The 72,089-nt window shown below is 36.5% G+C and overlaps 1 protein-coding gene across 1 annotated transcript; it reads right to left on the bottom strand.

The window, feature by feature from the left end:
• Positions 1-16,088: 16,088 nt before the first annotated feature.
• On the bottom strand, positions 16,089-68,179 carry IFIH1 (interferon induced with helicase C domain 1). Its single transcript, XM_017890969.1, has 16 exons — positions 67,359-68,179; positions 60,490-60,658; positions 56,334-56,480; positions 43,180-43,284; positions 37,781-38,001; positions 31,451-31,661; positions 30,401-30,618; positions 29,078-29,194; positions 27,300-27,423; positions 26,486-26,764; positions 25,745-26,004; positions 22,812-22,961; positions 21,250-21,411; positions 17,095-17,285; positions 16,487-16,577; positions 16,089-16,387 (listed from the first exon to the last, which is right to left on the bottom strand). Exons 1-16 carry the CDS (start codon positions 67,809-67,811, stop codon positions 16,274-16,276), a joined length of 3,012 nt encoding a protein of 1,003 aa, XP_017746458.1. The 5' UTR covers positions 67,812-68,179; the 3' UTR covers positions 16,089-16,273.
• Positions 68,180-72,089: the final 3,910 nt, after the last annotated feature.

Here is a 72,089-nt window from a genome sequence, read left to right as displayed (position 1 = left end):
ACCTGTGAAGACAAGAATAAGAATTGGAGGCACACATAACAGTCCCTGCCATGTTATCACTAAATGGTATTGAAAGCACATTGTAGGAAGGGAAATACATTCATAGAAATATAGAAGCCACATGATTTTTAAATGTAATTTCAGAACTTCAAAAATAAGTCTACAAACTCATGTGATGGATATTAGGTCTATTCCTAACTAGTCTCATACTATAGATGAAATTTGTGCTTGGCGTCTTTTTCCCTTTTTAGGAACATTTGCTCCACAGTGCAGTAAAAAAAAAATAAAATAAAAATGTGTAAAGGACCAAAGCAGGCAGTTCATGCAGGCAAATCCACATATTCACAAAAGTTGAAAATATAAAATTAAAAATGTTAAATGTTTCAAAATAGGATCATTTTAATTTGGATTATCAGAGATTAAAAAGACTAGAGAACCCTACTGGTAGCAAGGCTGTAGAGAAGCTGGCACTTTCATACTCAGATGGTGGTAGAAGAAGGACTGAAAACTTTCTGGAGGGAAATTTAGGAGTAAATGTCAAAATTACACGTATTTTTTGGTATAGCAAACCTAACTCTAGGAATGTGCTTTAAGGTTAACATGGATAAGTGTACAAAGATGCAAAGTCAAGAATATTTTTTGAAACTTCATTTACAATATCCAGAAATTAAAACTATTTAAGAATTCATCCAGACAAAATTAGACATATAAATTATGTAACACATAAAAATGAAGGATATAGGTCTAAATTGGTTGGCATGGAAAATGTCTAAAATCTGTTGCTTAGTATATATAATATGACTTTATTTTTGTGGAGGGGAAGAAGGAAATGTTTATGTAGCTGTGTACATGGTGGAAACTCTGGAAATATATGTCTCAGAGCCATGAGTACCAAGGTGGGGCTTGGTGTCACGGTGTGTCCTGGAAGCAGATAAGAAAAGCGGTGCAATGCCTACAGTATATTTATAAATAGTAGTAAATATCACTCAAAGTTGGTCTTCTGTTTATTATCACTATGTCCAGAAATTCTAAACTACTTTCAAGATAGAACACTTTTTCCTGCTGAAGCAGATGACTCTGCTCCTACCATACCCCTTCCTTGGTGTGCTATTCCGTCAGAGGTCAAAAATATGGTATCCCAGTGAGAAAATAAAATTAGGTGAGAGGGCGAGCTGATCAAGAAAGTTATAGAACATATTTCTTTGTGTAATTAAAAAATACCAGGTCAAGTTTAGGACCTTCCAGTCCTTGCCTGGTCTGCCATGTGGACTTCCTGGACTCCCTGTCCTCCAGTTTGGCCGCTGGCCCATCAGAGGGAGCCTGGGGTCCACTCTCCGCGAACCTGCTGGCCATGCCACAAATGCAGCCTTTTTCTTTCATAAGCTTGAATGATTTTTTTAAAAGTCTTATTCCCATGGCAAGTTTGAATTTTAAAAGAGAATCACTAAAAATGCCGTGCTTTAATCTAAAGTAATGAATATCTTAACGATGGTGAATTCAGGCAGCATGGCTGGCTGATGGGAAAGTTATGTAACTATTTCAGGAAGTAGATTCTAAGGCAGTAAAGAGTCTGGGAAAGGAGGAGACAGAAATTTGTGTAGCACATCTTACATCATATCATCATATCATACAGTTACCATGAGTAAGGCCAGGCCTCAGGTTTTCCAGATATAAATGAGATACTATCATAAAAAAATTAACTGGCCCTGACTCAAGGTCTGTGTAGTTTTAAGCCCATACATACATAATGTTTCTTACGTGTCTGGTAGAAGGCCCTGGGAAAGAAAAAGAGAATGATAGGAACATAAGATTTACAGATGAAAAAATAATAAAGACATTACCAAAATGGGCTAAGTCCTTGCTCGAATGTTACCTTCTAAATTAGGCCCAATTCCCCATTTAAAATCAGCTCCCCTTAGCTTCCCATTTTTCTGATCTTACTTTTCCCCCCCATAGATCTTACCACCATCCAACATCTTATAACATTTATTATTTTTATTGCTTATTGCCTCTTTTCCCTGCATGGAGCTCCATGAGGGCAAGTACTTTTGTTTGTTTTGCTCATATATCCCAAGAGTTGAGGAACAATGGTTGGCATAAAATAAGTATTTAATCAGTATTGTTGCCTGAATGAATGAATGAATGAATGTAGGACAGAGAGGATACGGAGCTGTCCTGCGGCCCTCTGTGGCCCAAGCTAGACGACACCAAGAAGGAGCACTGCCAGGTGTGACCAGGAAAGGGTCAAGCTCCTTTTTTTAATTAAACGATTAGATGTTAACCATTATTATCTAAAAATGGTCATTTAATCCTTGTGCTACTGCTTCAAGGGTGCCTTTCAAGATAAATTGCAGGTTTTAAAAAAATTGTAATGTGGAGAACTAGTAATAGGAGAGTTTACTGCAGCTATTCAGTTATTTTTCCTGAGAACTGAGGAAAGATTACCAGCTATTTATGAGAAGTATCTGTTTCATGGATTAGTAAAGTGAGAATTAGTTGAACTCCATGTCTACTTCCTTTTGACGTTTTAATTAGTGAAATTTGAATGAATGTATAATCTAATAATACTGTGATCCAATGTGATTCTTTTCAGCAATTTGTAGTTTATATAAAAATATACGGTAGTACTAGAATACTACAATTAATTATAAGAACAATCATTTGATTAAATTCTGGAAATGCTAGAAATCTCAAAAAATCCTTGTCAGGTTCATGTGCCAAAACTGTGGAACTCTTTTTTTAACAAGTGATTTACCATGCTTTTGGGGGATGACTTGGTATAACATCAATTTTAGTGGCAATGCTAAGCTGATGCAGACAAGGAGTTGTCTGGGGGCCTCTGAGCTCTGCAAAGCCTATGGGGCCATCTGGACCATCAGGCTGCTGAGGGATTGAGCTTTCCCTCCAATTGGCACAAACTCTGATGCAGCAAGTTCTCCCTTTCATGCTGCCTCCTCCTCCAGACTCATCCTCTGGAAGAAAGCGTCACAGGGGAGGGAGTTGTGAAGAAGGATGGAGGAAGCAGTAGGCAGGAGAAAGGAAAGCCGGGGAAGGTGGACTCTCTGGAACTGCACAATCTGTTCAGGCATTAATTTACTGTCCTATTATGTGACTGCCACTACCATGGGCAGGACTTTGTGTAGCAGACAAGCCCAAGTTTTAAGACAAAGAGGATGTGATCTCCCCACACCCCATCTTTTAAAGTGTTAAAAGACTACCAGACGGGACTAGACTACCAGTCTACGGCAGTGAAGAGAGTGTTTTAGGAAAGCAGGGACCCACAGACACCAGCATGGGGTTATAAATATAAAGGCTAGAAGGGTGGAATTTCCCTGAGGAAGAAGAAAGAAAATGAAGGCAATAATTGCATTAAAAGATGAAGCTACTAATGTCAATGGCAGAACTGCTCTGCATCTCTACCCATGCAGATCAGCCCTGGAGAGTCAGGAAAAGTAAAGACAAGACAGTATTCTTGTGGTGTCAATACGTGTATGGGTTACCATATTGTGCCATTGATATCTTTTTCATTTGGGGATATATTTCTCATGCTTTGACCCAATGCTGTTGCTGAACCTCAGTTTTGACCATGCCCTTTACTCAGTTGTCACTTTGATCTTTGGGAAAAATATAGGACAAGAAAGGCAATGGGAGTGAACAGACATGAAGAGCCAGAGGGTCAGAGTATGTCCTAGCCTTGCTCGCATGTGGGGAAGTATAAGACACAAAAATGAATCAGAGCCTTGTTCTGCTTTTCCTCCCCTACCTCAAACACTGCTAATGATCTTGCCTTGGTAAAAAAGAGACTACTTTATATTCTCTTTTAAACTGAGTTTCCTGGAAACAGATTTTGAGATGAAGAGATGCAAACAGAGTCAGTTTATTTTTTTGGAAGGAGTAAGGGGGAGTTGCTCTTACAAGAGACACCTGTAGGAAAGTGAAGGAAACAGGATGGGGCAGAGTGAAATGCTGAACTGCAGTACAGTGGCAAAGGAGGCCTCTGTCAACCCTTCAGAGACTTCAGGATTTGGACTGTTCCTTCAGAGTTGTCTCAAGTGGAGTAAATGAAACAGACTCATGCCCCTCATCAGTCATTATTTGGCTTCAGGCTACCCTCCAGAGGGCATAGCCTGAGGGGAAGTAGTTCCCCACAGCCTAGGACAATATCCATCAAGAGAGGCAGCTGTGAACTGTCAGCAGCCATATTCATAGCCCCAGGAAGGTGAGTACCTTAACCCTGAAGAGGGAATCTTCACAAAAAATCTGTCTTAGTCCATTCCTCTGCTATAACAAAATACCTGAGACCTGGTGATTTATAAACAATAGCAATTTATTTCTCACAGTTTCAAAGGATGCAAAGCCCAAGATTAAAGCATTGGCATTTGGGTGTCTGGTGAGGGCCTTCTTGCTGTGTCTTCATATGACAAAGAGTGGAAGGGCAAAAGAAGCCTAATAGCTCACTCCCGTAAGCCTTTTTATAAGGGTATTAATTCCACTCATAAGGACAGAGCCCTCATAGTCTGATCACCTCCTACACACCCTTCTTAATACTATCACCTTGGGTCTTAGGTTCCAACATGTAAATCTTTAGGGGACACACACTTTCAAACCATAGCAGGACCACAGTGTCCATTATGTAGTCTTACAATTAATTGTTTTATGATATAAAGATGGGCGCAACCAGAAAGAGAAGACTTCAAGGAGTTAAGAGAAAAATAAGGGACTTTAAAGCCAGGTAATAACCCTCAAGAAGAAAACTGGGACTTCATATTTAAACAAACTGTGTCTATGTCTTTCTTAAAAAAATGAAATATCTAGAACTGCACTATCTGGTACAGTAGCCACTAGCCACATGTATCTATTGAGCACTTGAAATGTGGCATATCCAAATTGAGATGTGCTGTAAGTGTAAAATAGCACATCACAATAATTTTTAAAGACTTAGTAAGAAAAAAAAGTGAACTATCTTATTAATAATTTTTATATTGGTAGCATGTCTATAATATTTTGACTATATTGAATTAAATGACCTATTAAATTTAATTTTACCTACTTCTTGTGACTTTTTAAAATGTAGCTATTAAAAATTTTAAATTAGTTATGTGTATCCCACCATAGTTTTATTGGACAGAGCTTGTCCAGGATAATCTTAAAGTCTGATAAAGTTGTTATCTCAGGCCACAGACTACAGCAGAGTAGAAATGGAAAAAGCAACATAATGGACATTCTTGTTACGCAACATTCTCAGTAACACATTTCCCTGGCCTTTCTAAGTTGGTAACCTTTTGGGCTCCTCATTTGGCTATTGAGAGGCTGTATTAGCTCAAGCTGCCATGCAAAATGCCAAAGACTGGGTGGCCTGAACAACAGAAATTAATTTTCTCCTCACAGTTCTGGAGGCTCTAAGTCTGAGATCAGGGTGTCAGCATGGTCAGGTTCTGGTGAGGGCACTCTTCCTGGCCTGCAGATAGCCACCTTCCTACTATATAATCACAAGATAGAAGGATGGGGGAGCAGGAGGAGCTCTCTGGTTTCTTCTTTTGCAAGGGCACTAATCCCATCATAAGGGCCACACCTCATTACCTCATCTAAACCTAATTAACTCTCAAAGGACCCATCTCCAAATACCATCACAGTGGGAGTTAAGACTTCAGTATATGAATTTGGAGTTCATAAAAAAAATTCAGTTCAAAACAGAGACCAAGATAGCACCTAGGTCATGCCACTAGTTTGCCCTCATTGATAGAGCGGCAGTGAACATAGTAAGTACTCAAGACTCATTATGTCACTCTTCTAGGGAACCAGAATCTCTGGGAAGTAAAAAGGTTTGCTCTATTCCTATTCAAAAGAGATTCTGACTTGCTTTAAACATTTTCCTCAGGACAAGAGAATTATATCTGCCATGGCTCAGTGTGGATAGACTATGAAACAGCTGGAGCCCAGTGAGCAAGTTTTTGGGTACAATAAAATAGTTATTCCATATGCCAGGAATATGACTACATTTGGCACTAGTTGATGACCAAGCAGAACTATGAGTCATATTTAGGGCAAAAATAAGGTGATGCAAATAAATTACTTGCATTTGTTTCTATCACCAACTGTGCTATACTTTCATATTTATTTTATTTATTGCCATCAATGTCATGCTAGCCTCCTTTCCCCAGCTCGTGATTTTATTTGAACGTCATCCAGAACCACTCATTCCTCCCATTCCCTCTCCCACTGCCAATGACCAAATCCAGATTTTTGTTAACCTCGGCTAGAATGACTGCAACCAGCTTTTTCCTTGATCCTTTTCCTTCCACTTTTTTTCTTCAATCTTTGATTTAGCCTGTTAACTCCTTGTAGGTCATCTTTTCTAAAACATGCCATTTTCCTGCTCAAGAATAACTTCATATTGGTTACCAATCAAACCCAGATACAGGATAACATTCTAGTACACAAGCAAAATGTGTTAGGCTTTCTTCTTCTTTCTTGCTCTTTATCTCTTTTTGGAAAACACTTCTTACTCCTTTCCTATCTTTAAATTATATTAAATATGGATCTAACACCTCATCATTTGAATTATTTACTTATTCTAATTCAGAATCTTTTCCAAAATAATCTAGAACTTCTCTTGATTGATCCCTGACTTTTATAAACTATACAGTGCCTATAATTTGTATACCATGTTGTTGTTGTATGCCTATATTTTTTCTAATAATTTTATACCTATAATCATTGGACTCTCAACCAATTTGTTAACTCTCCCAGGTCAGAGATTATATTTTATATCTCAAATCAGAAAATAAAATTAATATTTGTTGAATGCCTCCTCTGTGCCAGTAACTGTAACATGTTCAATATTTGTTATTCAGAATTCTCTGAGTCCACTTTTTTGTGTGTGTACATGCTCTCCCTTCATCATTTCCACATTGCCCTGCCAGATAGCCCTGACTACCTAGGCCAAATAACACCAACCCAAGTAAGTAGCAAGTTAACTAGTGTTTTAGGACAATGATGCTGGAATTTCCACTAGTTATTTCTTCTACTTGGGTTCCAGACTCCTGCCTGTTCCAAGGACTTTGTCTTTCTTCAACATTTTCTTGCTTCCTTTCTATCTCCTTCTAAATGATCCTGTTTTGTGCAAAACAGGTAAGCTATTTCTTTGATTCATTCACAGCAGAGTCACAACAAGGTCTCATCTTAAAAAATAAATTCTCCTGTTAGGGGGTTTCTAAAGCAAAGACAGTTTCTCTTTCTGTCTCTCTCTTTCTCTCCCTAAAACAAAGGCAGTTTAGTTTTTTGCAAGCTATAATTTTTTTAATTTACTATGCAAACATTTTCTCATTTAATCCTCCCAACAATCCATTTCACAGCAGCTAGTGATACACATTTAATGCTTACTATGCACCAGGCACTATTCTAAGTGCATTATTCATATTATTTCATTTAACCTGCACTATAAACACAAGACACAGGTATTGTTATTATTCACGTTTTACAGGCTTGGAGTGAAGATAAGCACTTTGTCTAAGAGTAAGCGAAAGAGCTGGAATAAAAACCTAGGCAGTCTGATTCCAGAGCCCAAACCCTCGATGTTGCTGTCCCGGCCCACAGAGAAGGAAGCAGACATAAGAGATTAAGTGATCTTCTGTGGTCACTCAGATGGTGACTAATGTTACTGAAGTCCTTGCTCTGTCTGCCAGGGTCTCATGTTCCATTCTTTGCTTTGTTAGGGAAAGCATTATTGTCCTTCCCTTGTCGCCCTCACTTGGCTTCCCCAACAGGTACTTAATGTAACTTAATTGTGTATATTAAATTCACAGAGATCTGAAGGGGAGGTCAGTACTTTTATAAGACTTACCCTCAATTTCTCCTTTTGTTTGATTTCCTCATATCCTATCTATCAACAAATTTGCCACCACTATGCCTCTTTTCTAGTCCATTCCATCACGATCACCCTATTCCACACAATAGACTTGCCTAGTACCATCTAACTGCTCTCTCGGCTTCTATTTTGTTCCTTTCAACCAATTTGTCAGAGTAGCTGGAGTGCATATCAGTTCTTGTCACTCTCTGGATGAAAATCTCCACTGGCTTCTGATTATCCTCAGACTGAAATCCAGCTCTAGACAGTGGCCAACGGGGCCCTGTGTGAGCTGGCTCTGCCCTTTTTTCCAACCTCATTTTAGGTCATTCTCGTTACTCATCACTCTTCAACCACCCTGGCCTTTTTGCAGTTCCTTGAACATTCCAGGTTTTCTTCACGTGGGACTCAGCCTATGCAGTTGTTTTTGTCTGGGAAGCCTCTTCCCTCCACTCTTTAAGGTGGTCCTTTTCTTGTTTTCCTCTTCTTGTTTTCCAAGTCACCCTCTAAAATGTCACCTCCATTCCGGGTCCTCCCTTAACCTTTATATTCGTTACATGCCATCTCTGTTTCTTATGTAATAGATGGATAAATAAATGGTGAGTAGATCCACTGGAGAATGGGTATATAAAACAGATGATATTGAACAGATAAATAAGTACAATGACTACTAGATCCATTGGAGACATAAAGCAAAAGTACATACAATGACTAGAAAACAAGTTTAAGGTAATATGTAAAAAATATTTGTCAGTGTGTACAGATTAAAAGCATGATGTGTGAGGGAAGCTAAAATAAAAGAGAGAAGATTAACATGGGGCTTACTCAGAGATGATTTATTGGAGGTTGGGAGACTTTGTTGTGAAATACTGCATGGTTTTGGACTGGAGGAAATTTTTATGCTAGAGGGAAACTATAAGAAACCTAACTTGATAGGATCAGAGAGGTTATGCTGGAAGGTAATAATAATAACAATGTGGGGTCAATTTTTGATGGACACAGAAAGTGACATGTTCATATAGCAATTGTAAATTTATGTTAGTAATTGATTATTATTATTTTTTTTTTTTTTGACGGAGTCTCTCCCTGTCACCAGGTTGGAGTGCAGTGGCACGATCTCAGCTCACTGCAACCTTCATCTCCCAGGTTCAAGTGATTCTCCTGCCTCAGCTTCCCGAGTAGCTGGGACTACAGGTATGCACCACCATGCCCAGCTAATTTTGTGTTTTAGTAGAGACGGGGGTTTCACCATGTTGGCCAGGATGGTCTCAGTCTCTTGACCTCGTGATCTGCCTGCCTCAGCCTCCCAAAATGCTGGGATTACAGGCGTGAGCCACCACGTCCGGCCTAGTGATTGATTTTTTTTAAAGTGTGGTAGAAATTTCACAGTCTAATACTGTCATTGTTGCTCAAAAGATTTTTGAATATTTCCTATGAAATGGCCCAGAGAGTATGATACGCATTTTTTTCTTCAATTTTTTTCTCATTTATTTCCTCTAGCAAATTTCTGCTCTTTTGCATTAATGTCATTTTTGAAAACAGACAAAAGTTATGTAGAGCCAAACCCAGTGAATGAAATGGTGATATGCTATTACTAATATCTAGGGTCAAATGTAATACCTCACTCTAATTATATTAATATCTTTATCTATATCTAGCTAGTTTTCCATCTATCTACCTTTGTATCTAGCTATCTATTCAATATGTTAATCTATTTAATATGTCAATAGTATGCTCAGAAGGGTTTACAACTGAAGACATTCCAAGACTTAGTGAGGAAGTTCAGCATAACTGGAATTTGAATATACTTTCCAAGAGGGAAAAAATTTCATTTACAAATATGGGTTCTGGTGCTTTCTTAAAAAATAAAAATTTAAAAAAAACTTTTCTGCTTTTTTTAAGCTCCATTTTTTACTTAGCTCATAAGATTCTAAACACTTGTATTGCATGCAAATAGGCAGATTTTATAAAAAGAAAAGTGTCATTTTAAAGAATTGGCTACTTTGGTCAAGTCAGAGCTCCCTAAGGGATTTCTGTCCTCAAAGTCACAATACAGTGATTCTTCACAAAAGGCGCAATGCTTGCTTTGGGATTCTAAAGGGAACATTAATATGTCTCGTAAAAATAAGGAATCCTTAAATGAATAATTTGTGTACAACACTATAGATAGTGCCTAGCACATATGGTATATTTAGTAAAAATTGGTTCCTTTTCCACTAATCATGGTTTGAGAATTCAATATCTTCTATAGTTTTATTTTACCTTTATCAGTGGTAACCTGCATGTTTTGAACAGGAGCAGGTACAGAAGTTCGGTAACAGGGGGCCAGGGGAGGCAGAGTGTCCAGATAAGTGGCTAATACATACTGGGCTTAATACCTAGGTGATGGGTTGATAGGTGCAGCAGACCACCATGGCACACGTTTACCTGTGTAACAAACCTGCACATCCCGCACATGTATCCTCGAACTTAAAAAAAAAATTAAATACAATTTTTTAAAAAACAAGAAGTTCAGTAATATTGTCTTTTATAGAAGATAGAAATTTTTGTTTCCGTTACTAGTATTGCAAAAGGGGTGTTTGGATTGAGAAAATTAAACTATCTTGTTATAAAATCCATTCTGTGATGTTTCTAAATTATTTGGTTAGAGAATTGGTCAGATGTGCTTGAGTCATTTCCTGTGTGAAATTGAATGCTCATACATAAGAGCAATTGGCTCTTTGGAAATTATAACTTCTTATGAAGTAATTCTCATATTTCGTTAGTTATGATTGAATCAGTCTGAGTCCAGTCTGAAGGGAGAAACCACATAGTAATAGGAACAGATAAAGTTTGATATAAATAATTATGAACTATATCAGTATTGACGTAACAGAGGATTACCTAATAAGAAGTAAAAATAATTATAAAGGACATAGAAATAGCAGATGTATGAAGCAGCCACCACCGTTAGACCTGAGCGAGAGCATGCAAGGCTGAGATCAAGGCGTTACTGGAGAAGGCAGTTATGGGTGTGGGTCACTGAATGGTGGAGAAGTTGCTGTGGTGCCAATGGAACTTGCTGGAAATATTTCCCCTAGGGTGCTAGGGAAAGTTGTTCATAAGAGGTGTCACTTGAGGCACTCAACACAAAACTGCCCGAGGAGGTGCCAGCAGAGTTGCTGGCCACTGAACACTGCTGGCTGCAGTGCACTGTAAGACCTTGTTGCTGGAGAAAGCCACATAGACTACAGGAACTGGATGCTAGAGAAGCCACCCACACTGCAGGAGCTGGCTAAGCAAGCACACAAGAAGCAGGAAGCAAAACCCAACCCTTTTTTCCTGCAATGTCTCTCCAGTCCCTCCCACTTGCAAAGCCTAATATCTTGCCAGGAGGCAAAGAAAAAATATTTAAAGGGCCCAGATGCATTTTCAGAGACCTGACAAAAAAGTTGAATTTGGAGATAAAAGTCAACAAATTGATAACTGGCACTGTTGTTTTCTGATATTGTAGGGACTAAAAATATTAATATGAATATTCACAGAAATTCCCCTCCCCATTCCCATTTCTAAGATATGAAAACCATTTGTGGTTCAGGCATCTATCAAGTCTGGGATACTGAACAGAGTGAGGCAAAGAAATAAACATAGTAAAACCATATTGATTTACACTATGAAGGAAGCAATCAGGGAGATCTTGGGAGAAAGGGCCAGGGAGATAAAGAGCTACACATGATGATTTTAGGAACATAATTTTAAGGAGAAGTACACTAAGAAGTAGTGTTCATGCTATACTAAATGGTTCTTTGGGAAATACAGAGTTAAAATAATTTTTTAAAATATTGTATAATATATAACTTTTCTTTGGAACTTTTTCATTTGCATGTCAGGAATAAACCTTTAAGTTGGTTTTATATTAATTTAGACACTGTTGTTGAGTTTCTTCTAAATACAACTCCATGCTGAGAGAAACCACAAAGAGGCCCAGCTTCAACTGGGTTACACTGATCACAACATTTTAAAGCATTGCAGATCTACTTGAAGGTGAGATTGGAAAGTGCTGAGCCCTATTTATTAATTCATAACTTTTAAATCCAAGTTAAAGCTCAGATGGTAGATGAGGCTATGGGAAGAAGACTATTTTTGGAAAGTAACACTTATGTGTATATATTGATGGTATGTATCTTTTTGTTATGTCCATAGAAGATCTGGACATTAAATTGTCCCCCAGCTACACTGAATAGCATATTCATAGCAACGATGTTTCATTACAGATACTACTTACCTTTTTGGGATGAGTCTTTTGAGCTAACCATTGATGAAAGGGAGAGGGCTCCAATCTTGTTTATATCCTACTTAAATGTTAAACATAGATCTAAAATTCACTATTAGTATGCTATACCGTTACCTATCCACACAGTAGACTTGCCTAGTGTCATCTAACTGCTCTTTTTGCTTCTATTTTGTACTACTGCAACTTGTGTAGACTGTTTTTGAGGTGTCAACAAATATCAGGTTTTTTCATCTATGTTTTTCATAGTAGTAGCTGAGGCTACTACAATTGCTGGTATTCTTCGGACAACTCCTGCTCCTATATTCTATACATTAATTCCTATGAGGTGACAACAACTAAACATGCTCCATGAAATATCCAAATTTTCATTAGAGTCCCTCAAGGTTGATATTATTATAGTTCCCTATGGTCTCAGAGAGATTAAGTGGCTTGCCCAAGTCACAAAGCCAGTGAGGATCCAAACCCAAGTTTGTCTCACTCTGTGCTGTCCCTATAAAAAGGCTGTCCCTATAAAATATATAAAATCATCTATCTAGTAAGACTAAGGAGAAATGCACAAACTGAAGAATGCAGAAGAAGTTTCAAATAAACTTCATAAGTCTTAGAAGGAAAAAACTAATTTTCTTATTTCTTTATTGTTATGACTCACATAATTGTTAGCCAGATTTGGGGAGTGAGCGTTTTATCACGCTCAGGAGGAGGGAGAGATACCTTCCATACATTTCTCTCCATTCCAGTTTAGAAAATGTGAACGGGCTAGATTCTGGGAAGTGACATTTGGGTTTTGTGTTTGAAGACCACAAAGGGTATCTGCTGAAGAGTTGGCAAAGAACAACTTCTAACCATGTGCAGAGGCACTCATTTGAGAAAGGATAAGGGAGACCAGAAAAGACTATAGCAAGAGCATTTGGTAGAATGTATCAATAATATCCAATAAGCAATTTATTTTGGAGTTGGACAATGCTAATATTTTATCACTCTCTATTATTCTTCCCCATTGGCACATATGTGTGTTTGAGTCTCTTAAATCTTAAAAGCAACAATGATAAGAGAAACTCCAACCCTCTTTGGCTTTATGGTCAACTGAATTGAAAACACCAGAATTCTTTTCTCTAAGGCATAACACTCTGCTGTAGGGACTATTAGACTGCAGAGAGGAATCTATAGCATTATGCACTTTCACAATTACTTGTGACATGCACTAATTAATCATCCTTTGGAAAATCGTATCTTATTTACGTTTGTGTTGCCATAATCAATGCCTTACATTCAAGATATTTACAAAAACTCTAAGTTGCTGTATTTTAATTTCATGTGGTCTGAAATGATATCAAACTTTTAGGATTATGCTTTATATTTCTTATCAACCAGGTCTGTCAATAATCTGTTGGTTTGAAAATACTTGTTCTATAATTTCCTGGCACTTGGCGGCCTTTCGAAACTGCCCTAAGACACGGGACTCCAGACAGGGTACCTGTTCTGTGAGATCTTTACGATGCCTTTTAACATACATGAGCTACATTTCAATATGTATTGTACTGGGCAGGTATTTAGCCACAGTTGATATTACTACAAGTAATATCAAGGTCTTAATGAATGGACAAGGTATTAAACTGAAAGCAGGAAGTGAGCCGGAAGCATGGAACTATGAGGATGCTATAGTTGTAAGGGTCCTTTGATATTATCTAATCCAATCTCTCATTTTCCGAGGGGGAGAACACTGCGAACTAAGGTTGTTCAAAGTTACCCACTGGTTGAAGGTCTTTTTTTTTTTTTTTTTTTGTGAGGCAGAGTCTCCCTCTTTCGCCCAGGCTGGAGTGCGGTGGCACGATCTTGGCTCACCACCATCTCCGCCTCCTAGGTTCAAGCAATTCTCCTGCCTCAGCCTCCTGATTAGCTGGGTTTACAGGTGCCTGCTACCACTAATTTTTGTATTTTAGTAGAGATGGCTTTTCACCATGTTGGCCAGCTGATGTTGAACTCCCGACCTCAAGTGATCCATTGTCTCGGCCTCCCCAAGTATTGGGATTTTAGGCATGAGCCACTGGACCTGGCCGAAGGTCTTATGGAGACTAAAACTCAGGCATTTTCACAGGCTGATGTCTAACATATTCTGTAAGTGACCCTAAAATATCACGAGTATTGAACTGTTCAGTGACAATCAGCTGAAATGCTACAATAATCATCGGTATTTTTTGAATGAAACATATGCACCATAGTTCAAGTTTTCAGGTACCATCACATATTAAATTTCACACTATTTGAAACATGTATTTTAAAACTTTAAAGTAGAAATAACACTTTTTTAATTGAAAAAAGTTACTGAAAAACATAGATGAAAAAACCTGATATTTGTTGACACCTCAAAAACAGTCTACATATGTTACAGTAGTACATTTAGCTATTTTATGCATTTGGTTTCTTGCATAGTTTCCAAAACATTCTAGAAGACAGCAATACTTTAAATGGAGTCAGCTGGAGTTTTAAAAAGTATTTTAAGAAAACTATCAATTATGTGTGTCTTCTTTTGTCCTCCTGTATACCCAAGAGATCTCATTGGTTAATATTGATCTCTGCTTAGGCATTATCAAGGAAAGATTCAAAACTACTGTAATATCAACTCAATTAATCCATCAAAGCTTCAGAGGAATGTTCTTTTCACACCCTCCAACATTTTGTTTCTCCTTAGTCACAGGAGGTAACTGTTCCCTTGGAGCAAGCCATCTGTGAGACTTGTTAAGTTTTGGTTAAAATGGTCAATTGTGGCTTCTGTCTGAATCATGCAGCTCTTCCTTGTCAAAAGAGGCTGCTTTTCTACTGGGAGAATTGTCCGCAGTGTTCTGGGAGGGGCAGAGGCAGACATTTTTCTCTTTACTCTCTAATAACACTCAGCATCTGCTCCCTGCTAACTCCAGTGTGAATCCTAGAGTGGGAGGTGAATGGCTGTCCAGGGACACGAGTAATCTTGTTGGCATTAATGGTCAGCCTGGATTTAGCCACTACTCTGTCGTTAGGTAGTTCTGCAGCATAGTGCTATGTTCGTGGAAGGGAAGGTCTAGGAAGGAAGCCTTAAGCTACTTGATGCTGCTGCTTAACCGGTCTTTGGTGGTATTTCATAGTTTTTAAAGTGCTTTCCTATGATATCATTTAGTTGCAAAGACTGGGCAAGTGATGTAGGAGGCAAAGCTCTAAGATGGTCCCCACAATTCCCACCGGCTGGGATGATTCCCTGAATAATCCCCTTGCAGTGAGTGTGAGCAGAACCTACAGATATGATGAGACAGTCACTTCAATGTTTACAGTTAACCTATCTAAGGTTCCATCTGAGCAGACTTGAAAGAGAGATTCTTCTTCTGACCCTGAAAAAGCAAATATCTGTGCTGGGAAAGAGCCTTGAGCATGCTGTGTGGTAGGGGCATTGCTGGAGCTGAGAGCGATCCCCAATGGACAGACAGCAAAACAGCCATCCTAGTCAGACAGCTGCAAGGAAACAAACTGCCAAAACTCTGAATGAACTTGGAAGTGGATTCTTTCCCCAGTGCCTCCAGATGAGAACACAGTCTGGCTGACACCTCAATTTCAATTTTGTGAGACCCTGAGCAAAGAACCCTGCCCTTCTGACCAACAAGATATCTGTTATAATTAATGAGTGTTGTTTTAAGCCACTACATTTGTGGCAACCGGTTACAACACAATACAAAATTAATAAAAAGCAAAACCAGGGAATGTTATGACCATTTCATCGATAAGGAGACTGGTTCCAAAAGATGAACTGATTTTCCTAATTGTATTCTGAAAATTAGTGACAGACCTGAGACTGATACCTTGAATTCTCATTTGTACTTCAGCATTCTTTCCACAGGACTGTAATACTCTACACTAATGAGAATTATTGGTAGATTTTCCTTACCCCTGCCCACCAACAAGATGGATAATGCATAATATATTGTGTTCTTAAAAAGAGTTCAATGCAGAGTAAAACAATCATTTTATTGATTCTTATGTCAGTTCTGTAGCATAATGAATACATTAATCATAATCATATTAAATGTTTAACTGATAGTATTTTAAAAGAATCTTGAGTCACGTGTTAATCCTCATCACTAAATAAACAGCATTCCGAATAGTCAAGATTGGGAAATGTGATAGGTAATTCAACCCACTTTTGTATTGTTTCTTTGTTGAATTATTTTGAAAACTACTACAAAATTCCTTATTTTGAGACAAGGCAAATCTAAGCCTTTGTGCACCATCATTGTTCCCCAAGCCTGGAAAACAAAAGAGAGAGCAAGAGGAAAATTAAATGCACATGCAATTAAACATTTCTTTTGGCTAAAGTAAAATCAGGCCCACAGCAATTTACTCACCTGGCCACATTTGCAGATGATTTCACCATTTGTTTGATAGTCTGCACACTTCTTTTGCAGGGCTTTGTTTTCTCTTACAATGTAAAGTTCCCTATAAGTATCAAAGGGAAAGAATCAGCACAGAGAACTGACAGAATACCAACGTGTAGTTCATGGATTTTTGGACCTGGAGCTCAACCACATGCCTGTAGTATTCTACATGGCATTCCTTCCTTCCCTCCTGCTTGCCAGGCTTATTATGGCAACTGAGGCAATGCTTCTCTTCTACACATACCTCTCAACCGGCATGTTGCCTTTTGTCACTTCTTTCAAGTCTGTTGGTTATATTAACTTGAGTTTAGTTGTTCAAAAATTTGAGAACAAATGATGAGCATACAAAAATACATGCCTTGGATCAAAATGGCTTTGGTTCTTACACTTCTCTTTTCCTGCACCAGTGCAGTTTATTTAAAACATAGACATTTAAAATAGGAATATAATTGAGAGGCTAAAGGAGAGGAAGTTGTAAAATAAATGAATCTCATTTGCACTATTTTGAAAGAACATTTACAATGCAACCTGCTTCACCCCTTGTGGAAAAATTTAAAGATGGGTCTTTCTGGACTCACTTGAATTCTGGGGTCATATTGACATGATGCATTTTCTCAATTACATGGATATCTTCCCCAGAACAGGCTAGCACACTGCAGTTTTTGCAAAGGAAAGTTATTAGTGATGGGTTATTCTTGTAATGCTTGGCAATACTTCTCTTGGTTTTCATTTTCTTTTCCATTATACTTTGCATCTGTAATTCCAAAATCTGGACAGAGAAAGGAATAGTTAGTGGTTTCAGGTTTGTTTTCTTTTCTCAGTTTCATAGAAGTAAGTCTCCTGAAATTTGGAGGTCTTAGTTGTGAAAATATACAGTTAGCTCATGGTCTAGGAAATAAAAATAATGAGGTAATAACCCTCCCCCCAAAGAACTTGGTATATAATCATCTCCTGTAACCATGAAAATATGCAATCTTTAGGTGTTCAAAAAGTAGCCCATTCCATTTCAGAAAAGTTATATTGTGAGAAAGTCCTTAGCAATATTCAACAAAAATTCTCTGTCTAGCCTACCCATTTGTTTTATTTATTTATTTATTTATTTATTTATTTATTTATTTAGATGGAGCCTTGCTCTGCTGCCCAGGCTGGAGTGTGGTGGTACTATCTCGGGTCACTGCAACCTCCATCTCCTGGGTTCAAGCGATTCTTCTGCCTTAGCCTCCCGAGTAGCTTGGATTCCAGGCACCTGCCACCATGCTCAGCTAATTTTTGTATTTTTAGTAGAGATGGAGTTTTGCCATGTTGCCCAGGCTGGTCTCAAACTCTTGATCTCAGTGATCCACCTGCCTCAGCCTCCCAAAGTGCTGGGATTACAGGCGTGAGCCACTGTGCCGGCCTATCCATTTCCTTTAATTCTGCTCCATAAAATAGGTCTAAACTTCCTCCCACATGGAATCTCTTTACTAAACACTGTTATTACATTACCAACGTCTTCTCTAATCTATGCTAAGCACCTAAATTCCTTTAATCTTTTTTTATGCTTTATAATTTTCAGACCCTTCACCATCTTAATCAGTCTACTGTTTACACAGTTGTGGCAGAAACTGCTAGTTTTGCCCTCAGTGTCCATTTTCCCTAACAGAGTCATAATTTTATTCTGGGTGGAAATATGCTAGCTAAATGACTACATTTCCAAACCAGCAGTCAATGACATGTAAAAAGCTGTTGAGTGGAATTTTCAGAAAATCTTCTCAAAAAGTAGATAGCTGGCATGTGTACCTTTCGCTCTTTCCATTTTCTTCTTACTTCCTGCCTAGAATGAGGATGTGGCAGCTGAAATTTTAAAAGCCATCTTCGACCATGAGAATGAAAGCCCAATGCTATAATGGCATAAAAGAGAGAGAAAAGGCCTGGATTCCTCATAACATCATGGAGCCAATACTGCCTAGATTCCTTATGTGAGAGAATATGCCCATAAACATCTTTATTCTAGGCTCTGTGACTAGCAGCAGCACTTATTTTATAACAGAAATAATCTAGTTTATGTAACATATGAAAGTTGACATAGGGACTGACCAGTGTTTATACCAACACAACTTCATGGTAGAAAAATCTGGTTCTTGAATAATTTATCTCCAAACTGACCTCTCATAGATGAAATATTTATATTAAATTATGGAGGAAGTAATTGTTTTCTTTAAGACCGAGGGGAAATTTTCAGTAGAAGTAAGTCATCAGTGCAGATGAACAAAGTCCATCTCTTTGGCTCCTAACTCTACATTTTAGATCTCCCTTCAAGGCAGCCACATATAGCATAGAAAAGAGAATAAAACCTTGCAAGCAAGCTTGGAGGCTATATAATAGGTTAATCAGACAAGTACCAAGATGAATTTCCTATGTAAATTATAGCAAAATACATTGAAATATTTTTCCCTAAAAGTTAAAATAGGTTACTTTTATAAGACATTTACAGTTCAGTGAGCTGATAAGGTAATTATAGGATCACATACATGTGGGAATTAAGAAATGTGTATGAATGAGTCAGAAAAAAAATAAAGCCAAGGTAAGTGTATGGATTTGTAAACACGACATCAGAAGCTAAAAGACTAACTCTAAAATAGCAAAGGAATTTGAAGTAACTAGAGGGGCAAACAAACAAACAAACAAAAGAACCCATAATAAATATACAAGAGGCACAGCTACAATCAGCCTAAGTCCAAATAGAGTGTAATAATGTAGCAAAAGTTGAATCAATGCTAGAGAAAAACATTTATGATGATCAACTTGCTCCTAGAAGTCTGATTTAATCTTAAGAAGCTCTGTTATGTATAAACTGTGTTTATAACATGGAAAAAAGATTTCATCTTATCTGTCAATTCTCATTATTCATTAGTGGTTGCCTGAAGATTGTGTTGAGAAGGATGCTCAAAGTAGAAGAAAGTAAACATCTTCCCAGTAGCAATGTTTTCTACAGGCTTTGAACAGGTTACTAGTGGCGTGTACCCCTCCTTCCCCATTGCCACTCCTACTTTCAGTTCATCTACCCAAAGTCGTTTTAGGAGGGCAGGTTTCTTGGCCAAAGGAGACCTAAAAATATAGTCCATTCTGGGGCCTCCAAAGGGACAGTGCCTTATTCTAAAGAATGTCTGGAAGAGTTTGACCCTTAAACTCCAGAGATTGTCCTAGTGTTGACCTCCAAAAAACTACTCTTAAAACATCAGTCTTTGTAAACATCTACTTGATTAATTCTCTTAGAATATTAACTGGGAGGCAGTAACTTTCCAGTGGCATAATTTGGTGACAAAAGTTTGATTTGATACTCTAAAATGTTTGCTTTGCCTTGTATTTAAAGCAGTTTTAAAATAAAGGTTTGTGCAGAAACCTGGTCAGGAAACCTTGGAGTTGGTAACAGCAATGCACACCAATTTGAAAGCATTCCTTTAGTGAAACTCTATTTAAGGTAGAGCCAATTCCAATGTTAAGAAACTAACATTCACACCCATATGCAAGGGTGTGAATTTTCTTCTAAATGGATTGTTTGCTATTATAGTAGTTACAGTCTTTAATTCAGTGGTATGGGGGATTTCCTGAAATACTATAGAAATACATTCTTTCTTCACTGCATTCCTTTGCACAACTCAAATGACTGTGCGTTAGTAAATTGAGATGTAGCTAGATGACATATTCTGTATTTTCTTATCATTCAGATGCAGCTTCAGTGTCACTCCTTCTAAGAGACCTTCCTCAACCACACAGTTGAAAGTATCCATCTAGTCTATGTAGCCATAAAAAAGGATGAATTCATGTCCTTTGTAGGGAAATGGATGAAACTGAAAACCATCATTCTGAGCAAACTATCACAAGGACAGAAAATCAAACACTGCATGTTCTCACTCATAGGTGGGAATTGAACAATGAGAACACTTGAACACAGAGCGGGGAACATCACACACCAGGGCTTGTCGTGGGGTTGGGGGAGAGGGGAGGGATAGCATTAAGAGAAATATCTAATGTAAATAACGAGTTAATGGGTGCAGCACACCGACATGGCACATGCATACATATGTAACAAACCTGCACGTTGTGCACATGTACCCTAGAACATAAAACATAATAAAAAAAAAAGAATTTCAAAAACTACAAAAAAAAGGAAGTATCCATCTAGTCAGTTGTTTCATATCATCCTATTCTAATTCTCTTTATTTATCTTGATATGTTATATTTCTTGTTTTTTAATGTTTGTTTACTGTTTCTGTCCTCCAAATCTCACCAGGCTCACACTAGAAATATAAACTTCATGCAGCAGGAGTCTTATGTGTTTTGTTTGCCTGTGTTGGCTATTCCTGTAATGTTACCTGGCACACAGTAAGCATTTCATCTACATTTCTGAAATTAAAAAACGGTGCCTTTACAAACAAATTGGGTCAAACCAAAATCACCATGTTGGATTGAATCAGTGAGTTGCAGCAGTCTTTCTGGAACAAGGCAGTGTAAATTTATATTATCAAAATTTATGGTTGATTTTACTGGAAGGAGCAATGGCTCCCTGATAATTTTCTGCCCACTATGGATCTCGATTCTCTGCATGTGAATTCGGATTAAGTACAGTTCACTAAACAGAAACTTATAATTCAGCACAATTTTTCTCTGGAGAATGAGTCACAGAGATATCAATGGCAACCACATGCCACCATTTTTAAATGAAAATCAAATTCAGAGGTAGCCATCAATACCTTATGAGCATATTCCTCTGGTTTCATATTTTGAACACAGTGTATAGCTTTATACATCATCTTCTCTCGGAAATCATTAACTGTCTCACGTTCGATAACTCCTGAACCGCTGTGAGCAACCAGGACGTAGGTGCTCTCATCAGCTCTGGCTCGACCACGGGCCTGAAAACACAAATAAATCAAGTAAATGAATTTGCATCACAGCATACTGTGATACAAATCCTCCTGTTTTTTTCTGGGAATGATATTCATTGCTCAGAATGAAATGATATTGGGTTGTTCAGCATGCCAGTCTTTAAATGGGCAAAGTTAGTTATTAATCCATTCCTTGTAAGTCAGCTCTTTGAAACTTAAAATAGGCTTTAATACAGAAACAGTGTTCTAGAGTGATGATGATTAGGCCTCAATGACATAATATCATCCTGTCCAGCCTTTTTGCTCTCAGAAATTCTCTCTCAAACTATGAGAACCATGATCAATGACGTGGACTGAGGAGTCGTCTTTCTTGGTAGGAAGCTGGGAGGAATGAATGGAGAGAAGTGTCATCTCTGACCTTGACACCAGGGCTGGTGAGAAGGCAGGTCAGTTTCTGGCATCCTACATTACATTCTTAGCACATTTTCCCATGGGAATATATTTAACATGTTGATAACTTTCTACAAGCCTCTTTAAGAAAGTGATATTCAGGTATATTTTGACTAATAGAAACTTCTGTGGCCTGGCCCAGGAGCCTATCAACTATAAAATTATCCTCAAGGAAAAATGTATTCTAAGTTTTATTACTAAGTTTATCACTGACTTACAAATAAATTCCTAAAATAAAATTATTTGCTAATTTGATGGCAGTCTGGTTATCTTAGTCTTCTATGGCTTGCCTTTTATTCAAGGATGCAATTTAAATTATTTTAAAAACGCTTCAGTTAATTTCATAGGAAGAATAGTATATTAATCAGCATAAACCTATGCCTACTCAACAGAAGGTTACAATAATTCCATTAACACAGGTGGGTAAGAGATAACGTGAAATCTGAATGAAAACAGAACATCTCACTCTTTTATTTATTTTGCATTTATAAGTCTGCCCCAACCAACATTTTATCATGAAAACTTCTAAACATACAGGAAATTAGAAAGGATAAGGGAGTAAAATGCAGAAACAGCAGGGCTCCCTCAGGTTTGAGCATGTTACTTCATCAGACAATTGTGGGACAGCGTACTTTAGATTACTTGTCCAGTCGGGGGCTCACAGACATCCTAGGAATGAGGAGGCTGCTTTTGACTCTTACAAATGGGGCTGGTGTCATGGTCCTGGAAAGCCTTAGGGTACAGAAATAGCCAAAGAGGAGTTGTTGTTTAAACATACAACAGGTATCTGGTTATCATATGAATTTACAGCAATATGAAAGGCAATAGTGCACTGCATTTTTAAAATGCTCTTTTAACAGGAAAAGGGCTTTGTTTTAAAACTAAAAGATGTTTTGTGCTGTTTAACTAAAAGAAAGCAATTAAAATAGGAACACACAAATAAAATTAACATAATAAGTAAAGATATTTGAATGTACCTGGACCATGGCTATTTCACTGGTGACAAGACCATAACGGATAACAATGTTACATTCTTTAATATCCAGACCTTCTTCTGCCACTGTGGTAGCGATAAGCAGATTTATTTCTCCAGTGCGAAATTTACTAATGACTTCTTTTTGTTCATTCTGTAGAAACATTTTAATAAATTAAATTTTGTGATGCTAAACACATTAAAATCTTCTAATTAGAGGAAGAAATAATAAATTGCAACTGGTCAGTGTAAATCAAAGGATTAGATCATACATGGATTTGTTGCCATCTGTTTTTGGCATTGAACAAAGACATAATGGTGAGACAACATTTGATTTCCAATCTGGGATTACCACACAATAACAAAAATATTTCCATCATCCAGTCTGGAGGTGGGAAGACCATATTTTATGCCAAGGAAATAAACTGATGGGTGACTCCAGAGGAAGAAAGGAGGAGCTGTCGGTTGAGAAGAGAATATGACAATCAGAAAATAAAATGGGCTTTTCCCCCACTACATTAACTTCAGAATCTTTAATATTTAGAGGATAAGATGCAGAGATTCTTTGATATATTGTTTTCAGTTACAGACAAAATGCACACTGTATATGCATTTGCTCACTTTAAGAACCATTTGTGTGAGAAGCTATGGAATATTCCTAAAAGGACACAAGAGAAACTGAAAACATTGGCTGCATCTAGGGAGGGGAGCTGGAAGACCAGAGGTCCGTGGTATGCCTTGTGCCTTATTAATTTTGAATGAGGTAAATATATTCTTGATTCAAACGGATAATATAAATAGAAATAAAAGAAGAGGTTATACAACTGTAATTAAAACTATTTTCAAATGAAAAAAGTCTGAATTTTGAAAGTCAATATAAATAAATAAAAATATGCTCTCTTATCCTTACATGGGAGAAATGAGTGAGCACAAACCTAGCTTGATATGGACGATGTGGTTTTATTTTCATAACCACTCTCATCAAAGCTGTTGGTCCAGTTGGCATTTGGTGCACATCCACACTGTGTTTTGCCCCATACATTAAACAAAATAAAGCTGCCAGACCAAAACTATGTTCTTCCATCCCCTTCTCTTTCTTCTCAGAGGAGCGTGAGTCCTTATTTGACTCCTAACTGTTGGAGGACCCTGTAGAAAGGCCTCTTTTGAGTCTTCTCCGAAAATTTCTCCCTCCTGCCCTCACATCTCCCGATAAAAACTTACATGTCCTTAGGTTTTAGTAGAAGATGCCTGTGTCTTAATTTGAAGGAGTAACTTTAATAACAAAAATTCCAGACAGTGTCAGATCTTCAAGTCACATCATGTAGATGCCTAACACCATTGCTAAGGAGTTTGTCCACCCCAGTTTACAAGGTGAGGATGCAAGGAGTGGGGAAGGAAGGGAATATGTTCTGAATTTTGGCACATAGCCCCTAGGTTTGAAATGAATAAGGAGCAGAAAGTAGCTTGAACATAGGCTTTTCATTTGCACTCTACGTCTTTTTAAAGAGAAGCTTAGCTGTCTTACAATGAAAGTCATAATGCTAAAGCTAATATAAAAGAAATTTAAAAACAGAACTCATAAGAATCAACACAGACGCTGTGAGACTGAACTTGAATTTTGCCTGCTAGCTTTCTGGAAGCTAAGGCAAAAAGAAAAACATACTAAGCAAACTACGTCTCATCAAAAAGAAGGAAGCAAACTTGTTACCTAAGGAAAATAGTACTTTCTCTGGCATTAATTTTATTGGCAGTGCTCACAGGAGTGCACGTAGAGGGTATATAAAGAGTTATAGTAACCATTTCAAGAATTTTTTCCCAGCAAACACTGAAACAGAATTAATTTGCTCCATTGGCTTGAATAGTGATAACTATAATAGAAAGGAAGTATTCATTTGACCAGAAAGACTCAGGTCAATATGACCTTATCCCTCAGAAGAATATTTTACTCTAACAAGACATCATTGCTTTATGCATGCTTGTTATGTCTACAAGTGCCTTTTTTTCTTACCCAAGTGTTTTTTACTATGCTCACAGTAAGCAGCATGTAAACAAAATAAAACAAAACACCTTAAAAAGGAACAGAAAACCTACTTATCAGAATCCCAAATCTCTAATGTATCAAATTCTTTAATTTTTCCAAGTTTCCCTATAGGTCTCATTCTATGTAAACGTATTTTGCATAGTTCTAGTTATAATGCACACATTTTTGTGGGAGTTTGAATTTTCCACTTGATACAACATTGCAATCATTTCTGAACTTTGTTATTAAGTTTACCTGTCACTCATTTTTGCAAGGGAAACTTAGAAAGTTCTTGCAATTATTATGTGGGAAAATGACTCCTAAAACAACATGTAACCTTTCAAAACCACAGATTTGGTTGCTATTAGACTTAGATTTTATTTCAAGAACACATGTTTTATCCTGTAAATGTATTTGTGGATAGTGAGAGGATTGGTAGAAAAGACTAAAACAATTTGAGAAGAGTAAAAACAGCATAAGAAAAGAAGTTCGGGCTGAGCGCAGTGGCTCATGCCTATAATCCCAATACTTTGGAATGCAGAGGCAGAAGGATGGCTTGAGCCCAGGAGTTTAAGACAATCCAGGGCAAGATAGTGGGACCCTTTTTCTACAAAAAAGATAAAAAAATTAGTTGGGTGTGGTGGTGCACACCTAGAGTCCCAGCTGTTTGGGAGGCTGGGGCTGGAGGATTGCTTGAGCCTAGGAGGTCAAGGGTGCAGTGAGTCTTGATCATGCCACTGCTCCTCAGCCTGAGTGACAGAGGGAGACCTCGTCTGAAAGAAAAGAAGAAGAGGAGAAGAGAAGAGAAGAGAAGAGAAGAGAAGAGAAGAGAAGAGAAAGAGAAGAGGATAAGAGAAGAGAGAGAAGAAGAAAAAGAAGAGAAAGAAAAGAAAAGAAGTCCAAAAGGATATTTATACCTGTGTCATGGGTTTGAACTCACTGCTGTGTCCAGCTCCTATCAGATGATGGGCTTTGACTCCTACTTCAGCAAATTTTTCATTTTCGGTAATCCATTGGGAAAGTGCATATGCACTCTGTCGTGTTTTTGTAAAGATTATTCCTCGTGCTGATTCCTCAGTCCTAGTATATTGCTCCATTATGGTATTTCTTAATTTGGTCAGCTTTTCATTTTCATATTCTGGGTTTTCAGCCAGTTTTTTCAACATTTTATTGTTTTCTTTAAGAAATAATTACATAGGTTAAAATAATTTGATATGTTAACAAGCTTTATTTAGCCATTCCACAATGTATAGATATATCAAACATTTTGTACACCAAAAAAATCCAGTTTTGTTGATTAAAAATTAATTAATTTTAAAACTACTTGAAAGAAAAGTTTAGTAAAGCATACAACAAATTACACTAGAAGGTTTCATGAATTGTGGCTCATCTACAGTCTTGCACTATATCTAATAATTAGGATGGTTTAATAAATAAATTCATTACAATTGTTTTGGCAATAAAACTGAATGACCAAATGACTGACTGTGATCATACAACTGGTAGTTAATCTGGTCATATAATTAGAAATAGTTCCAATCTGAGTGGGATTTCGTCTTTCAAAAAATATTTCTCTTTTTGGAGAGCTTATGAGAAGCAGTAACTTCATGTTGAAAAGGTAAATGAATGAGACCAGTATATGCTACTTTGAATCTTACCAAAAAATAAAGTCATGAGAAATCTATCTGTTTCATCCAGTTTCAAAGGTTTCCTTAAATCATCCTCATCTTCATCACCATCACAATACTCATCATCACCACCCTCATCACTATCATCTTCTATGACTGCAAACTTCTTATCTTTCTCTTCATTATAGAAAGTTTCAAGATGATTATATGCATCTATCATTCGAATTGTGTCATTAATTTGTAGGGCCTCATTGTACTTCCTCAAATGTTCTGCACAAACACGGTCTTTGCGATTTCCTTCTTTTGCAGCTGTGAAAAAATATATTATGTAAGTGAAGTAATAAGCATATAACCCCCCTAAAATTGTGCCATGGACTTGAATATATTTATGTTACTAACTCCAAAACTGGCTTGGTTTTAAAATGGGCAAGTTAAGGCTCAAAATGTGTCCTGAGCTCTGAAACAGGGCAAGTTTTCCAACTCCTAGACTTGCTGCTTGAGTTCTGCCTGAGCAAAAACATGTAGCTGATGCACAGAGGAATGGCATGAAAATATATTAGTTGAGTTTGCCTTTGGAGACAGAGCTATTAATATTTATCTCAATACCTTAAATATACAATAAATATAAGACTCTGGAGACAAAGAGAAAATTGGATAGTATTGGAATCTCTTTTCTTAGAAAAGGAATTAGAACATGTTTATTATACTTGTCCTACACAGAACACAGAAATTCTATTTGAAACTACTTTTGCTTTTAATTTCTTGGGGAAATCTGTGATATAGTCATCTGAAATCTTGGCATAAACATGGGATAAACTAAGTGTTAGGTACAAACCTAAATTACCTTTTTTTTCCATTTGAATGGCCCATTGTTCATAGGGTTGAGTTCCAAAATCTGACATTGGACTCATTTGACAATAAGTTTGAATCCTTGTCATTATTTCTAGAAGTTTCTCTTTAAATGGATCCTAAAAATAAAGTACACACTTATTCTTATATATTCTTATTGTTAAAAGAATAACATTACTTTTGTTAAAATAATTTCTAGGTTATAATAAATCTGATTTGGAATCTTCGTTTAGACAAAGTAACAGGTTAGTGTCCCATCACTTGTCTGTACATTTATTTTTGTCAGCTTCTCTTTTAAGTCTGCCATCAAGCCACACCCACACCAACACCTTGTTACCTCTGCTGTAATCTCCAACTTAAAAAGTTAATGAATGATATAAACCTTGTATGTTAAAGGTAACTTAGAAAACACATATTGCATTAATGCCACAATTATTTAGAAAGCTTACAATGTAATTTAAGAAACATTCCCCCTTTGTAAAACTGGGTTTCAGTATTATTTCGACCAAAATAAAAAGTTGAAGTACAGTCTGAATAAAAGCCAGAAATAAAGGAGTGCATGCTATATGATTCCATTTATATAAAGTTCAGAATCAGTGAAAACTCATTTTTGTTTGAGAAGTCAAGATAGTGGTGACTCCTGGGGTATGGTGACTGGAAGGGGGAACCAGGAGCTTTTGGGGTACTGGCAATGTGCCGTCTCTTGATTTGGATTTTGTTTACATATGTGTATTCAGTTTATGAAAATTCAGCAATCAGTACACATATGCATTTGTACTTTTCTGTATGTATGTTATGCTTCAAAGTATATAAAAAATTAAAGTAAGTTTAAAAAATGGCAAATTCTTTTAAAAATGTACCTGAGAAATGTAGTTTTGAAAATCTTAATGAGTAGAAATACGCATTTAAAATTATCAGGTAAAACCAAATAAGTAACAAAAAAGGGAAAGTGAATAAAATATATTCAACTGTAATAGTACAGCTGGAATAGATAGCAGTCTTTTTCAGAATTAAAAAAAAGAGATATACGGAGGCTAGTTACTAACATTGGTTTAGTGCCTACTATATTTCAATCTTGTGTTATCTACTATTCATATATCATATCATTTGATCCCAACATTCTTATTTTCAATGGTATTATCAAGTACATATGGCCAGAATTTGTAACGCTGTCTAAATTTTACAAAATAAAGTATTGACATAATTTACTGGCCATAATGTCCAAATTGACTCTCAGTTTATTTTATAATTCCTGAAAATTCATCAGAAAGGTATCATTAAAGTAAATATTTCACTTCTTTACCATTGCACTGTTTTCCTAAGAAAGTAAATATGCAAGTATGCAAATTAGGTAGGATTCCCATTATCATTGCCAAATGTAATTTGATAGCAACAAAATGGCTCTGTGGCATATCAGAAAATCAATCCTGGAATTCACCAACAAAATTAAAAAGGCTAAAACGAACTGTCATAACCCCTCCAGCTTAGTTATACATCCCCCTGCTCATCGCCCCCCACTGTCCCTCATAACTCATATGTAGCAAACAATGAATGAGCTATTCCTCATGTAAATCAGCAAACTAAAAGAGGACTAGAGGGGAGAATTCACTGTAGTGCTTCACTGCCTAACATCAATTAAAAAAAAACCCTGAAACTTGTTTGCTAAAATTTTTAAATAATATTGTTCAGATGGTCAGTATAAAATAGCCTTTGCCATCTTTCAACTGAATGTGGTATTGCCAATCAAATAGATATAAAACATTGAGCACATACTTCTCTGGTGTCATCTGCAATTGCAAACTTCTTGCATGGCTCCTGTATTTGGTTTTTCAGTTGATCAAGGTTTTCTTTAACAGTTTTAATAGTAAATGCATCAAGATTGGCACATAGCTGGAAAAGAGACATTTTTTAATATTTATGCAATTATTTTTCCCATTCACTTTATTCAGTGTAGAATTATTTTCATATAAAATATGTAGCATTAAATTGTAGTATAAATATGTAGTATAAAATTTCATGCAAGTAATATGTAGCATTGCTTGCTAAATATAGCATTTTAACATTGTTTTATTATGGATCTCACTAACCAACAATCAGTAACATTTGTCCTAATATAGGAAAAAGGAGCTTCTAAATCAAGTTGGTGGATAATTCCAGAGAAAAAGGTGTATTGATATTCATTCCTTAAATTCCATTTTCCAGGTGGAAAACTGACATGGAAAGAGTATAACAATTTACCATCATTGACAGAGAATGATTTTGAGATAACCAAGTTACATGAGGTATGTCAAAAATCATCTTGACATCCATGGATCATACTACCACCTTCTTCTACACATAAAGCAGGCAATGCAAAGCTAGGAGCATCCTTAGCCTTGTTCCTGGATTATTAGACTGGAATTAGTCCTTAATCCCAGTAATAAATTATATTTTGGAGTCTATAATTGCATCTCTGAATGTTGTGTCTACTCTGCATAATTTGTGTTGAATTCAACTTGAAGTAAGGGACTTAAAATTCAAATGCAATTGCCTTGGTACCAAAATACTTCTTGGGCTACTATGATTTATTTAACACTCAAGTTTAACAGTAGTACTGTACGTGGTGTTACCATTTTGGGGCCGCTGACAAGCTCATCTTTAAAGATCTTCATATCCCTATTTCCCTTTGATTTGAATTACCTCAGTTCCTAGAATCACATATGAAACACAGAAAACGTAGTTTTGAAACTCTCGGAGTAAGACTTTATCATGTGTGACAATGAGAAACTTTCACAGTTTATGCGTATTTCTATATCAAGTAGATCAAAAAGTTTAACTATAAGAGTAGATGTTCAAAGAAGGCATTCTATTTGTCTCAACTTCGCATTAATTATATCACTCTCCATCATTTTTATGATATTGTTTTGTGTTATTGATATTTATTAAGGCATATTCGTATTTTATAGAAGACTGAGTATATTTATTGTACTAAAGCAAACAGATTTCACTTAACTGATGATCACAACACTTGAACTCAACCTTATTGAACAAGACCAAGAAGTCCTGGCATTTGTTTTAGCTTTGCTTTCATTGGTTATACATAAAATTATGACTTACTTTTAAAATGTGTTCTTCGGCTTTAGCTTGCTTTGTGGCCCCTCCAACACCAGGTGAAGCTGTTAGTCCCAGTATCTGAGGAAGAGGAATCACTGGTTTGTTTTCTTTCTTGAGTCTATTGTTTTTCAACTTCTGCATCAAATAACGCCTCATGATGTTATTATACACTGCTTCTTTGTTGGTGTGATGACATTCATCAATGATAATGAGGGAAAAGTCTTCAAAGAAAATTCAAAGAGTTCATTTCTCCATACCAGCACACTACAGTGAGAAAATAACTTTAGAACAGTAATTGAGCTGCCTTGGGGATGCCTTCTCTTGGGCAGGACACAAGAGCAATCCACTTGCAGTTTTCAGGAGGGAGATGCAACTACACTAGCACCTGTACACATAGAAGTTCATATATACTAATCATGAAACTCCCTGTTAGATATTCTCCTTCTTTAATAGATAAGATTCAGAAAGTTTGCAGAGCTAAAAAGCATTAGATGTGGAATTCACATCCTGGCTTATTATAAAACAAATCTCAGGATTATACTTTTGTTCTTTAATAAAATATTTAATTTTAGGTTGGTGAATTTTATTTTATTACATCAAGTAAAACCACACTATTTAAAGAGGGAAAATTTTGCCTTGTTTTAACATTGCATTTAGTTACTATAAATTATTTTTACTTTTTTCCCATTCTTTATCCTACATTCTCATCCTATACCCCACAAAACACAAGGTTTGTATTTTTATTCTATGTTTCCGGGAAGCAGATCTAACAACATTCACTAGCAAATAAAGGAACTTGTCAGAATAAATGGAAAGTCCAGCGAGTGCTTGCCTTAATAATGGTATTCTTATGCAGAATAAAGTGGTCTAATTAAAAACTTACTTTTTTTGTTTCCTCCAGGAAGTAGAAGGATTTTAATAAAACCATAAGCAATAAAAGACAATTTAAACCAAAGTTAATTTTTATAAACATTTAAAAAATTAACAAATATAGACTTGTTATCATTAATATTACTATTAATTTTTTTTAAAAAAATAAACACTTAAACTGACCTGACAATTGAACACCAGCATCTTCTCCATTTTCCAAGTTTAAGAGGGAATTTTCAAGGATTTGAGCTGTACTGATAATAATATCACACGACTTGACAACTTCTGGAAATGATATTTTCAGTTGGGTATCACCACTTAATCCAATAACACGATACCATTTCTTCAAAAATGGTTTGAACTCCTTGCGGAAGAGCTGTTCAACTAACAGTACCTTAAAAAAAAGCGCGAAGATTTTTTAAAAGAGAGAAAGTTAGTCAAAGCCAAAGGTGTGTTGATCAGAGGCTTGTTTGGCATCCAGCAATAAAAGAGGTATTTACATCATCGGTGAATCAGGCATAACAACTTTCTCGTCATTCCTTTCATTCATCTGTCAATAAGTATTTATTATACCCTTGTTAGGTATAAGCATTTATGTCTGAGACATAAAGATGTTTAAGATATGGTTGACAACTTTGAGGAACTCTGTCTAGCTGAGCATACAGACCAAGACTAAACAAAGCAAGACAAATTATTACAACACGATGTAATAATGCACCCCTAGAAACACACACAAAGTGACAGTTAAGAGAAGAAGCAACTGACCACTCAAAAAAGGGGAATTTGAAGGAATTTGAATCTAGTAAGCCATGAGTCAGTGAAAAGATAAACTGAAGCTAAGGTTGAATAAGAAATACATTTTTAAATTTGTAGAGCAGGGCCAGGTTATAAAGGGCTGCAACCATCAAGCAGAGTATTTTACATGTAGTATAACAGTTTACAGGATCCCTACAAGTTGTACTGTTGAAGTGATTTATTCCTGTTGTTTGTTTTGGATTAGACCACAAGCACCAGGCCCACAGGACTGGAAGAATGAGGGAACCACAAGTGAGGAGTTAGGGCACTGACTAGGAGAACAGATGTGAAGTGAAGAAATGAGCTGCTGAAATAGCTGTGATGGCTGAGCAAGAACAAACCCACAAGTAGACCTGGCAAAAGAAGTGGAAACTTCTGGTCCTTTTCAGCTGATTCTGTACATTGTAACATCTGCTAAAGGTAGCTGGGTTGACACCTCAATGCTACACATTACTAGTCACTCAAAATACCTTCTGGATTAGGGGAAAAAATATAAAGCCATCTTGAAGGTCATACCCTAGAAAGATTTATGCAATGGAAGCCCAGCAGTGTACAATATGGCAAACGGAGAGTTGGCAGGAAGAGTTTCAAGGGCAAGCTTCAAAGAATGCCCATTATATTCTTCACTCTTCATATTTCTACTGGAAATGCAATCAGTGGTTATCTTTCTCCTAGTCTGTAGGGTTTGTGGTATTCATCTTTTTACTTGAGGTAAGCCCCACTTAGGTGTTACATAAGGAATGGTTGATCCCCCTGGCTCAAGGGAACACCTTATGAAGAACACTGGTTTACATTGTTATTTAGTGGAAATGATGGAGGCTTCCAAAAGTAGATGTCTGGGGGGCTAGAAGAAGGGGTGAGGAAGAGTTAAAATGAAATCCATAAATTCTTTTTTTTTTTTGAGACGGAGTCTTGCTCTGTCACCCAGGCTGGAGCGCAGTGGCCTAATCTCAGCTCACTGCAACCTCCGCCTCCCGGGTTCACGCCATTCTCCTGCCTCAGCCTCCCGAGTAGCTGGGACTACAGGCGCCCGCCACCTCGCCCGGCTAATTTTTTTTTTGTATTTTAGTAGAGACGGGGTTTCACCGTGTTAGCCAGGATGGTCTCGATCTCCTGACCTTGTGATCCGCCTGTCTCGGCCTCCCAAAGTGCTGGGATTACAGGCTTGAGCCACCGCGCCCGGCCTGAAATCCATAAATTCTAATGAAGCAAAGTGGACTTAAAATCTGTAATTAAGTTGGTGAGTGGAAAAGAACATTACCTAACCACAAGGTGGAAAGGGTAGAAAGAGTAAGAAGAAAACTTTCACTTCGTTCGTTTCTTTCTTTCTTTTTTTTTTNAAAGTGCTGGGATTACAGGCTTGAGCCACCGCGCCCGGCCTGAAATCCATAAATTCTAATGAAGCAAAGTGGACTTAAAATCTGTAATTAAGTTGGTGAGTGGAAAAGAACATTACCTAACCACAAGGTGGAAAGGGTAGAAAGAGTAAGAAGAAAAACTTTCACTTCGTTCGTTTCTTTCTTTCTTTTTTTTTTTCCAAAGTAAAGTCTCTCTGATCTACCTGTTACAAAAACACTTGAGAAGTTTGGAAAATGCTGACTCCTAAGTCCCACTCAAGAATTACTGAATCTAGGGACCATCTATGGGGACAGAGGCTTGAAACCTTCACTTTAATGACTTTTAAGCCTTTAAAATTTGAGAGCCATGGTTCTACTCTTCTCTCCGTCTTCCACAAAGCCATTCCTGAATCATTTTCTGGAAGTATTCTTTCCATTCCACTTATGCAAGACAGAAGACTTCTGAGGAAAAGAATGGAAATTAAGTTTAGTGGAAAGAGATAGCATGATGGAGAAGGAAGAAAGCCCTGAAAACAGCTACTCTAGCCACTTACTTCTTGTATACCTTGGATAAGGTCTGAATCATCTCAATGCTCTCATTTTCCAGATTAGTAAAATGAGGATAATGTTAACCTAATATAGGGTTGTGAAAATTAAATGAAATAGAGGGTGCCATATTGTCAGTACTAAAATTTCCCTGATATTTCACCCATCCTTTTATTCTAGAAGGAGGGTGCAGTGGCAAAGGAAGACCAGTCGACTCAGAAGATAAAAGTTCATGTCTCATTTCCGCTGTTTCTTGGCTGGATGATCCCTGAATTGCCAATTAAAGTCTTGAAACTTCAGTTTTCTGATAGGAAAAAATGATAATAATAAAGACTACCTTATGGAGTTGCTGTGTAGATTTAATAAGATAATATATTTGAGAGTGCTTTATAAAGTACAATAAAATATTAATTATCACATTATCAACATATATCTCTCATCTCTCTTCTAGACTATATTCCTTGAGGACAAGATCTGAATCTGATTTGTCTTTAAATATACTCATGCTGAATGATTTAATTAAGAATCTCTGTATTATGGAGTGACATCGCACCACAAAATTCTGCCCATAAAAGGTGAGTCAAAAATCTTCAAAAGAAGCAGCACCTTCTGATGTACAGAACAAAAATAAGTTGTCACAGGAGATAGCAGGTGCTGGAAATCCTGATACTTGCTCTGGGTGGTGTTGACTTCCTACTGAAGGACACAGAGAAAGCCAGATGCAAGTCTGACATGGCTAATTGGGAGGTGTGTGGTCCTCTTGGAGCCTTTTCCTGAGATGTGACAGAGTGCCTGCCAAGACTAATCAAACCCAACTGCTACCCACTTCTGCTGAATCATATGGGGCTGCATTGCAGCATCTGAAGGAACCTGGGATTTATCTCTCATGATGTTGAAGCCCTAGATAGGAAATGGAAAGTCTGGGAACACAGGTGGTGTTTTCATTTCTCTCTGCATTTGAAGGCTATAACTTTGGAAAGGACGGAGGAAGGGAGATGAAAGTAAATGGTTTTAAAGAACAGGATTTCTCTTTTCTAGATCAAGGGTAACAATATCTTGTTGTTGGGCCAAACACAGGATTCGGGTTACATAGACTTATTGGGCCAGAGGTGTTCTGACTCAATCAAAAAGAATTAAAACTGAAATTAATTTAAAATTCAAAAAGATGGTATAGTAAACAATTATGACATAGATGCAAGAATTAGTGGAGGGATTTCTAGTAATTCTAAGGAGAGAAACAATAGAAAAGCGCTAAGGAATTAGAGTCAAGTCCCCAGGTGTCCACACAACAATGCAGTGAATGTGAATAATTAATAAGGATCAATTAACATTTAAACATAGCCATAAATGTGCATTCCTAAGAATCACCTAGATCCAACGCAATGAAAGATTCCTGGCTAGAATATAGCATTGAGAGGAGAAGGGAATATTATAGAAAGAAAGATGCATTAGACACATACAAAAATATGAGACTTGAAAAGATCAATAGTTAAAGAAATAAACCTAAGTATTTGAATTTAGGCTCAAAAACTGACTGCACAAAAATTAAGAATGTTCTACTTTAAGAGATTTTCAAATAAAAAAGAACTGCAGATTTTGAATTTATGACAAGGTCCAGATAAGTCTGTGGATGCCAGAGGCAAACACGGTCATAAGCTGAGTGTCACATCTCATCTGTTCTACGCTCTGTACTGGTAAGATCTTATCTGTAGTATTTTGTGCAACTCTGGACACCGCATTTAAGAGTGTCCTAGAAAAATGTCTGAAGGAGTATGAGCACTAGGAATGATGACAGGTTTAGAAACCATGTTATGTGGAAAATAGTTAAAGGAACTGTGGACATTTATTCCAAGGGACAAAAAAAAAAAAATGTAACTTAGGAGCCACATGATACTGCCTTCTCGATGTGAAGAGCTGTCATTAGGCTGGAAAATTAAGACTTCGTGTGGTTGCAGAGGAAGGAACTCTAACCGGTGATTGTGGGATTCCAGAGAAACAGATTTGGATGAATACAAATAGGGCTTTCTAACAGCGTCAGTTGTTCAAAGAATGGCTGTCTTGTTAGAAGGGGAACCTCCTTGATATTAGGAAGTTACCCTGTAGAAGTGAGAGAACCATTCTGCAAAGGAAGAAAACTGAATCTCAAAGCCCCTTTTCAACTCTAGTAGCCTATGACCCCGTGACCAAATAAGGGAAATAAAAGAAGTAGTTGAATCAAAACTAACTCCTAGGTGTGGGGGCTGCATGCTTTGGAGGAGGTGGTATTACTAACAAAGAGACAGGTAAATGGGGAAGAAGAGCCTGTGGGAGGGTAGATGGTGAGGCTGAGTTTGAGAAAATGGCAGATGCTCAAATGGTTTCAAAATTATCAGTTTAAGTAGCTTTGAATCCAGTTAACCTGGTTCTTTTCTCTGGACTTGGCACTTAAGAGCCTCTCTGATTATGTTACTCAGTTTCATGAGTTATGAAGGTGAAGAGAAAGGAGCAGGAGAAAGCTAGTATTTCAGAGTGAAAGAAAGAGTCATTACTAGGCCATATATAATCCAACTGAAATTTCAGAGCAGGGTAGTTATTATTTCGTTCATTTTACAGATTAAGAAATTAAAGTTAGAGAAGTCACTAATTTGTCTAATTCAAACTACCAGTAGGTAGAAATAGGATTCAAACTTATTTCATTAAAATAAAAAACAATATCCTGTACAAAGGGAATATATGCAAGGTTATTGGCAAACAAATTTGAATGTGTCACCATTACTAGCAAAAGAAATAAAAGTGTTTTAATAGTGAGTATACAAGTATAAAGGAGAGCTCTTTGGACTTAGCAGATGCACACAAAATGCATTTGGAACTACATGATAGAAATCATTCAAATCATGGATTCTAAGTACTGAAAAACAGGATGTAACTAAAACTTTTAGCATAATAGAAATAAAAAATAGAATATTTTACAGTCTACTGCTTTTTTAAATAAAGGAATAGATAAGAATGAAAAAAAGACTTTCTGATGGAGGAAAAGGATACTCATTTTTGTTCCATAAAATAGTAAATATTCATATCCCCAATTCATATATTTATAAATTAATAAACTCATTTATCTGAATAAAGCTCAAATAACTAGATTTTCTTTTACAGGGAAGCAGACATATTTACTTATAAAGATGGCCTTCAAATACCCTAAGATATAAATTATTGAAGGAAAATTTCAGTTACATTTAATGTAATATGTGTGTATATATATATATGTATATACGTATATGTGTGTGTGTGTATATATATATACTTCTTGAGCATTTTAAAATCTATTTAACTTGATTTAGACACCAAACATTCACTTAATTTTATCTCCAAACCGCATTATATGCATTCTGGATAAAGAGGACTTGCCATCTTTGACTAAGGGTCAACAGCTAAAGAGAAAGTAAAAAACAATATTTGATCCTTGATTCCAGTGATATTTTGGGGTCATTCATGTTCATTTGCAATGATAAATTAGCCAGTTAACCTTAAAGTATATCTGGGTTAATATAACCTGTGACCAGATAAGGGAAATAAAGGAAGCAGATGAATCAAAACTAACTCCCAGGTTTTGGGGCTGCATAAGTTACAGCTATTTGGTATAATGTCCTAGTTTTATTGGAAAATTTCTATTTCTAGGTTCATCACTTAGATATTACATATACCTAAAAAAGGATTACAAATAAAATAAAGAGCTTATTTTGACATTACTCTTAATTAAACTGAACATGTGTGAGTCAATGCCACAAATGCCATCATGTAAAAGTTTCAGAATAATACAATGAAAATGAACAACTAATGTTATATGTTCTTTGAATACCTTATTGACAAGAACTATAACTTTTCCAGGCTCAGATGCTTTTTTCTTCTTGTCTAAGTGATCCTTGGCAATGTAAACGGCCACTCTGGTTTTTCCACTCCCTGTAGGAAGGCAGATGATGATATTCTTCCCTTCCAAGGCTGGTTGGGCAACTTCCATTTGGTAAGGCCTGAGCTGGAGTTCTGGCTCCGGGGATGCTCTTGCTGCCACATTCTCTTCATCTGAAGAAGATCGAAAAGAAAAATAAGAGAAGGGACGACAAAATAACAGAGCTTAGGAAGCCTGAAACTGAACGTAGGCTCCTTGTGCTTTAAACTCCTTTTCACGTGTGGTCCAAACCAATCCATTTTCTCTTTTCTGTACCAATGAATGTCTGCTCTCTACATTTGCAGAATACAACCCAGGATCCCTCTCACAGAAGGAGTCTTGGGGTGTGGGGGTGCAAAGGGAGTCAACTGATTAGAGGACTGGGAAGGAGCAACATGGGGAGTGTTTTGCAGAGTGGGTGAAGCCAAGGCAAATCTGTAGAAAGGGCTGTGGTGCGGATTGGCAGGTATGGTTGGTAAGGCATCAGGCTTCCCATTTCTTTGTGGCGCCATTATGCCCTGCTTGTTTCACTTAGCCCTTCCACCTACAAAATCAAGAGGAGCTGAGAAAGTAGGAATCATTAGTCCTCCCAGTTCCGTATTTCCCCTTATTTTTTATTGCAAAGAAGGTATTACGGCTGATACTACTTTCTTTCATTTGTAGAACCTTTATCTGACAATCAAATACCAAAAAGCACACACACACACAAACACACACACACACACACAGACACCCTATCTATCTCAAGTTCCTTTTTCCATCTGAGGCAACTACGTTGTACATAAGTGATATTTAGAGAGTAGGGAAAAAATCTCTTCCTGTGCTAGCCTTTAATTGGTAGGTTTCCCTTAAAAGTTAAAATATAATTTTGTTGGTTTAAACTAAATTATGACTAATTTTGCCATTTAGTTGTGAATTGTGATCTTTATTACTTCCTTATGTTTATGGCTCCAGATATTCCTACTTTTTCTAAAATCCAAAGTATAATATATTGAAAATATTTTCAATTAACATGGATTTTAAATTTAAAATACTGATAAAGTTCTAACATAAACTTAATGAATATTAAAATAAAATTATTATAATGTATCTTGTTTTAGATAGAATATATTTTATTTAGAAGTGACCATATTAACCTATATTACCAGGGGAAAAGTTCTAAAATGCATAGCTTATAACGTGAAATGAAGTAAAATAAATATTACAGCAATTTAAAAGCCCATCTTATGCCTTATATAATCACAAGAAAAAAATGAAATAACAGTATTTATCAGTATTTCATCACACATGAAATAACTTCTTTTTCTTATCAATGGTTGCAATAAAACTAAACTAACATAGTCCCATTAACTTCAAAAAAACTTGCTGATGGCTCCATTTCAGCCCCTGGATAATTCTATTTGAGTGGGTTTTAACTTGTTGTGATAGTACTATCTGAACAGGTAGGAAAATTCACACCAAATTCCACTTAGGATCATCTACTAACCTGGCAGGAAATTTGCCTTCTGTATGGATGAGTAAAAGCAGATGCAATACATTTAAGCTATCATTGGATCATCTGCTGATTCATTCAATATGATTTTTATGAAAAACTCATTTAAAATCACCAGCATTTAAAATAGACCTTTATAAGTTTCCATGCTTGTTTTGAACTCTACATTATTTACAATAAGTCATCTTGTATTATATTTATGTAAGGCTCTGATTTATTTAAGAACAATGTTACCCCTCTGTAGCTTTTATAGACTATCAAAACCCCGATATTTCACCTCTATTAAGATCATTTATCACCTAACTTTTCCAAAAGAGCCAGTATATTTGCAAAGGAAGATGCATTATAAAGTGTCTAAACAAAGACCCAGAAATTTACTACCAAAATTTTTATTTGATCTAGGAAGTTTGTTAAATATATCAATAAATCCTATTTGTTTAATTTCATCTGAGGTACATTTTTGCATAGATTTTAAGAATACTAATAAAATGCTGCTTCCTTCATAATAGTTGCAGAGTAAACTATTAAAAGAGTACATTTTAATAATGATTTCTCCCATTTTTCATGCTTACGACTATATCCTTGGATAAGAAATATTAACAAGAGAAACATATAGTGATTTCCCAAGTCTCTTTCCCGAGAATATAGAACCAATGAGTAAAATATTAATATTACTCATGCATTCTAAACATTTATTATGCTGATACATTTAAGAAGAGTTAGAATGTTAAAAGGATTATTGTGTTCACAATTTAACTTCAGAACCGAAGTCATGGGGTTTCACTGCTACTTAAGTAGGCATGTACCACAAATTTATTCTTCAGTCAACATTGACTGGACACCTATTATGTGCCAGGCACTCCCAATAATATAGTTGTTGTCTTGAAGGACTTCAGAGTCTGGGGCACTCTACCGCTGTTACATACACAAAAATACCTGGTTAGACAGATAGCTCAATAATCTTCCATATTTTTGATTTAAGACTAGGAGATTTGATAGGTGGCCCTAAGTTTAAAAAGAAGCACAGTGTGGATACAGAAAAAAATTAGAGTTGGATTCAATGTGAGACTAGCATCCAAAGAATAAAAGCTGGGTGAGTGCTAAATATTCAGCCTGATTCTTGCCTTATCACATCTTCTGACACAGGGATGGAAGAATTTATCCACAGAAGCAATGAAAAGAGAGTTTTCTCTTCTCTGTCACCAGAAGGAGAGAACTGGGCTGGTATCAATGAGCCAGGAGCCAATTTCCTTTATAAAATAAATGTTTGGGTTTTTGTTTGTTTGTTGTTTGTTTGTTTTTGGCTTTCTCTGGAAAGCATAATCAATGAAATGAAAATAGCATTTAAAATATGCACAAGCTTGAATAACACTGTGCCCTCCCTCTACAACAAGTATTGATTAAAGACTTAAAATTATATTATACCATATAAATGGTCAAAAAAGAAAATCAAATAAGGCTTAAATAATAATATTCTATTGGAACTACACCATGTGGCAAATTTCATTCTCACATTGATTTTGACAGCTGAGTTATTCTTGGAGAGAAAAGGTCTGTCACTGCATGTGTTTGAAATCTACAAAGTATTCCTTTACCTATAGTATGTAACCACAGAAAAATACACCATTCCAGCTGGACAAATATTAATAGGCATTATCTTGAAATAGTAAGGAAACACTTTCTACATATCAGGCCAATGCGTATTGCAAAAAACATTGCCACTTTTTGAGAGGCAGTATATCTTTCTGAAAATGGGAAACAGAAAAAAAAAAAGGCTTTCATAATATAATTAGAAAATTTGTACTTTAAAAGTACCGGTAATTATGTTTACTACGGCATAACACTTCCGCAAAGGAATAGAATATGATTGCTTTAGGTCACACCTTATGGCCCATATATGACCTCTGGAGGAGGAGGAAGGACATACAGAATAAAGTCCCTTTTGATGTCAGCTTCAAAGATGAAAACACAATTGCAGATTCTGTAATATTTTTCAGTGCCTCAATATGTGTTTAACAGTTCACCAATTTATCCAAACCTCCTTTTGAATTGATTCCTGTTTTAGCTTATACCAGGCACTTGTGGGCAAGGAATTTCATAATTTTACCATTTCAGAAATTGACTACCCACTAGGCAAAGTAATTCTTTGCTCCTAAGTACTGATCCATCTAGAACTTCAAGTGGTGTTCTTTCAAATGTGTTTGTCTTCAAAAATGTATTTGCCTTTGAAAATGTATTTGCTTTGCAATAGTAGATTGCGTTCAGATTTATCATGTGTTTCATGCCACATTGAGGACTAAAAATCAGCAAATACATTTGTTAACAGCTCTAAATAGGCAAGATGCCCTGCACATATAAGGTACACATTAAATATTTATTGAATGAATGGATATTGTTGAAAAGCCCTTACTTAGACGAATGAAAATTAGCATGATCTCCAAAAACTTTAAACAACCTACAAAGATGTTAAATATTAGCTAGAGTATCTATTTTGAGTTCTAGCATAGCATGTAATAGAAATGTTAATTATTAAATTGAACAATTTTATGACAAGGATAGAAAAAACAAATATAATCCACAGAAATAAGCACATGGCAAGAACTCAATAAACACTGACTGAATTGAACAGAAAATGAATTCACCCTTTTAAATGAAGATTAAAGTTGTGAATGACATTTGGTGAACTGGGTTTCCTCAAACTAATTTGTTCTAAGGGATTCAGGAGTGTCATTGTGATAAAAGGATATATGAAAAAAGAGGTGCTACAATCTAATTTGGAAAACATTTAGGATTGATGACCATCTTTCTATAAACTATTTTGCCGCCTTAGGCCTCTTGTGGATATCAATTTTTATAATTCTTCTGACAATGCAGGATAATCTGAATTATGTAATATATTCTTAGGGGAAACAACTCAATCACAAATGAAGAATAAAGTAATTTGTTTCTTAATTTATCATTTTTCCAATGCTTCTTAACTGGTCCCTTGCAAAGCCTTTTCTTTTTGTTTGTGATTTGTTCATTTTAATTGTGAAATACTTCAAACACTTAGACAAATATAGAAAGGTATATAATGGACACTCACTAACCCATCACTACATTTAATAATGTTAACATTTTAGCTTAGTAGTCATCATGGAAATACACACTCAAAGAAAAGAAAGAAACAATTTGAAATCTATCAGACTAACAAATCAGGAAAACTGATAACAGAAAGTACGAATGAAGGTGTGGGGAATTAGGAAGAGGCACTCATCATTTATTGCTGGTAGAATATACAACTGATATGGAGAGTAATTTGAGAAAAACCTGGTAAAATTTTCATTTAGTGACTGAAATATTTTGCCTAATATCAAAAGATATTTATACAAATTTGACTTCTTTTACTTATATATGTAACTTCTAGTTAGTCATACTTCTCATATTGATAGTATCAATTTTTTATTAAAATGTACTTTAATTTAAAAGTAGAGTTTGGAAGTAAATAAATGTACCAAATTGAATACAGTCTATTTAAATGCAGTCAAATTAATTGAAACAGACCTCATAAATAAAATAGATGACATGACTCTATGGAATGTGGCATATGCCAGATCAAAAAGATATGTACTGGATCAAAATTACAGAGTTTGGTTCTAAGACTTTTGTAAGTTACACTTTTAAAGAAAGTGAATGGCAAAGTTCCAAAACTATTTCACTGTAGAAAAGAATTGCTTTAATTGCATAAATACATTAGGGAGGGTATGAACAGCCCCCATGCTTCCACTATATGGCGTCTTATTTCACACTTTTTAAGGTTTACACAACAGTTAGGCAGTACCTGAATCACTTCCCATGGTGCCTGAATCACTGCCCATGTTGCTGTTATGTCCAAGACTTTCATCTAAGCAGCTGACACTTCCTTCTGCCAAACTTGTGTCTGATTCTGCAAAGGAAAACATTTTAAAATATTTTTAAAATATTTCTGAGAATAAACGTATTTTAACTGCACACCTCTACAGCACACAGTACATACAGTTCAATTCAAGTGGGGAAGGCACACCCAGATAATTATGAATAAAAGGTAAGCGCTTCTGGCAGGCTACATTAAAAAAAATCCACTATGGATGAGCAGCTGCTGGGTAGTGATTCAAACACATATTACCTACTTAAAGTACTACACATCCAATATGAGAGCTAAAGCAAATTCCTAAGGGTTTGTAACTTTTGTTGTCCTTCTACATGTAAATGTTGCCCAAGAAAACAATATTTAGGTTTGATATGTCTTCTAAACAAAAAGTAATACATAGAAACCTTTGAGCTCTTTTCATTTAAAATGATAGGAAATTAATAAAGTACAAAAAATTAATAAAGTACCTGGATCTACTGATCAGTTACGAAAATGATAGTTTGGCAATAAACATAAATGTAAAATCTCAAAGAGAATTTGTTCAAAAAGAATATCACTAAAGTCTGGCATCACAGTTGTACTAGAAACTCATGTGAGGTTGGAAGTAACTGTTTTTCTTTACTATAATTAGACTAAGCCTCTATCAAAGAGTTATGGTTAATATGGATGGATGGCAGTGCACATCCTTCATTTATGAATCCCGACGTTCTGTTTTCAGAACTCAGGATCAATTCTTTTTGAAAACCTTCTTTCCCTCAAGAGAAGAATTCTTTTCTTACAGTTTATTTCCAAACACTTACACAATCTCATCCTTAAGCAACAGAACTATCATTAAACTGGTCAAATAAAGCAATGGTGTTTACTAATATTGGCTTTGGAATCAGAAGGACTTGCAAAATTTGCTATTCACTTTGTTCTGAACCTAACAAGTTCCTCTTATTTTAAAATGAGGCTAATCCCACTTACTTCACAGCCCTTGATAACCTTTGAGTAATATTAGATACAATAAGCTCTTGGCACAGGACTTTAATTGCTGGTGATTAGAAAATGAAATAAAAATCAAGAAATGATATATTCCTAGGATAGGAGTTCCATTAATGTTCTTCTTATAATTAAAATATTTTATAATATTTATGCTTAGATAATATTTCATCCTAAAGCCCCTTAACAGACCAATGAGGTAGCTCTTAGCTATTTAAAACTAGTTTGAGTGTCATATTTAGGGCTGGAAATAAAAATGGATGAAAAAATAGACACATAGTGTGTTTTAATAAAATTCTCTGAAAAGAGATGATATAATACTCAAAACTGCAAATATTTCCTTTTTCCTTAACTAGTTAATTTTTTCAAGTCAGCCATATTAAGGTATAATTTACTTACTAAAAGAGTACTCTTTTATGTTTATAGTTTGAGAAGTTTGACAAATGCATACAGTTTTGCAACTTTGAAGAGTTTGACATATGTATACAGTTATGCAACTACCATCACAATTAAGATATTTCTAGCACCCCAAAAGTCTCCTCAAGCCTCTTTGTAGTAAATCCCTCTGGTTATCTGATCTGGTTTCTGTTCCAGATCAGATAACCAGTGGCAACCACTGATCTGGTTTCTGTTCCAATAGTTTTTCCTTTTCCAGAATGTCATATGAATGGATTCACGCAATATGTAGCCTTTATGTCTGTCTTTTTAAACTTAACTTATAATAATTGTGATTTATCTATGTTGTTGTGTGTATTACTAATTTGTTCCTTTTTATTGCTGACTAGTATTCCACTGAGAATCTGTGACATTTACATCTCCCATCCAATTTGGATGAGCCTATTTAGTTTAAGAGCTATAACAGAATTATAGCCAATGCCAATCAAATATGTAAGATATCTTTCTTAAAAATTAAAAGTAAGCTGATAAGAAATTTGTAGAAAAATTCTCAATGGACATACATACTGTTTAAGCATATTAGCACAACATAAATATACTAATGTGAAAATACTGTGCTTATCAGTTGTCACAGATTAGTTCTAAAACTCAGGTTTGAGGAATCCCTTATGATCACACGGGAAAACCTGCATATCTCACTGAGAGATTTAAAATATGGCACTTTGCAATTCCCAGAGGTATGTCTTGTTAGAAGCTCAGAGGCAAGTGTAGGATAGAACTGTCAAGTAGAACAGCGTTTTGGGCAGATGTACTGATGAAAAGAGAGTACGATTTGTAAGGAAAAGGCAAGGTGTAAAATGAGATGGAGAAAATGTCATCGTAAGAATAATTCTATATCTAGAAATATAGGCGAAGATTTTTGAGGCAAAAAAGTGAATTTTGACATGCTTTTCATTTGCTGTTTTAAATGTAATATCGAGAACTGAAGAGAATATCAAAATTACTGAAAAATACTAACAATTATCTAAAGTCTAAGACTGTATCATTAAATTTTCAAAGTATAATAGAAATAAAAATTGTATTTGATTTCCACTTCATTTTCTAATCACTATCAGTTAAACTTTAATCTTAAACCTACTTCATCTACATGTAGAGTCAAGATTTCTCCCAAGCTTTGTTTTAACATCCATAAGTTTTGGGAGGGAGCTATTTATGCAATGTGCACGAATAATTGATGAATTGTTTTAAAAGTTGCTACCCCAAACAGGGTATTATTAACAAAGTCTATTATCTGGAATATTTTGATCTAACAAACCAATCAGCGATGTGTCAGGAAGACACTGAACTCAGATGTAATGTAAATTTCATTTTAATCTCTCAACATTCTATGTGGTAGATACCCATTATCTCCTGTTTCATAGGCGAGAAACCAAGGCTCTTGAGAGGTTAAGTGATATATCCAGATCATACAGCTACAGTGGGGCAGAATCCTTATTTCTGCATCTAAGTCCAGTGTTCCAGTGCTTTTTCCCCTAACACTAAGCATGGCTGATGATTTGGGTGAAGTTTTGTCAACACAGTGTTAAGAGCTGTGGTGGTGGTGTTTTTTAACAGCAAGAGACATTTTCATTGAATTGTCACATTTTCTATCCATCTTGAAACAGAGCTTATCTTTCCAAGAAAAGAACTTAGAGAGACGATTTTACTTTGCTAACATTTCTGGTTTCGTTGATAGATTTTCACTAACTTTACATTTAAGCGTCCACACTTCTTTTTAAACTTTTTTTCTGCACTCAAATAAAAGAACACCTCTGTTCTTGTTACATAAAATTAATCGCAGTAATCCTGTAGAGATTATTATGAAAATGAAAGCGAATATACAGAGCTCGATTTCTTTGTCATTTTAAGGGTATATAAATCTTCAGTTTCTCCACATAAAATAATATTTTTTCCTAGGCAGCAAATTCTTATGCATTTTGATATGTTTTTGCTTTCATAGAAATGTAAGTGAAATTTAATAATAAAAGAAAATATAATGTATTTCTTACAATAGGGAGAACGCCTTCCCCAGAGATTTTCCTCCTGCATTCACTTTAAAAAACATATTACACACAAACATACACACATTCCCAAAAAAGCAAGATCAAGAAAGTGCTTGCGTGAAGCCAAAATTAAACCAACCTATTGAGTTTAAATGCCAAGAATTTCTGAAATTGATTTATTTAGGTTTATCTTGTTTTGTTCTTTGTATTTTTCAAACTATCTCAGTCTGGATTTAAGTCCTAATGAATAAAGTCCTGCGTTTATGATTTTACAAGTAGATCGTATGAAGTCAATTGGAGGCAGGCCTTGCTGTGAAAAGAATTTGTGCTTTGGAGTCCAACAGATCAGTCTCCAGATCTGAACTTAGCCACTACTTACAAGCGAATTAACCTACGGTTTTAAAAAATATATAGAGAGAGGTAGTAGTCTCTATTTTCTCACTTATTGTGAGAATGATTCGGTTAGACCAAGAAAATGAAACTTGAAGAGAAACAAATTTTAAATTCTCATTAGAGGGGCTTTGAATATTGAAGTTATATTGTATAATAAGTTTAGTTAAGTTTTATATAGGTGTCATTTCCTCTAGGGAAAATATCAAAGCTAGCTATGAAACAGATTAGAAGATGATAGTAATTGAACTGTTAAGGAAAAGCAGTTATTCATATCAAAAGCTATTGGAATGAACAAAAATTATAACTATCCAGTTAAGAGATAGGATTTTCTTTAGTAATTTTGTAAACAACACAAAAAAGAACAGCTTTGCCTACAATGACAGAAAGTGCCTAAGACCAGCCCAAAAGCCATGGAAAAAAAAAAAAAAACGCCTTATTTTGCTATCACATCTTGAGTATTTTGCTAATAAGGCAGAAATATTAACTGAAATCCAAGAAATTTCTTATTTAACATACTCTAGACCTTAAATACTTTAAAATGTTTTAAAATAATTTAGAAACCAAAAATACTGAAGTTTAAAAAAATTCAAACCGAAAAAAAAAGAAAAGAAAACCAAGAGGTTGAAGGGCTTTTTAGATCTATTTCAATGTAAAGTCTGCCCTCTGCTGGAGAAAGCTAACATAGCAAGTAGTGGACAAGTAGGTATTCTTTACTCAACGAGCTAAGCTTCATTAGGTAAAATTCAAATTGATTCTTGCTTCTATTCCTACCAGGTAGTGCCTCTCCTACTTTTGGCCTAGAGGCATTTATCACCCCACAGAATATCTTTCCTTTCTTTCCCCTGGCCTCAGTCTGTCACACACTATTTTTCCCGAAAAGTGGTTTTGCATTACAGCAGGAAACGTGAGGGGAAAGGGCCTCTGTGCATATTGAAAAAGACCACCACCAACTGCTCCTGTTCTCTTGCAAGTTAGTGGTGACAAGGTCTTTAGTCCACTTTCGCTTTTCATGGTAATTTCATGTTTATTCTAGTTCTGACCTTGTGATGCATTTTAGCTTCACCTTTGCAGCTATCCCCACCTTCCCTCCAGTTTCATAATCCTCATGCCTGGAAGGTCCAAGCTACCCTGAAAGCTTGAAACATGTGCGCACGTTTAGGCACACACACACAAAGACTGCATGGGCTTCTCAAGTGGGCTTACACTCATACTGCTAATAATATATATTTCCTTTTCTTTTGAAATAACTTAATCTTTTTTGAGAGGAAATAGATCACTTTTATTTTCAGCTCTATGTATATGGATCTACACACACGCACGCGCGCACACACACACACACACACTCACATTTTGGTCTGTCAGATTTTCCTCTCCGTGCCAGGGAACATGTGTTCCTGCAGAATGGAGAGAAGCCACCTCCACCCACCTTGCATATTCTCTCCTGGATCCAAGCTTCTAGGAAATGAGTTCCCCAAAGAGAAAAATCACTCTCCTAGAGCCACAGGCCCACATGGCTATCCATGGAGCTCCTCTGCTCCTGTTTATAGAATTTCTACTGCTGAAATGTTTCTAACAGAATTAAATTTGAATTGTGTGTAATGAGGTTGGCTTAGATTGTATCATCTATGCCCTTTAGCCTTTGCATTTAGGTTCTAATAAAGAAAGGTAGTTATTAAAGCACAGGTTTCAAGGATAAAACCCCCCACCAGAATGACCTATTCATTCACTGCCAGTCAGTAATGGAGGCAGAAAGTCCTAGAGTAGAGTCAGTTAAGAGTGAGGAGCCAGGTAACCACATGGGAAGTAAATCTTAGCAATAACAAGGTTTGGAGACGGCAAGGTAGAATGTGAACTAGAAACCTCTTTGGCCAGTAAGCACCTTTCAGGAAAGGCTGCAGGAGTTAAGCAAATTTAAGCAGACATGAAAGGATGGAGGGAGATATGATTACATTAAGGGTGCCCAGGTAAATGTTCAACAACTGGCTCTTTGGTGGGGGGAGATGTGATTTTTAAAAGGTTTGTCAATTTCCATGGTGTAAATATTCACACTGTGGCCAGTTTCCAACATGATGTCCTGAGTGGAGCTGGAAAGAGATGTGCACGCTGGGCTCTTACAAACCAGTAAGATCCAGTTCCAGCATTCTGCTAGATGTATTCCTCTACCTAAGGACTTACCTACAATCATCATCTAAGATGGTGCTTGTACACACATACATTGTGCTGGTATTTTATAATTATCCAAATGATTAATGGTATACTTTTAAAAGTGTGTGTGTGAGGAAAAGTATTGTAAAAATTACTGAGAAATTCATTAACTTCCACTGATCTTAGAAGTCTTAAATCCTACTGCCCTCTCCACAAATGCTCTCTCTCATCAAACTGTTCCTCTGAACACATTTTGAGCTTTCTTGTGCCTGTGCTTTTGCTCATGATGTTTCTGAAACCTGAAATGTTGCCTGCCACCTCTGTTTACAAATCCAGCATAGTGCTCTCAAGGTTCAGATGAAATATCTGATATTCCTCATCTGGTAAGCTTTCTCATCAGTCTTCCTTCTTTCACAGATCTTGTCCCTTCATCCTATAATACAGATCTTGCATCTCTTTTACCACGGCTAGATTACAGTTTCTTTGTGGAGGCATGTCACTTGCTTTCCTGCATTAGAGTATAAACTTTTTGAGCAATTCCTCAGTGCTTGGTTCTCTCAACGAGACTATATTATCTGACCAACTCACCTCCTTCTTCCTATTTCTCTGGCTTCTGACCTCATTTGCATCCTAAAATTGTGAAGGGAAGATCTGATAGTCTAAATTAAAATCACTGCTTTTGTTAAAACTCTGCTTAAAAAAAAGCTTTACGCTTGTAGTCATAAACGGATAACATGAAAATAAATCCAACACGTATTAACTGCACAGTAGGGAGGTTTCTTTCTGTCTTTCTGTCATAGTATCTATGTCCCCATTCCTGAGGTATGAATGGTAATCCTCCTAGAACTATTATGCAACTGTAAGCCATGTAACTGACCCAGATACCTCATGCCAGATACCTCACCCAAATACAAACTTACATAATCCTTTAACAAGTACCAATATCAGTATCAGCATCAGCATCCCTCTCTTTCTCTCAGCTCAAATTAATATCTGTCTTTTGGATTGCCTCAGTAGTTCTGCTAGTTCTCAATAATCAATGATAACTAAATTTAGAATAATAAAAAAGTAAAGGAATGTGCTATCTTACTTCAAACCAGTCCTGATATAGCATGAGTGATTCTGAAACAGTCTTATTGTAAACTACTGTATCAATTATTTTTTTCCACTTAGGTTTCAAATGCTATGGCTTTATTTCTAGAGATTCTAAAAATCTCTAGATTTCTAGAGGTTAGTGCTACAGAACATTATTCTGGTCCTCAAGTGCAAGGATAAATTTTGTGGCACTTTTACAGAAATTAGTATAGACCAAATCTAAGATTGGACTTTAGTCTATAAAAAGGCAAAACAAAACAACAACAAAAAAAGTGCTATAACAGATTGGGCCAGGGAGAAGAAGGCTGTTTTATAAAGGTCAATTTTTAAACCCCTCCTACAGAACATGATCTATGCAAAATATATCCACAATATATTCCAAAGCATAATGTCACCGGATAAACCTAAGGAGTGGAACATATGGGGAAATATGAGAAAGAAGGTATTAAAGTCTGAAAACAAGCAGGTTGGTAAGCTCATTAGCTGGGGTGGAATTTTAAAATCTTCACGTGAACGAATATATAAATCAAAATACACACATGCAATCACAGTCATGCGCACTGTATATTCACACATGGCACACTCTACAGTTACATTATAATCTTTCACGCTGAAACAGTGAAATTCCATTGGCTTTATAAATGTAAAGGCGCCCTCTGCTGACCAATCTGAGGCATTTGCACTTTCTAGTTTTCACAATAGGGCAGCTCTAACACAATGATTAAAGAAGTTTGGGGGGATTTTCTGCTCCACTCTGCATAAAAGTTTACACCAAATGCAATAAAGTTGATTCAGTTTTAAATGTCAATTAATTTTCTTTGATTTTATTGTAATGCATTAATTCCTAAAATAGTATAATGAAAAAAGGTTAATGTGAAGTAACTACTCACTTGTTTTAACAAAGCAACAGTAGCAATTAAAGACTGATTGCACAACTAATTTTACTGTAAACTTATAGAAGTCAAATAACCCAGTCAATTATTTGCTATAATTAAAATGTTTTTAATAGAAAATGAAAGCAGGCTTTGTGTCCCTCTGATGTTTCCTAGGGAAATCTGGTCTAGAGAAACACCAAAGTTTTGCAGTTATCTTCTTGTTATAAGACGACCAGTGACTTCAGAAAGCAGAACTATATAGCATCCAGCATTAAATTCCCATTAATAGTCTGAGAACTGTTCAAATGTTGTTTAGAAATTTTGTTAATTTGGAAAAGGGCAAATAAAAAAATTGATATATCTTCATTACTAACCACTTTTGTAATGAGAAGCAATTGATTGTAAACAGAGGTGGGAGGAGGAAAAAGGACACATATCAACCCCCAAGTTTGGAGATGTGATGAAATCACTCTCTAGAACAATCCACTAGAGAACTCTGATATGTCACCTCTAGTGCCAAAGAGATATGTGTTTAAAATTAGTTTCAAGGTGGGCCACTGTTACTGATGGTAGTGTGTCTTATCCATCAGATGTGTTACACACACACACACACATCTTTGCATTAAAGCTATAAATAATTAACAACATTTGCATAGCTCTAAGACTACTATGCACTGAGAACATATTTGAGAAACTAGTTCAGAAATAATAATTATAAATATCTTAATTTAAAATTACAAATAATTTGAGTCTTTTCTTTTTACACATATAAAAAATCATATTTACAGACTGTGTGCAGCTTAAGGGACAAGTTTTTTTCAATGCTATCTTGGAAACTATTTGAAACTTTAACCTAATATAATGGAATTCAAAATAAAGACTAAACATTATCAATATCAAGAAGATACACAAAACAAAACCACAAATGCATATTAGAAGATATGGAGTACCTCCACATTTACCTCAATTGTTACTTCTGTCAGAAAATGCTTACGCAGGCAAAACCCTTCCATAGTAAATTCTGCAAGAAAAACTTCAATCAAAAGAACTCCAGTAATTTCTCTGGACTAATGGTACTTTATAAGTTATTAATATCAGTAATTCTTAGTCCTAAAGATAACAAGGAAACAAACAGACACTTGGAATGCCAGCAGCGGTCTCTAAAGCGAAGGTCTGAAGCAAACATGCTACATTTTCATAAATAAGTGACCCTTTGCTAGTGTTCTGGAAAGGGCCAGAATGGATTAAACTAACCTGCTCTCAAATCCACACGTGAAATCCATATATCATAAGGAACCTAAGGACTAGAAGGCCGTTAAGATGTTTGTGAATTGGATGGTTCATCAGATTACTGTGCGGTTTACTGTATACTCTTACATGCTCTCAGACTATTATATATTTTCATACTCTGTGCTATTCTTTCATGGCACTTACTGCAAGTGTAGCTCTACAGTTACTACTGCTGGGCCAACACCTCCCTTAGTGGAAAATTCCATGGGGGCTGAAGCCATTTCTTTTCTTTTTTTTTTTTTTTTTTGAGACAGAATTTTTTTGCTCTTGTTGCTCAGGCTGGAGTGCAATGACACAATCTCGGCTCACTGCAACCTCTGCCTCCTGGGTTCAAGCAATTCTCTTGCCTCAGCCTCCCGAGTAGCTGGGATTACAGGCACCTGCCATCATGCCCAATTAAGTTTTTGTATTTTTAGTAGCGATGGGGCTTCACCATGTTGGTCAGGCTGGTCTTGAACTCCTGACCTCAGGTGATCCACCCACCTTGTCCTCCCAAAGTGCTGGGGTTACAGGCGTGAGCCACCATGCCTGGCCTGACTCATTTACTCTTAATTATCTCTTACCATCACAATCTCCAGATAGAGTCATATTAGGCTCCGTGGCCATGAAGCCATTTCTATTATGTTCCTGAGTTCACAGTACACAACAAGGTGCCTGGCACATGATAGGAGATTGGAAAATAGTTGTTAAATTAAAGAAGTGAAAAGAAGAGAGGGAAGGAAGTTAGAGTGAAAGGAAGGGAAAGGAAGGAGGGAGATAGAGAGAAAGGAACCCAAGAGGAAAAGAAACATAAAACCTTTTCTGTCCCTTTTCTGTCATATATATTCTGATATAATGTCTAATATCATTATTAAGATTTTTTTCACAAGATGCATCTTTAAGTTTTATACTAAGAAGTAAAAATTTAAAAAATTTTAAAACTTTTGCCTTTAATTTTGTTCACTCAAAATTCAGTGTAGATTAACTACAAGCTAATGCAATGCATTAGTCTGTTAATCTTTGATGATAAACCCTCATTTAAGATGCAGCGCCATCTCTCAGCATTAGCTCCATCTTCACTTCTTTCTAGTGTGAATTTACAGAAAATGGCCAGTAACTCATAGAGATGTCAGGTAGCCTGTAAAGGACATTTATTAAAACATGAAAACTCCACACTCAGATAGCGGATTTTGGCATTCCTATAGAATCATGATTTCTAAAGGAAAGTGCAGCTGTTCAAATGAAAAATAAAACAACAACAGCAACAACAACAACAACAACAACAACAACAACAAAACTATCCTGTATAAGCTTTGCTATTAGCAGCAGCAGCATCACCAGAGTTTCTGAGAAAGGTGGAATCGCATTACATTAAAAAACAAACAGCAGCTCAAGTCTATAATCCCAGCACGTTGGGAGGCCAAGGCAGGAGGATTCCTTGAGCCCAGAAGTTTCCAGACAAGCCTGGACAATATAGTGAAACCCCATTCTCCATAAAAAATACAAAAATTAGCCAGGTATGGTGGCGCATGCCCGTGATGCCAGCTGCTTGGGAGACTGAGGTGGGAGGATCACTTGAATCTGGGAGGTCAAGGCTTCAGTGAGCTATGTTCATGCCACTGTACTCCAGCCTGGGCGACAGAGAGACAGCAAGACCCTGTCCCTGCCCGCCCTCCTTCCCCCCCCAAAAAAGAAAAGATAAAATCCACAATCAGGCTAAAAGCAAGCTAACCGTGAAAACAATTGGTGCTATTTATGACAATGAATTGATATCTTGCATACGTAGGAAGCTCATATAAGCCAGCAAAAAGAAGATGAATACCCTAATAGAAAAGTGAATTTTAAAAGTATTGATAATTAACAAAACAAAGAGAATGAAGTTGTGAAATTCTTTTTCAGCAGAAATAAGAACATGTAAATTCAAATAACAAAATACCATATTTAATAGCAGCCAAATTGAAAAAGATTGAACATGATAATATTATTCGTTCTCGTAGAAGAGAATTCAGGGAAATAAGCGCTCATATCCCATACTGTTGGAGAACATGTAAACTGGTACAAGTTCCTGGAGTGAGATTTGACATTAAGTATCAAATGTGTTAAAATTGTATAAATCATTTGACCCAGAAATTCCAATTATATAATATGTTTTTAAGAAGCAAACTGTGACATAAGTACAAAGAGAGCTATCGAGACATTATTTAAATGTTCAACAATTGGTCAATTAATTATACTGCATCCAAATGGTGGGACCATTATTTAGTCATTAAAAACCAGGCTGTAGAAGAATATTTAATGAACATAAGAGAAATGACACTATATATACACATTCAGGTATTTTAAAAGCCCAGAAGCACACATACCCAAATGTTAAGTGTAATATCCATATTCTGGGAATATTGGTGACTTCTTTGTGTGTTTCTGTGTATTACAGATTTCTTGCAATGCATGCATATTACTTATCTAAGTACAAAATAACAAGACCAGTGGCTCATACCTGTAATCCCAGCACTTTGGGAGGCCAAGTGGGTGGATCACCTGAGGTCAGGAGTTCGAGACCATCCTGGCCAACATGGTGAAACCCTGTCTCTACTAAAAATACAAAAATTAGCCAGGCATGGTGGCAGGTGCCTGTAGTACCAGTTACTTGGGAGGCTGAGGCAGGAAAATCGCTTCAACCCGGGAGGTGGAGGATGCAGTGAGCCAAGATCATGCCACTGCACTCCAGCCTGGGTGACAGAGTGAGACTCCAGCTCCAAAAATAAAATAAAATATAAAAATAATAAACTTTGCAGTGGTGTGCTACAGTTAGTTTATACGGGCTCACAGGAGCTAACTGGTAACTTTTCAGGAATTTTCTGAGTTTTTAACCGTAGCCATTACAAAAATTAAATTATATTAAATTATATAAACTTACGATTAAAGAAATTATTTTCAAGCAAAGGTAATAAGGTATTTAAAACTCATTACTTAATCATTTAACTGTCATCTTTGATCTGGAGGCTATCTCCGTCTTTTGCATCTGTACAGTGGGAAAGCTGTACAATGCCGTGCCACTGCACAGCTCTTCCCAGCTTTGTGTTCAGTGAGCTTATGTTGGAGGCTTGAAATAAACCTGAACGAGAACATTCAAACCACAGAGACTGGCAAATGCTACAAACTAGGGCTTTTTCTTTTCCCCAGAGAGCTACGTGTTACATTTACTAGCACACCACAGGCTTTAAGCAACTATTTCTTGTGAAAACAGAATAAGGCCTTTTGGCAGAGAAGGCGAGAGGTGGATTATCCTATTAAGAGCAGATTAGAAAGGGAAAAAATAATTAAGTAATTTATTTCTACCAGGGCTGTTTCAGTGTCAAAAAGGTGGACATGGTGGTCTTCAGTCCTCACCAATTAGTTAAGGCAATTCAAGCCAAACCCTAGTTCAGCATCCATTCATATTCCTTTTTATAGCTTTGATTTTAATTTTTACAACCCAGTTGAATCTCTCTGAGCCATCCCAGTTTAAACCAGAGAAAAAAAGTAATGGCTCTGTTTTATTTTCAGGGTTTTGGGTGAATTAAATTGACTGATCTATTTGAAAGTACTTTGAAACCCATGAAATATAGGGCATTCTTATGATACTTATCTTACAATGACTATGGATTTCTTATAAATTAAAATTAGATGCAATTGTGTTCATATTTATACCACATTGATATTGGATTAGTTTTAGAAAGCATTTTGGCCAAGAATTATTTTATTTTAATCTCCTCTAAAAATATTATTTTAATATAAATGTTTACTAACCTTAGTGCCCACATTTTCTCCCTCTGATTAATAGGTTCTGCCCAGTTGGTTTTCTGGAAGTAGTAATTACTGTATTAAAGTATGTATGCGTTTCAAGTACCTGAAACTGCAGAAGAATCTGCAAAAGATGATTCTGATGAGTTATTCTCCATGCCCCAGACCTCCTTCTCCAGATTTGGCTGAACTGTGGTTGAAAGAAGTTGCTCTTCCACTTGAGGACCATCATCTTGTGATAAATTCTCAATCTCTGTGAATAACAGTATTAGAATGCAAATCATAGGGCAACACAAGTTTTTGTAGAGCATACATAACTGTTACTGTTATTTTGAAAACAAACCGGAGGTTCCTAATAGAGGTTGCCTGAATGTTTTTAAATACTTTGAAGTTCTAAACAGAATGTAAATTGTATTACAATGGAGGATTTTATACAATATAAATCGCTGTTATTGTTATTTTGAAAACAAAATGGAGAGCCCCCAATAGAGATTTGCTTTAATATATTGTAATATGTTGATATTTCGAAAGGCTTTGAACGTGCTTCTGTTATGGTACAGTATTTTTAATTGGAATATGAACACAACGAGTAGTTCTTTGTAATGATTAGACTGTAGCTAAAAAAAAAAAAATAAGGATTATGCTAATGACAAGAAAAGTGATTTCCTGTCTGACCATCACGTTTAGGAAGTAAGTTACTTATTCAGTGACACAAAGTTACATTTAAGGCTGAATTAATGAAAATGCAAATTCGGTAGTTTTCTTTAGCTTTGCTCTTGCCATTTTGTTTCCTCGCTGTGTGTTCTGCATGAGACGTACATCTGCTTTAATGTCAGCCTATACTCATGTATTCTGAATTTCTGGGGATTTTTAAAACTTAATGAAATATCCTGTGTCCTTCCTTTCTTCTTTCCTCCATTCCTCCCTTCCAGCTTTTGCTACTTCAACTGTATGTAATGGGTATTTTATTAAGGGCTTATGTGGGTTAAAAGAAAATCAAGAGTTTTGCCTTTATGAAGCTGCAATCTGTCAGAGAAGACTGATGCCATAAGGAAAAATTTCTAACGTATCATTTTTTATTATCTCATCTTAAAGAACACAGGGAAAATGTGCCCCACTTTGTATGGAAAATTTCCTAAAGAAAACTGTTGTGACTTTGGACAAGAAGAAAACTTGGCAATGTTTGCAGTTAGATATTAAGTATGTTAGGGACTATTATAATAGTTAATTTATTTTGAACTCACCATATAAATACTTTACATATATTAAGTTATTTAATTCTCAAAATAAACCTACATGGTAAGTAATATTATTGTCTGCATTTTACTGAGGTGATAAGTAATATTATTATCTCCATTTTATTGAGGAGTAAACTGAGGCACAGAGAAGTCAAGAACCTGGCCAAAGGTCACACATTCAAGGAGGGAGCCAGGATTTGATAAGCATCAGGATCTGATATGTATCAGGACCTAGAGTCTAAGCTCCTACATTAGTATGTTTGTGCTGCCATAACAACAGGACCCAGAGTCTGAGCTCCTACATTAGTCTGTTTGTGCTGCCATAACAAAACACCATCAACTGAGTGGTTTAAACAACAGACACTTCTTTTCTCACAGTTCTGGGCACTGGAAGTCCAAGATCAAAGTGACAGCAGGGTCAATGTCTGATGAGGGCTCTCTCCTTGATTTGCAGATGGACACGTTCTCCCTGCGTCCTCACATGGGTAAGAGAGAGAGAGAAAGAGATGGATGTTTCTCTTTCTCTCTCTTCTTAAAAGGCCACAATTCTATCAGATTAAGGTCCTGTTCTTATATTCTTATGACTCATTTAATCTTTTTTTTTTTTTTTTTTGAGACAGAGTCTTGCTCTGACACCCAAGCCAGAGTGCAGTGGCACAGTCTTGGCTCACTGCAACCTCCCTATCCTGGGTCCAAGCGATTCTTCTGCCTCAGCCTCCCGAGCAGCTGGGATTACAGCTGCATGCCACCGCGCCTGGCTAATTTTTATATTTTTAGTAGAGATGCGGTTTTGCCAGGTTGGCCAGGCTGGTCTCAAACTCCTGACCTCAGGTGATCCACCCACCTCGGCCTCCCAAAGTGTTGGGATTACAGGTGTGAGCCACCATGCCTGGTCTGGTTCATTTAATCTTAATTATCTCCTACTATCACTATCTCCAGATAGAGTCATATTAGGCTCCAACATATGAATACCAGGAGGACAAAATTCCATCCATAGCATTTTACCATTGGCTTCCCAAAATTCATATCTTTACTACATGAAAAATACATTCATCTCTTCTCATCAGCCCAAGTGCCTTAACTCACTGCAGCATGAACTCTAAGTTTAAAGCCAAAGTCTCACCTAAACATTGTTTAAATCAGACATGGATGAGACTGGAGGTGTGATTCATGATGAGGCAAATTCATCACCAGCCGTGAACCTGTGAAACCAGATGAGCTACATGTTTCTTTTCCATAATACAATGGTGGGACAGGCATAGGATGGACATCCTATTCCAAAAAGGAGATATAGGAAAGAAAGAAAGGGTGATGGGTCCCAAGCAAATCCAAAACTTATTAAGGTAAATTCCATCGTATCTTAAGACTTATAAGGCTTGAGAAAAGCTCTGTTTGGTTTGATGCACTGCCTTCCGGGTCCATGGAATGGCAGGTTCACTTCTAGGGCTCTGCAAGACAGCCTGCTGTCTCTTAAGGGCTCCATCCACACAGCTTTCTGTGAGGGTAGCTCTGCTTCTAAGACACTGGGCAGGGTCATCCTGCCCACTAGGCAGGGCTCACTAAAACCGGAGAGACAGGCTTGCCCTTTGAAACCAAAAAGGAAACTGCCTTGGCCCCTGGGCCTGTGGTGGAAGTAGCAACCCTGATGACTTCTGAATCACTTTTGGGGGCATTCTTTCCTTTCCTTGAAGAACAGTACACATTCACAGCCAAATAGCTCTATGGTCTGGTTCTGTAGAATCCAGAAAGTCCAGTATCCTTTTCTCATTCTGTCCTGCCTTCTCTGTCTCCTTCGGTTCAAACTGGAAGTGTATTTGCTGGTATAATGTATATCTATTCCTACCTTCTGCTGAAATGACTGATTAAGTCCATGAGTGGCACCCATGATCTTGTTATCAATTGGTTGTTCAGCCACACCCTTGGTGTTCTCTTTATAACACAGTTTCTCATTTTTTGCAATATGAATAGGCTGAGGATTTTCCAGATATTTAAATTTTGGTTCCTTTTTGCATAACAGCTCCTTCAATTAACTTCTCTTATTTTGCATTTTACTATAAGCAGTCAGGAGAAAACAAGATGCTCCTTAAACATTTTACTAAGAAATTTTCTCAGCCAAATATCCAAATCCATCACTTGTGAGATCAAGTTTTATGCCATTTTATAAAAGGATCACCTTTCTTCCGGTTTCCAATGACATTTTTCTCATTTCTTTCTGTGACCTCACCAGAATCACCCTTAACACCCATATTTCTACCATTCACCAAAAACTCTTACAGTCTCTATCAATTACCCAGTTCCAAAGCCACTTCCACATGTTTAGGTATTTGTTACAGCAGCACCCCACTTTTTATACCAAAGTTTTCATTAGTTTGGGTGACCAGAACAAAACTGCAATGATTATAATTAATGAATAGTTAACTTTCAATTTGTCTTTCATATGATATTTTTGGAAACACAGGATGCATACTATGAAAAGAAAATAAGATAGCAGTTTAAGTGAGGTTTACAAATAATGTATGAGAAGGAGTTATAAAATGTTACGTTATTACTATTGTTGAATGCTTTTTAAAATCTCACATTAGGTAATGTTGAGATATATTGACAAAACAATCCTTTTATCAAATGCTTAATACATTGCTTAAAAATGTATAAAATGTTCAGAAGAATATGCAGATTTTTTATAACCACTAAAATACTTTCTTCCAAGGTATTTGTGTATATTCAATGTTAAATAATCTTGATAAAAATTTCTGGTAGTCATATCGTTTCTAAAATAAGGTAGTAGAAAGGGTGTTGGTTGAACTAAAAATGGTCTTTGATCAGTTGATTTTTTCCCAGGCATCAATTTCCTCATTTGTAAAGGTGATAAAATAGATCACCTTTACAATGATGAGATATCACATACGTTCCACTCTTAAATTTTTGATTCTAAAAATCTTGGTGTTTAGCATTGTGTCTGTCTGCTTTATTGAACTCTCAATCACTAGGCGGAATAAAAATCTTCCTAAGTAAAATTACAAATACCTGCATTGCTTTCTGAGCAATCAGTGCCTGTTAACTCTTGGACAAGTTCATTGTTTCCTGTTTGACGAAGAACATCCAGAAATGCAGAGAACCAGTTTTCCTTCTGCACAATCCTTTTTAGTAGTTCTCTTACACCTGATTCATTTCCGTTGTTTTCTGCAGCAGCAATCTGTTGTAAGAGAAAATTAGAATTAAGTAAGATCAAACATCTTCTGAATAACCTTAAACAGGAAATACCATTTAGAAAAACTGAGCAATTAAGCATAAGTATAAATAAAGGCTTACATTGAAACATTGAAGAAAATAGCAATGTTACCTGTAGCAATTCAGAAGTCGGCAGGGAAAAAAAAAATCTCTGGACCAAGTGTCCTTTTAAATATGAACCATTTTTTTAACGCTATTGAATTATTCAAACCTGACACCTAGAAAATAAATTTTACCTCAGCCATTCTCGAATAAAGGGTAGAAGAGAAAGTATCTTTAGTTTGTAGCTATGTTATGTCTGTTTTCACCAATTTCTTTCTGTATATCTAGGACTGGCTATATTTTTTCAATCTATGGAGTCTGTAAATGGGAAATCAAACATTTCTTATCTAATTCTTCTTTCTTCATGATTATCATTATGAAATAAGTAATTACTACTGCAGATTTATATTCTTTCCTATTTAATTTTGCACAGTTGATTATTACTATAATCAATTTTCTCAAATTTGTGTTTATTTAATGTTGTGGGAAATTTGTTTTATATCTTTTTTTGGAAATATGGGGCAGAATTATTTTTATATCCATTCATTAGAGTCTTTAGCCTTCATTTATTTTCTCTTTTAGGTTAATCTAGTAAATTCCTTTTAAATTTGGATCATTTGTGTAATCATTGTCACAGCTCATCTCCTTAGGTCATAATACAGCAATAAGGATTTGAAGGAAAGATGAACTCAAGCCATGTTTAGACATGAAAGAAGTTAGGCAGGACATCATTAGCTTTCTGTGGCATTTGACAATTTACTTCATCTCCCTTGACTTCGGTTACAATATGTGGAAAACAAGGCAGCTGAAAAGAAATTTTGGAGTTTCTATATCTTAGCTGCACATTAGAAACAACCGTAGAGCTTTAAAAAATACTGATGCCTAGGAAACACCCCTAAAAGATACTGATTTATTTTATCTATGTTAGGAACTCAGATATTAAAGAAAAATTAAAGCATCTCATGTGATTCTATCAACCTCCCAGATAAGAAATATTGCCTTTGATATTATCAAAGGCCCTTCTCAACATTTGCCAATCTTCCACATGTATAATTCAGATTGTTTAGTTCTTTCCTACAAATTTATGTATTTTCTAGTTCTATAAATATATTCCATAACCTTTTATGTCAGAAATTTGGTAATGTTTTTGGAACAATGTCTGGCACTAGTTCAGGGTTAGAATTATTACGGATGACTGGGAAGAGTCATCGTTACAAATATCTCACCTGCACAAGCACATGCAGCTTGGTCTCTACCCAAGGGATATTTCCGTCTTAACATCTAGTAGTTAAGAATGCTGTTCTAGGGGACTTGTATTAACCCAGCAGCCCAGAAGTAGGTACCAATATTAACTCATTTACAGATCAGAAATCCGAGGCACAGAGATGTTTAGTTATCTCTCTGAGGTCACAAAGCCAGTAAGTGGCAGAATTAGAATTCGATCCCAGGGAATTGAATTTAGAGGCTGAATCCTGCCTTCTTGAACTATAATTATAGCTTATAATTTTCTCCAATTTTAAGTTCATTTTCTGGCAAGAAGTGGTTAAAAATAACTATTTGAACTCAGTAAATTTCAAGTGAATTCAGTCCATGTCATCACAACATTTTCTAAGCAGATTTTTGCTCATTTTTTACCATTTTTTTTTCTAACTCTCTTAGTCTCCTAGTGGAAATTCTTTGGCTTCCCTGGTGTTGTAACATCTTTATTATCATCTGCTAATTTAACAAGTAATTGCTATAGATGTAAATAAGACTAGTTTCAATGCCTCCTTTTAACTCAGCCATTCTCATATTTTATTACCCCATCCTTTAATCAGCTTTAGATATATTTGAAAGAAGCAATCAGGAAGGATTGCCTTAAAAAGAACCAGGGAGGCACTATAACAAATACTGTTATTAAAAAATCCCTAAGCATGTTCTATCCACAAAAGTTTCTTCAACTACTAATCTATGAAGTCAACTTTTACTGTGGAATCATATTTGTCAAGCTTTCTTTGCCTTTATTGAGTCCAAGCATGTAAGGATCATGATGTCATTATTTCCTAAACATATTCTTACAATTTGAATGTGGAACTACATATATCTGTGCAATTTTAGCAGCCTCATCAAGATGCTGAATTTTTAAGAAATCTTCTCAGTTTTGGTGCTGGAAAGTACATCAACTCCCTTTGAAGCAATTATATAATTTTAAAAATTTAATCTGTTCTCCTAAAACATTGTAAAGATATTAGATCCCAATATGTAAACACAATTACAGAAATTCGTGGAAGGCAAATATTTAGATTTGAGACTGCAACAAGTCATAAAACGATTGTCACCCATGCCCCCACTCCACTCGAAGTTTTCTCTATGAAGTTAAAAATGGATGGATGTTTTCATGACTATGTAGTCTATTAATACATTGTTAACTAATTTATGAAATATAAAACAAAATTAATTTGGGGATAATACAACTCAATGCTTTCATATTCTAAATTATTTGATATGTTTTTTCTTTCCAACAGAAATCAGTGAAGAAACCCATGACATTTCCATAAAGCACTGGCTTGCCAACACAATTGTACAGTTTAATGCAAATGTTTTCTTCCCTTTATAATAATCTTAGATAGCTATTTAAATATAACAGTGATTTTTTTAACCCAGCAGAGTTCAACTCTCAGATAAAAGTAAATCAAGAAGCAAAACCTGTATGTTAAAATAAAGAATTTTAAAGAACTAGTTTCCCACAAAAAGTTAATGTCTTAACCCAATGAATATTTATTGTCACATTGACATAGCTAATTTCTCATTCATACTTTTTTAATTTCAAATGAAATTCTTATCCTTCCTAATTTGCCAGACAATACAATATTCTTGGAGAGATTGACTTGGGTACTCAACTTGATGTTGGGAGAACTGGACTGTTTTTAACTGGACTAGTCATGGCATCTTTGGTTCTCCTGTGTAAAAGAAAGGTGTGTGGAATCTCCAGGACTACAGATGCTTTGTGTTCTGAACTGGCCAGGGATGAAACATGCACCTCTCTTCAGCTGTTCAGCTTGATTATTAAGACACTATGGAAATGTTTATATGATCACTTCCGTTCCCAGAGTTCATGACTGCCTAAGTTGATGGGTGTGCCAAGTTGTAACAATGCCAAGTTGTAACTTAGCATCCTAAAAGAGGAGCAAGGCAGTACAAGGATCGCTTTATTATAATGATTGATAAAATGGCATATATTTATTGCTGAATCTCTAGTATTTAGAATAGTCCCTTGTATACAGTAGACTGACTTCCTTCCTTCCTTCCTTTCTTCCCTTCCTTCCTTCCTTCCTTCCTTCCTTCCTTCCTTCCTTCCTTCCTTCCTTCTTTCTTTCTTTCTTTCTGACAGAGTCTTGCTCTGTTGCCCAGGCTGGAGTGCAGTGGTGCGATCTTGGCTCACTGCAAGCTCTGCCTCCCGGGTTCACACCATTCTCCCGAGTAGCTGGGACTACAGGCGCCCACCACCAAGCCCGGCTACTTTTTTTGTATTTTTAGTAGAGACGGAGTTTTACTGTGTTAGCCAGGATGGTCTGGATCTCCTGACTTCGTGGTCCGCCCTCCTCGGCCTCCCAAAGTGCTGGGATTACCGGTGTGAGCCACCATGCCCGGCCTACAGTAGACGTTCTTTCATCAACACTGATGAACACTACAACACAACTTCAAGAAAGGACAAAATAGTCTCTGTGTTTTTCTCCTATCTTTTCACCACTAGCATGGCATCTGGCACAAAGATGCCACTCAATAAATTCAAACTGAATGAATGAATGAATGAATAAGTTTTTGGGTACTTGCTGGACACAAACCTACGTCTAAAGTCATTTTCAGAAGGCCTGCTGGAATAAGGGGCAGGGGCTAGGAAATGGGGTGGGAATCCTAAATCAAAATAATAGATCAAGTAGAAAATGTCTATGGTAAAACAGAAAAAGAATGAAAATACCAGACCATTTTATGGAAGTCTTGATTACTTATTTTAAACCATCAAGAAAGCAAATTTGGAAATCTTATTTTCATCATTCATCCATTCTCTAATGCCTGGCAACACAATTCAATACATCATGTGTTTTCAACACTTATTCCAGACACTTTCAGAAATAAATTCAGTCTATCAATCAAGTAATCAATGCTTATTAAACACCAACCCTATACCTAATCCTGGTTAGGTTCTGGTAATTTCTTTTTCAAATCAGTATAATCTACAGACTTTAGGAAGTATATCTCAATTGCAACATGGGGAATTTACCTAAATCTCTCAAACTTAAATTTACAAGGAAATGTAATCAGATGAATAGTGATAAAAGTCAACACCATTATCATATCAAATAGCTCTGATTTATAAGCTTTTTCATAAACACTATTTCTGATTTGATGTTGACTAAAATACTGTGAGAAATTTTATGATGTCCATTTTCATGGGTAAGTGTAGCATGAGGGAACCTAAATAATTTGGCCCAAAGTAACACATATAGTAAGAAGCCAAGATAGACCTCAGATCCATGTGTTCCCCTTCTACAGTCTTATCACACTTTGCTACTGTAAGGTAAACATTCATCAATGACCACCACCTCAATATAGATTATTCTTCCAAACATAATGCTTCCTTCTCATTGTCCACCATAGCTTATTTTTGGAACTGATAATACATGTAAAATGATGCACACAAAAATTATTCCAGACTCTCACAGAGATGCTATTGCTTCCTAGAGAGCCTCAAATGTATAGCTGCTTAGTCTTTCGGGGCCTCCTTTGAAATGTGAATCAGAGGGAGAATTTGGGTTGCATTGGCCTTAACTGCTACTAGTACACGAAAGTCCCTTTACTCTATATCTTCTTTGTGTCAAATCCCTTGCATTACTGCTAGCTGCCTCCAAGCTTGCCAGAATCAAGAACTTGGATAAAATCTAGCTGGCGGAAATTCAATCCAGGCAAGACAAAAGTGATGCTGATAGGCAGAAGTATTTAGAGTAAATAGGGAGAAGTGCTGTTTCGCTGGCAATCGGGACATCATACCCACCAAACATAAACAGCTTTGTGGTGTTACTGGACTCTGTTGCTTCTGGACTTCTAACAGCTACTGTGGCTGGAAATGCCATCTTCCATCTCCAGCTGGCTTGAAGGCTGCATACTTTCTTCCAAATTAAGATTCTGCCACAGTGATGTACACATTTGTCATATCCAGCTGGACTACTATAATGCGTTCTAGCTTGTTCTCAATATACAAAACGACATAAACATTACAGACAACAGTGCAAAGTAATTTACTTGTTGGGAAAACTGGCCATCAAAATTAGATGCATGTTTGGGTCTTTGGACAGGCCCTGTGTCTGTCAAGTCTACAAAAGATCACTAACTTTATTCACTAAAGACTAAATTACATCATAGGCTATAGCCAATCAATCAAATGCCCAGAAGTGTGTAATGAATATACAAACAATGGATGAACCAAAAAGAGAGGAAAAAAATGTGAAAATCATACAGTGGTGTAGACAAAGCCTTTGACTTTTAGTCATGGCTTTATTCATCTACATGTCTTCCAAAACAAGACTTTTGACTTACGAGCCTGAGTAAGTCAGATTCAAACAGGTCAGCATTTATACACGTCACAGTATATCTTCACTTATCAAAAAACAATTCATATTACATTCAATGTAAAGTCATCAGTAAAATTCGCCCTGTCAAAATGCCACCTTAAGAAAAATCCAGTTTCTTCACTAATATGAAGAACTGAAATTAGCAACACATTCTTTCAATGAATTGTTTCTAAATTTTGATTCTCAGAAAATGTAAACTTTGATTAAAGAAAGAGAAAAGGGTGTGTGTGTGTGAGAGAGAGAGAGAGAGAGAGAGTGATTGCAATTTACCCATTTGGGCTAAGAATAAATGGCACAATGTGTAATGTGGGGCAAAGATTGGAAAACTTTTTCTCTAAAATGCCAGGTAATACATATTTTCAGCTTTAAGGGCACACAGTCTCCATCCAATTGCCTTTGGAGTAGAAAGGCAGCCACAAACAATACGTAAACAAACGAGCATGACTGTGTTCCAATAAAACTTTATGAACACTGAAAATTAAAAATTGAAAAATCTAAAGACCTTCCTTAGCCTGTGGGCCTGAAAAAAACAGTAGCAGGCTGGATTTAGCCTGTGGGCCATAGTTTGCTGACCCCTGCTCCATGGAACTACATTAAATAAGAAAAACATTCAACACTTTGGGCAAATTATTTAACCTGCCTCAGGTTTCTCATCTGTAAAATGGAGTTAATAACATTAGGAGCCTCAGTGGGTTACTCTGAACATGAACTGTAGTAATACATTTTGAAAATGATACCAAGTGCATATAGTAAATGTTCAATACATGTTACCTGTTAATATACATTACGATTCTAAAGTTAACTCCTTTTTAGTTCAGTGAAAAGATTAGAAAAGTAGTTCTTTTGTGTTTAAATTTTCGAAATTGTCTTAAAGTGCCTAGATGTTGTCTTCTCAAAGGAAGAAACTAGATTTGCCCAAAGATGTCAAGCACATTTGGAAAGGGGCAAACGCACAAGGAAACCTGCTTTGCAAAATCTGCCTAAAAGGCTAGCTCCATCTGAACAGGCACCTACCCGGTTTCTGTCTTCAATTGTCAACAGTTCCTCCTCCATGCACTTATCCAAGACGTCTCTAACTAGAAGCTTGTCCACCAGAGTGGGCTGAAGGAGGTTCAGCAGTTGGAGACATTCATCATGAGTGTTCTCAAACGATGGAGAGGGCAAGTCAGTGAGCTCAGGGTTCATGTAGCGGGCGGCCAGAGGGCTGCCCGCTCTTCGGAGGGCCTCCACGAATTCCCGAGTCCAACCAAGGTGCCAGACTCCCTTCTCCAAGGTGCTCAGGAGCAGTTCAACTGCCTGCATGTTCCCGGAGGTGGCCACCGTCCTCTGAATCTGCTCCTTCACCTCTGCAGGCAGAAAGGTCAGGTAGTCCAGCACAGGCTCCACCTGGATGTACATTTTCACCCTGGTCCTGAAGCACGAGATGAGATAGCGGAAATTCTCATCTGTGGAATACCCATTCGACATCTTTCTTTCTCAGAGAAGGGAGAGGGTTCTCCCAAGCAGATGGTGCTGTTCTTTGCGGGACAGGTGAGATGTGCGTGCCGCTGTCCGCTGCCCACTTGGAGGAGCAGGGTCTACCTCTCTGTGCCTGACAACGACAAGGTTGCCCGCAGAGCCCTCCGGCCGGCGCGCGGGGCTGCGGTCGCGGCACTTTGGTCTCTGCAGTGTGCACCCCGGGTCCCGGACCGGGACGATCCGGCTGCACAGACGGGTAGCAGCTTCGAGTCCAGCTTTCTGTCAGGCAGTTCTTATAGTTTCCCAGACTTTGGTTTCTGTTTCGATTCTCTTCTCGGGACTTTGCAAACGTAATCGGCCTAGAGGGGAGGGAGTTTCCTTAGGGAGGCGCCACCTTTTGGTCGGGGCGGGTGAAGACGGGAGGATTTTGGTCAAGGACACCGCGGGAAACAGAAAAGGAAAGCGAATTCTCTCTGGCACCAAGACCAAAGCTCTAGCAAAGCTCCTCCTGCGGGTATTTTGTTTTCCCAGCGGGGTTCTGCCTTAACAATCAGGTCCTTTGTAGGCCAAAATGTGCAGTGCACAAAAGCCTGTGATTTGGGACTTTCCAGTGGGAAGTGAACAGAAACTGCCGCAGACCCGGCCATGAACAGGGGGTTACCCTCGGCTGGTGAATGCAGCAAGGCAGGCCTGGCTGAGGTTGGTGAGACTGCGAGGGACAGGTGAGAGATGAAGCTCAGAAGACATCTTTGCAGAGATGCGGAGAAGCCAGGAGGAAGTCACCTCTGTGCCCTCCCTAAAATAAACCTGACCTCCCATGGGTTCCCAAACACTAACTTGTTTCCCTGGGAATTTGCAGGTGGGTACGAAAAAGTCAGTAACAATAAACAGTTAACTTTACTGCCTCATATTTAGTAAATTTGAGGTATTTATGCAGCTTTGACCTGGTATACCTTGCTGGTATTTATGCAGCTTTGACCAGAACCTGGTAACAGATGTGGATGGACTTGAACCACCAACTCAGCTTATACGGAAGTCAAGACTGAAGGCTTCCTAGATTCCAGCTTGTAAGTTCCTTATATTCTTTAATATACAACTTTCCTTTAATAAAACAAAGCAAAAAAATCCCCCAACAACTTATTTTTGATATAGCTGCCATTCTTTTCTTGGATTCAATACAGCAAGTTTTGGCTGGAGCAGCTAGGAACTTAATTAGCAACTAATGTACCAACTTGTAGTAAACATCAACATTTGTCTATGTCATGAGAGAAAAAAACATATTCACACTGAAAAATGGCAGCTTCATTTTGGTACAGAAGCCACATGAATGTGAGTCCTTAAGGTTACTACTCATTTAGGAGGCATTCTGTAGCCACGTGTGACTGTGGGTGGTAGGCACATACACACCATAACTAGAACCTCATGGTCCAGAATTATATAAAGGATGGAGAGATCATTTAGGTTATCAAAGAGACATATTTAGGAAAAATAATCTGTTAGCACGGTACATTCAATAAAGTCTGTGTAGGCCAGGAAAACCTGATAGTGTTTTGAACTGGATAATAGAAGTACAGAGTCTTGGTGAGTGTTTACTAGGGGCATACAAAATATCCAAATGAGCACTTTATGATAAGGTGTCTTATTTTATTCTCTAATTATCTTATGTAGCAAGACTTTTTCTACCCCTGAAGGATTGTAAGCTGCTTGAAGAAGGGATGTATTTACACAGTAACTAGTACACTACTCACAGGTAGTGGGACCTTGATGATATCTCTTCTGGGAGTTGTATTTGAGTTGACCCCAGTGGCTGGCAGAATGTCAAATACACTGAAAGTTGAAGTAAATGAAACCTTGGACTTGCAGGTAGGCCTGATTTATAGTGTTCTTTTCTGTTTCTTCACAGAACCCTACTCCTTTTTCACTTAATTTTGGGAGTTGACCTTGTGCCCAGATAGAGGACAATCCAATTAGATGTTTCTACAAAAGCTCTCAAATTATTAATTTTAAGTATTAGGTCTATGAAAATATCTTTTAGGGCTATTGCAAAAACACACTCCTATCCTCCAGCTGCCAGTGGGTTTTATTCAACAAGTTAAAGCACAAACTAACCAACCAAAAAACATCCCTTTTCCTGGCACTTATCCTTCTGTTTCTTGGTTTCAAACATGGGGGAATGAGAAGGGGTTGCTGACTGAATACAGGGAACCAGTTAATGTTATTTTCTTCATACCACTTAATTGTTGCTCTGGAAGAGAAAGGATCAAATGTTTGGTATTTGACCTTTTCACAAACACCAAACATTTAAACCAAAGATATTTAAATATTTGGCATTCAAATTATATCATTCATTATATCATCCAGTCATTTAAAATATGTTTATTAAGTATCTATTACATGACCAGCACTGATCTAGGTGCAGTTAATAAAATTAACAAAGTTCCTACTTTTATGGAGTTCACATTCTAATGGGAGTGGGAAGATAGATGATAAGTAATGGCTAAAAAATACGCAATGTGCTATGTGAGGATAAATGCCATGAAGACCATAGTATATCTAGATAATAATGTATATTACAATTTCACAGGTAGATTTCCCTAATAGTCATCCTCATCTAACCCTATGAGCATCACATAATACCCAACAATAGCAATTCATATTTTCTCACAAATAGGAGTCACTCTGCTGGATGAGGTCTGAGTGATGAGGATTAGGCGTGGGTGGGAGGGACTTCTTTTTTAGGAATCTCCCATGGTCTTGATAGGACCCTTTTTGGAGAAAGGAGGTTAAGGAAACAAAAACCAAGACACAGTCTCTCACAATGTATCCTTTTTTCATCTATATTTTTTGCATCATGATTTAGTTTATTTTCTGTTTTTCACTTGAGTAATTAATTGTTTTCCTCTGTCAAGTTTCTTCTAAGTGGTTTCATTTTAATCCTCTTCACCAGTTCCCAAATGTAAGTTTCTTTTTCCTTTCTCTTTTGAGGTAGGAGATCCTGCTGAACTATGTATTTTCCCATTGTTATGCAACTTTTCATTTGAGTTTTTAAAAAGTAGTAACAATAATAGCTGCCACTACAATTTAATGACCATGCATAGCACTAATGTCTTTTTCAAAGAAAATGACTATAATTTTAGTTTAGTGAGAAACCCTGGAATTGTTGTTCTGTTCCTTTACTTGTTTGCTCATTTGTATCAATAATGAGCCTGCTTTGTGTAATTTGAAGTGCTAGGTTCTCTTAACCTGGCAGTGTGGGGTATGGTTAAGCACAGAGACTCTGAGTTCAGGCTGTCTGGGTTCACATCTCAATACTATTTCTTAATTGCTGTGTTTCGAAAAATCACCTCAAATACATCAGTTGTAAAATGGAAAGATTCTGGTACCATGTCATAACAATTGGTGTTAGTGTGTTACAGTAGCACCAGTCTGGCATGTTTATGTGCCCAATATGTGATTCCAACACACTATGCTTATATAAAAAACAAAGAGATGGTGCGGTGCTAGTCTTCAAAGAATGCACAATATATAAAGGAAAGAATTTAGTTACATATATAATATATATACATGTACATATTAACACTATATAATAGCTAGTCATTTAACTGAGACTTTAAGCAAGACTTTCAGCCATGTAACTGAAACTGATAGGCTGATTTAGCAGGAAAGTTTATTAAAAGGATACTGCCATAGCTTTTTATTTCAAAAATAGTATAGTAATCCTAAAATAGAAAAACATTCTGGCTAAGTTCACTTAATCTTGATAATAATTTCCTAATCACTTTCCCTAATTCAATTAAAATTCTGGTTTTAAGTTTTTACATATAAAACGTTTTCTACATAGTAGTTTTGGCAAAAAATGAAAGTCACATATCAATAGATACATTTTGGAACATTCATTTTTCAAGTACTCCTTCCATAGCTTAAAGTCTTTTCAAAAACAGTTAACTGCAAATGTTTTTGTTAAAACAGTACTTTTACCTCAAAGGCTAGATTGTAATTGTTTTATTTTAAAATAAATGCTTAAGAGCAAACTACAGTCAAATGTAACTAGACTACCGTTGTCTTTATCTTGCAATCATGGTTGACATTTAGCTAGTAGAGAGGTTTGGGTTAGATGTCCCAGTCTGTGTCCATTTTGAGTTGGGAGTGGCTATTCTAATTGCTTAATATCCACCCCATAGAAATTGTTAAATATTTTTATATCACCTCTGCTCATATTGAAATGAGAAAAGTTCCCTTGTCTCCCTGTCAGGGTGTGTGATGGGGGTGTGGCTCGCTTCTTCAGTG

This window comes from Rhinopithecus bieti, unplaced genomic scaffold (genome assembly GCF_001698545.2).
Source record: "Rhinopithecus bieti isolate Rb0 unplaced genomic scaffold, ASM169854v2 scaffold_19966, whole genome shotgun sequence".
Taxonomy (NCBI): Eukaryota; Metazoa; Chordata; class Mammalia; order Primates; family Cercopithecidae; genus Rhinopithecus; species Rhinopithecus bieti.
The sequence above is the reverse complement of the archived record's forward strand: the minus strand, read 5'-3'. Positions and strand labels throughout refer to the sequence as shown.

Bases quoted from the DNA above. Each gene is read 5' to 3' on its own strand.
- IFIH1 (XM_017890969.1), bottom strand. From the start codon at position 67,811: ATGTCGAATGGGTATTCCACAGATGAGAATTTCCGCTATCTCATCTCG. The intron at 60,659-67,358 runs GTAGGTGCCTGT...CTCTTACAACAG, and splicing joins CAATTGAAGACAGAAACCGG to ATTGCTGCTGCAGAAAACAA. The intron at 31,662-37,780 runs GTATTCAAAGAA...CTTTTTTTTAAG, and splicing joins TTATAGTTCTTGTCAATAAG to GTACTGTTAGTTGAACAGCT.